The sequence below is a fragment of the Chelon labrosus genome (assembly GCF_963514085.1).
Source record: "Chelon labrosus genome assembly, chromosome: 3".
NCBI classification, from domain to species: domain Eukaryota; kingdom Metazoa; phylum Chordata; class Actinopteri; order Mugiliformes; family Mugilidae; genus Chelon; species Chelon labrosus.
The window spans coordinates 22,633,287-22,705,375 of NC_140339.1; the positions used below are offsets into that span (position 1 = coordinate 22,633,287).

At 40.7% G+C, this 72,089-nt stretch overlaps 2 protein-coding genes across 9 annotated transcripts; both read left to right on the top strand.

Moving 5' to 3' along the window:
- Positions 1-2,062: 2,062 nt before the first annotated feature.
- Positions 2,063-20,482, top strand: syt9a (synaptotagmin IXa). Its single transcript, XM_084540869.1, has 7 exons — positions 2,063-2,393; positions 9,431-9,926; positions 10,331-10,886; positions 16,233-16,353; positions 16,450-16,621; positions 16,757-16,886; positions 19,805-20,482. Exons 1-7 carry the CDS (start codon positions 2,246-2,248, stop codon positions 19,871-19,873), a joined length of 1,692 nt encoding a protein of 563 aa, XP_084396995.1. The 5' UTR covers positions 2,063-2,245; the 3' UTR covers positions 19,874-20,482.
- Positions 20,483-28,447: 7,965 nt separating this feature from the next.
- Positions 28,448-47,961, top strand: ppfibp2a (PPFIA binding protein 2a). Of its 8 annotated transcripts, none has more exons than XM_084540780.1 (23): positions 28,448-28,713; positions 29,607-29,854; positions 33,265-33,351; positions 34,410-34,523; positions 36,237-36,368; positions 38,594-38,686; positions 39,984-40,095; positions 40,307-40,339; positions 40,952-41,013; positions 41,700-41,778; positions 41,923-42,050; positions 42,147-42,214; positions 42,294-42,354; positions 42,581-42,719; positions 43,641-43,782; positions 43,945-44,073; positions 44,268-44,418; positions 45,128-45,239; positions 45,484-45,572; positions 45,726-45,848; positions 46,188-46,313; positions 46,414-46,602; positions 46,700-47,961. In XM_084540780.1, exons 1-23 carry the CDS (start codon positions 28,650-28,652, stop codon positions 46,919-46,921), a joined length of 2,703 nt encoding a protein of 900 aa, XP_084396906.1. In that variant the 5' UTR covers positions 28,448-28,649; the 3' UTR covers positions 46,922-47,961. The 8 variants fall into 8 exon arrangements, with proteins under 8 accessions (XP_084396906.1, XP_084396908.1, XP_084396907.1 ...); XM_084540782.1 differs by having other exon boundaries at positions 46,191-46,313; XM_084540781.1 differs by having other exon boundaries at positions 41,926-42,050.
- The last annotated feature ends 24,128 nt before the right edge of the window (positions 47,962-72,089 follow it).

Here is a 72,089-nt window from a genome sequence, read left to right on the forward strand (position 1 = left end):
TTTTATAGTCAATTAGCACTGTCTGAGCGTTGCCCACTATTGTTGGTCTGTGAACAGCTGGCAACAATAAATGAGTCAAAAAGACAAGCAAAATTAAATTATTCAGAAAGAAAGGAGAGAGAAACAGGGAGATAAGTGTTAAGAAATGGGAAGTGGTTCACAATGAAAGAAGACAGCAATGAGACAAGAGGAAAATAAAAATGAGGAGGAGGCAAGAGCATTAATGGACAGTGTGGAGGAGAGAGGCTAATAGAATGAGAGCTGAACAGTAGACATGGATGAAGAGTGCCTTCTGTCTTTTACAGTTGTCATGGATACCAAGAAAGCTGACTTACTGCTGTATGAACATTTTTTTTGAATGGAAAACTCACACATATACACATTACAGCCACACGTTGCTGTCATTGTGACCATCATCATCCACTTGTGTCTCCCTTCACAAAGCTCCCTCCTCACTTAACTATTCTGCTAACAGCGCTCACATGCTTCCATGAGCGAGTATGAAGTTTTTCAGATGCCTGCGAGGTTCTCATTATTAGAAGGCAGAAGAGACAAGTCAAGACAAGTCAGTTTTATTTACCAAGACAAATTTGCCTAGAGGGGCTTTCCAACCCATACAACATATAACTCCCTCTGCCCTTAGACTCTCAATTCAGCTATGAAAAAAAATAAATAAAACAAACAAACAAAAAAATCATAACCTAAATATCTCAAAAAATCTTTAAAAGCATAAAAACATGGATGAGCACAATGCAGCATTTGTAAGACAGCAGTGCAGCAAGATGAATGCACAGCTCATTAGAAGTTGTGTTTATCTTTGGTGGGAGATGACTGCTGGGCTCTTTGTTCTTGCTACAACAAGCACGAAAATCACCAACACAGCAAGCCCATTTATCTGTCATCGTTTTTCTCCCCTTCATCCTTTCCTCTCGCTATCTCTTTTTCAGTTTGTCCCTTCAGAAATGACAAGCACCAGCATGTGGGAGATGTCGAGGCTCTGGTTTACTAGAAGATTTTTATGAATTTACATGACGAACTGTTATTCCTCACTTTGCATCTTCTTTTCCCCCATTTAAGATTTCAATTCATTACCAGGATATCAAAAGACCATTTCATTTCATAGAAGAAATTGTTTCTCAGTAAACACATATACGTTAAAAGTAGATGTCTTTGTTTGACATTTGCCACAGACTGCCTAGTGTAACTTTTACTAGGCCTATGGTGCAACAGTCTATACAATCTGTGAGCTTGTCAATCACTGAAATGAGCTCAAAATGCAAAACTGACTGTTTCCCCCTTCAGAAAGACTATGTTCTGATCTGTAACGCAAATGCATATGCAAATGCAGGAGTGACAGCACAACAATAAACTCATACAAACATCGACACAATGGTCCCTGACACGTGTATGGGGCTGTTGACTATAATTGTACTCCTAGCAATCCAGAAACGACTAGTGAGAAAAAGAGAATAAAGGCAGGAAATGAGTAAACACATCGCTTCCTGGTGTGTCTCTGAGCGTGCTCTTCATTTCTAATGAAGAAAAACAAATCACGGATGTCATTACTGAGGTTCTCTTTGCGGGACCGAGACATGAAGTCACCCCTGAAAAATAACTGGTCTCGGGTGTGACAGGTGCGATTCTACAAGTGCTGACTTCCGACAACTTCCAAACGGAACATTAGTGTTTCACGAAGCGAAAATGGCCATGTGAAGGCATTTAAACCCACACCGGGGGAGATTGTCACAGGTAGTAGTGCTCGCGAACGGAGCTATTTTCTCTGTATGCTAAAGTGCTGCTCAACTTTTCCCGAGATCGCTTGATCACGCACAACGGGACCGCCTGCTGCAAAGACTAATCGTAGTCCGCGCACACGTTTCAGCACGTTGGACAGCGCACGGCGCCGCAGAGGCGGTGCGTGGATTCAACCGGTGGGTTTCAACCAGAGCAGCAGAGTGAGAGGATCGTTACACTGAATGCAGCATTAAAACTCTTTTTGATTTTGCTCTTCGTGTGGGACAGATTTGTATGCTTTGTGGATCGCTTGGATTTGTGGGGTTGGGCTTTTTTCTCTCTCTCTCGCTCTTTTAACGTCGATTGTATCGTGTGGGAAGGCGTGACGCCGGATGAGTGGTTGACTCCAAAAGCCGTGCTGAGTAGTGTGGAATAGGTGACTGTCAGGCAGGCGGAGTGGTGTGGTGGTGGTGCCTTAGAGACCCTCCATTTATAAGGATGCTGGTGGGAAATGCCTGGAGACAGAGATGACGAGATTTGTCAAAAGGCACTTGAACTCCTGTCTGATCTTTGTTCGAAGGGGGAAGTGCAAAACGAGAACTGTCTGGATTTTATCTACTATTTCCGAGACCTCGCCAGGCCACGCTACACGGATTCAGGTGAGGCACCAATTGCACGCTTGATTCATCGAACTGAAGTGTCCACGATTTGACTTTTTCCCTCTTGCGCTTAAGACACAATAGGTGGCCCAAACATTGTGAAGAGTGCTTCACGACTAGAATAATTAGTTTGGAAATTGAATCTTCCTTACTATAATCAACTCGCAAAAGATCCTTTTAATTTGTCTGTTTTCCCCAATCTACACTCAAGTGACATCCTGCAGTCTCAAAATGTATATTATTAGTACAGTCCATCCTTGGCATGTGCACAGATGCCGGCCATGACATCGTTTGGCCATAGAAGAACACTGATCAGATAGCACGGGATATATTCTTCCTTGGATGAGCTGTGCTTGTATCTGTGCTGGAGCGGTTACTATCGTGGCACACTTTCGTGAAACCTACTTCTTCGAAAGTTTACTAAAGAATGAATTCCTTGTCTTACCTAAATCGCGTGGCCAACGCGAAGTATTTGCCTCTTTTTTGGAAACCAACGCGCACATGGCAAGAATTAACGTGACCACAGAGTCGCGTCGTTACCAACGCCTAGACTAACCAGCCTCACCAAAATGACTTGCGTAAATGAATGCGCGTGTGCGCAGGGAGCAAAAAAAAAAAAAAAAAAAGAGCGAGGAAGACTGCCTAATTAGGAGGAGCGAGGAAGCGCAGCCCCTGCAATCCTCCACATAGCCTACCTGCTCCATTCATTGTGCTTCCATTAGTTCGCGTCATTATTAATGATAATTCAACACATGAAAGCCAATATGAATTCCCACTCTTCCCCCCTCGATGTCACTCCCAGCATCCCTTTCGTTTTCCTCTGTATATTGCCCAAGGTACGAGCTCTATCATCCCTCCCTCATTCATCATTCAGCCCGATGTATTTCACAATTCACAATTTCAAAAGTGGATTTGGGAGGATTAGCTATCAGGACTGGTTAGTGTTTCTCTGTCAGTTGTATCCCCCAGTATAAGGCAACAGAATGACAAAGGAAGCAAATTAGAGCTTGTGGAAGGCTCCCTCTGACCCAGAGTTCAGGGTGCACTGGGGGCTTCATTGATTCTCCTCTGAATACTGCTAATGACCACTGTGTCTTTTCACATACTGTAAAGCATATTGTTGACTCTGCACCGTATCCCTTACTGTTTACTGTGTATAATATAGATTACGACTATACAGTCAGTAGAGGAAAGCTGATCAGAGAGATCAATAATTAATATCTGAGAGTCAGATGAGAAGATCAATACCACTCTCTCATACCAGTTAGCTTAGCTCAGCACAAAGACGGCACACCGGGGGTAACAACTACACTTTACGGGATGTACCTGATACATCCAGTCTATAACTTTTCACAAAGCCGCGACTTTTCATTTTTGAACTTAAGTTTAAGCAAATCTTAATTTATTAGTTTTAAAGGTACTGGTAGACCGATTGAGTTACATTTACCAGTGGTTCCCGGGTACCCAAACGTCCTGCTACTTGCAACTGTTGTTATATTATTACACACACAGAGGTATCTTAAGTAAATAGCGCGCCTCAGATGGAGAACTTGCATACATTCCGTTTTCAACACTTGTTTCCCTCCTACACTTTTGCACCTCTAAAGGTCCTGCGCTCTAAAATCGGTCCAAACTCATTGTTGCGATGCAATGTCTGAATCCCTCCAGATGTCTATAGATTCTCCTCCACCAGGCAGCACCCGGGCGGCCTGCCAAACCGACTGTGGGCCCAGTGTCCTCAGATGGCAAGTCCCTCGATGTTTCCACAATATTCTCCCAAATCACACATACTTGGGTATTCACAGAATCTCACAGTGCAGAAAGGACAGTTGGTCTGAGTTCCTGCGCTAGGCCTTATGACAGCTCCCACACACAGAACCAGTCCTGTATCAGACAGTCCTGTTCGATTTGGATGTTGGGTTATCAACAAATATTGCCTTCTTATCACTGAACTATACTTCTGTCAGCTGGGAGGGGATGAGTGTTTTGCTTTAAAACTTATAAAAGTTATCCTGGCATGAATTTTGTTTCAGCCCTCTACCTATTTTTAGACACTACGTCTCACTACATACAATCTTACTGCACCACAGATGCTTTGTGTTATACTGCCAGTGACAATAAAAGTCTAAGTATAAAACATATGCTATGCTTTCAAGCCACGTGATGTTTCACCTAATCGTCCAAAATCATCATAAATTGAGTCACTGAAAAGAGGCAAGTTTGTCAGCTCACACAAAAATATCTCATGTTACCATCTATGCACATTGTCTATTCTGAGGGGGGCTTCTACTTGACATGGTGCTCATTATGACCATGACTTTCCTATTAACCATACCAGCATATATTTTATTTGAAATCCTTCTTTTTTCACTGTGCTAAACAATGACAGGATGGCTACCCGGGCAAACAGTCAAAAAACAAAAAAATGATAATTTCACTCCTCGCTATGATTAAAGCACTTTCACAGATTGTACACTAATTACTCCAAACAAATCTTCATCAAGTTTGTGTGTGCGCGCATGGATAGACAAAAGAAATAATTTGCTTTATAGGAAATAAATGGCCTGTTGCAGTCAGCACGTAAACTGGGAATAACTCTGTATTGCTGCCCTCGCACAGAAAGAGGTATGGCCAAAAATAGACACGGTCAGGTGGATACAGCAGACTGATGCTATTAAAAAAAACACACTGTGCTGTCGCTTGGTGCTTTTCAAAAAGAAGATTCGCCACAAAGATTGAAAATATGTGAATACAATACATAAAAGTAAACGCTTAGGCAGCAGGATTAAAGTTCATCACATCTGTATTAGACAAACGATGGCACGCAGAGCTTTGCAGTGCACAAAATATAGACAACAGGGAGCAGCTTAGCTGGTCGATTTAGGAGTCACGCGGCTGCAATCAAAGCTCAGGGGAGCAAAGAGATGTGTGGCATGGATGCTGGAGAGTGGTAGAGCAGGAAAGCTCTGGTGGGCAGAGCAGCAGACAACCAAGCTGACAGACTCAGGACTGAACTGAGGTGAAGGAGGACTCCATATGATGGACAGTCTGTGAACTGAACAAGGGAGAAGTGGGAGATCTCCAGTGGGGCTACTGAGAACAAGGCCTCCATTGAGCTCCAAAGGCATGGGAGTTTGACAGTGTTGGTGAGCTGAGGCGGGCAGCCGAGGAACTGGACAGGAGGAGGGGGCCGCTGAAGAGCTGAAGATCCACTGGGTCAAAGAACCGCATCATACGTTAAAAACTGAAATAATTGTCTCAATAACATAAGTAACAGGTAATATTTCCTGTGCATCAGATAAGCGTAAGACATGATGTAATATTGCATCAGCTGTTACTTTTAGCTATATACAGTAACGATCCGCTGCAGGAGTTGTTGCCAGTCCTTGCTTGTGTCAGAAAGGCAGTTATGTGCAGTGGACGCCTTTCAGAAGTGCTTCAGAGAAGATTTTGGCCGTAAAAACCCAATATTAGTTAGCTATCTTGTATTTGCATTTCTGTTCGTAATGCCAGTCATTGGTGTTATATACCATTACAAAAAAGGATTATAAAAGGGAAAGACGAAAGGCATGTACTTTCTTTGAACACCACTGTTCAATCCATAAACTATTTACTAGATGACTGGATGGCAGAAGGCTGGGCGTATAGATGGAGCAGTTCATGGAAGTGACCAGATGGAAAAACAGATGTACAGAGCTGCACAACCTGGATACAGATGACATAGGCAGAGCCACAAGGCTGGCTAAGAGTCCGGAGACTGACAGGGCAGGACAGGAAGAAGTCTCAAGACAAGAGCAATTACTGTATTTGCTGGTTGAATGAGACAAGAAACAGGCAGACTGCTGGTGTGCCAAACGTGGGGATTGCTGGAGGTCGGTGCCTGCAGCCGTTGGCTGTGGCCAGGATGGTAGCTGGAAGAGACCAGAGGAGTCTTCAGTGGGTGGGGACTGGACAGTGAGGAAGAAGGAACTGGGTGTTGAGGAAACAGACCGCTGTAGACTAATATAGAGAGCTGATGATTGGGGTGCATGTCTGGTGGCTGGATCGGAGTGAGTGTCTACAACGACATCTGCCTCGAGGCTCAAAGCATTCTGCTAACAGCCAGCTGATGATGAGCCAATTGTACAGTGGCTGTCAGCTGAGAACCAGGGGACACGGCAGTGGGGCGGCTGACAGATTATCTGTCTGAGTGCTGGCTGCCCAGTTTGTTCGAATATTAGGGTATACGGACAAAATGAGCTTGCTACTGATAAATTTAGGTTGACCTGACTGAATTTGGGTTGAATTAATCACGGTCGTTCTGCTCACATACATTTAAAATGACTAATGTCCATCATAGGTGAACTGAAGACTGAGTTCTTCAAGAGCTGTACGTTTGGAGCTGCAGAACTCATTTTCAGAACCTCCTTATTTCACACGAGAGACTAAAGGTATTGTTTAAGATTAGATGGTTCAGCGCATTTAACTCTATATGAAAATGGTGGGTAATGTAACATGCATGCTGTACATAAATGAAAAAAAATAAAAAATAGGTCGATGCCAATGACTCCCAATACATGTCATACATGGTTGTTTGCGAAAATTATAGGTAGGCAGGTGGGCTAATACAAAGAGTTCACTTTCAGAGGAGGAGGTGTGGATGGTGTCAACTGCCAAACCTTGTGCCAGGAGACTGGGGATTATGTCCCCTGTCAGGCCACTACTTTTTCACGTAACTGATTTATTAATCCCTATGTTGGAATGCTTTCAATTTGGTTAGCTACCGATATTATTTGGCTAGCTTCAGAAATATAGCATAGTTTGTGTTTAAAGATGGACTTTTGAAACATCAAACACATGTTTGTTAACCCTCCCCCATCTGTGACAAGTTTGTCTGCGAATTTCCACTAGGGTGACGAGCCCAACCACCTGATGGGAGATTTTACATAAACTTATTCCTACGACCACAGAAGGGCCAATAATTATACAGCTATATAAACAGTAGCTGTTTCGAGTGTCCTAAGGATTCAAGCACTACTGTCATTGTTCTGGAGAGGACAGGCTGACAGTATTTCAGAAACATCCTCATGCAGTTCTTACGCCAAACCACACTACATAGGACTTAAGTTGTGTACTTAAGTTTTGACACTAATTAGGAAGCAGTAAATCCTGTTCAGAGGTTGTACTTGTTAACCGTAAATCCCCAATACCAGATCGGTGCGCACAAAGAAGGGTCCTTTAAAGGTACAAATCACCGGTAATGATCACTGACATTGAAAGCACAGATTTTGATTTAACTGATATCTTCAGGCTCCAGCCGCCCGGCGACTCTCCAGAGGACAAGCGGACTGAACATTAACAAATGATATCTTTCATATTTTACTTTCTAAGCTAAATGGGAATGTACCTTATCTCGAATGTCTTGTTTTAGATGCTGGAGACACAACTCTACTTGGAAAATATAAATAACATTATTTTATCAGCACTATACATTTAGACCATAATTCATATCATGAAACATGATTCAGAACTTGTGACATTTCACAAGTTCACTAAAGAAAATGACACATTGCTTCAGACTCAGAGATCCCAGCTTAAATAAAACACCTTGTCACAAAAGTTCTATGTCTGTGATTAGTATTAAAAGTTCTTTTCATTCGGTGCAATCCCTTCCAAATCCTATGGAAGTGTGTATGGATTTTACTCATCTGTTAATTCGTAGAAGGTGCAACACTGAGTTTCACCTCGCTTGGTCTAATTAACCTCAAACACATCTCTGTCATCAAATGTGCAAGCCCAGACTGAGGCAAAGGGTAGGTTATTTTCTTCAATACATTTCTACATAGTGGCTTTTAATTAGTTGTTTTCATGTTTTTACACAATAGGCAGTAGGGTCCATTGCATCCTAAACAGTGAGGAAGCAAAGTGACAAAACAACTGCTGATATCCATGTACTCATTGCACCGAGTCACTGCCTTGACCTGCTGCAGCCGTTTCAGTGACTTACCATTCAAAAGAGAATGCGTTGGTGAAAAGTCACTCGTTTTTTGAGAGCAGAGATGATTCAGAAAGCCCTCGATGACTCTGCTGTTCACACTTCATCTCCCTTTCCATGGTGACTCGCATACCCTGTGCTGGTGTAAACAAATGCATTGCAAAGTCATGCTTTGAAACTAGTATAAACTATTACTTGGTCTTTGTAAGGAACTATCTACTTCTGCCATTGCCCACAAGTACTGTACACTAACATAGGTGATGTGCACGACTGGTTAACTACTAAAAGGACCTCATGACTCTGGTTGGATAGTACAAAATGCCTAACTATTACTAACCTTAAATTTACAAATATGTTATCTTTACATACATGTCTTCAGTTTACTGGCATATGCTTTGCAAGTGGTTAACAAAGGAGCCAGCCTATGGAGCTCTTGAACTCTTTCCAGTTTGAAAAGAAGGCAGGAAAGGCATTGTCTGTGAATTTTTGGGTCTAGAATTTTTTCTAGAAAAACTAAATTGGTTTCTATGTCAGTCTAGTTGCAGCAAGCTGCCCTTTTCACTTATGACTATAAGACTCAAGTCAAACAGGTTAGAGCGGCAACTAATTTAACACTTAAATCCCCCCTTTCTAAAACTGGCGTGAACATTTTAAACTATTGCTAAGAAAACAACACTATTGCTACTGCGCCCCTTCTCTTCTGTTATCAGCAAAGAAATTAGCATTTTAACACTCCCTTTGGCAGAGAAGATATGAGGCTCAACCGTTTTTATTAACTAAACACAAGTAATGTTAATTAATCTTGTTTACTGTTCTTTATAAGAAACAAAATCCAACAGAGCCTCCAGATTACTCCTCAGGTAAGCGAAAAATCAGTCGGTATATATCTGTACCTTACTGTGTCACTGTCTTAACAGTATAGTTTGATAATTTTGAAAAGGCTTAATATAGAAAATTTGCACTTGATGGTGATGCTGAAGGAGTAACGGCATAACTTTATAACAAAGCAAAAAACAAACTGAATTCAGATGTTGATTTCCCTTCTCTCTCGTCCCCTCCACAGATATATCGGTGAGCCTGTTGTCACTGGTAGTAACTGCCTGTGGCTTGGCCCTATTTGGGGTCTCCCTCTTTGTCTCTTGGAAGCTCTGCTGGATACCATGGAGAGAACGCGGGCTCTCCCCCACCACCAAGGAACCCCATGGGCACCTCAACCCCACCATGAGCCCTCTGCCCTCACAGCCTGCACCCAGGCAGCCAGTTTACACAGCCGTGGACCCCCCGATGCACAACCGCCGTGAGTCTTCGCACTGTCCCATAGCCAGAGAGCCAACTCCTGTGGCGTCCGTTGTGTCCGTGGAGGCTCCTGTGACGCCTGTATCACCCCCACCCGTGGTCATGGCCACACCTGAGGCAGCTATGAAGATCAGCCACACATCTCCAGACATACCGCTGGATGCCCAGAGTAAAAGCCGGGAAAACGGGGTTCACACTAACCCTCGTATGCAGAGACAAACCACTGAACCCCCACCTTCTGGTAGATCAATGTCTGAAATTGGGTCAGTATGAGGTCTTTGTTGGTTTCTTTGCCTCCATCAGAAATACTAGGTCACCATCCAACTCCTCTGCTCTCTCTCATAGTCAACATCACTGCAGCATTAGAAATATTCTATTATCCATTGCCAACATGTTGTGTTGGTTTCTTAATTTGAGTATGTTTTAGAATTGGGAAATTGTGTGACCAATAAATCATTCCAAACTCCACTTTCTCTTTTCTGCCCAGCTCCTAATAAGGCACACTACTTTCTGCTATAGCAAGCAATGTTCGCGCTAGACATACATAAATTCTGATATACAAAATCCTTCATTATGCAATTAATTTCCTTCCAGCATGTCTTCATGCATATTTCTATCATATTAATGTTGTATGGTAATGTTTGCTGTTGATTTCCTCTGCCCACAGACAAGGGTCAATTCGCAGACATATGAACCTCTCTAACCCAGACTTCAATGTGGCCCAGTTCCAAAGGCAGGACTCCCTCACCGGAATGGGCCTGGGGCTTGGTCGCCTCAAACCTGAGCTCTACAAGCAGCGCTCCCTTGAGGGAGATGAAGGCTCTCGCAGAGGCGGGGGCTGTGGGCGCCTTCACTTCATCCTCAGATTTGACTGCGACCAGGAACAGTTGATAGTTAAGCTCCACAAAGCAGAGGACCTCCCAGCCAAGGACTTCTCTGGTACCTCTGACCCTTATGTTAAGATCTACCTGCTGCCTGATCGTAAGACCAAGCACCAGACCAAGGTGCATCGTAAAACGCTAAACCCTGTGTTTGATGAGGTCTTCCTGTTTCCTGTGGCATACTCTGAGCTTCCCACACGTAAGCTGCACTTCAGTGTCTATGACTTCGACCGCTTTTCCCGCCATGACATTATAGGTCAAGTGGTGGTGGACAACTTCCTGGATCTGGCAGACTTTCCCAGGGAGACAAAACTCTGCAGGGAGATCCAGTATGTCTCCTCGGTGAGTCAGCACTTCTCTTCAGAATCATATAATGTTTACTTAGATATGCCGGGTTATATTTAACTTTCAGTTCTTAGCACAAAAGGCAAGAACCTTCATGCAATATTTTACTGATTAGCCACCGCACAATACGCGTGTACGATAAAATAACTAGTATGCCTTTGCTTTATTGCCTTTTGATTCTTTGCAGAACATATCTGTTTGAAGTTCTTCTTTCCTTTTTGACAATCAGCGTTGCCTTACATATTACGTATGGATGACACGGTGAAGGACGGAGACGTTTTATTAGTAAACACATTTACTGGATATCCCCCTACTTATCTAAATTCAGTGTGCTCTGCCAGAACCACCCTCTGAACATAAGTAAATTAAATCCTGTGAGACTTCTTAAGGTCGACAAGATGAAAGACTCAATGTGCAATGTTATTTTATTGACTGTGTCTCTGTGTTTGGGCATCTGTTTATAGGAACCAATTTGTGTGAGGAAACCTATGGAGGTTAGGGCACCATTGCAAAGTGAGGACATTTTTGGGGCTGTGGGTGTCTTGACAAGTCTGGCTGACAAGTGGGAGAATAAGTGTGTGTGTTTGTGTGAGGATGAGAGAGAGCGCGAGAGAGAGAGAGAGAGGTGTAAAAACTGACTTGAGCATAGAGGCCATACTTTGGTACGTGGTCTCCTGTGCCACTTGTGCTTTATTAGTCATCTTGCTCTCTCTGTCCACAGAGCTCATTAGAGTGTTTTCAGCTGTGCCCCGTTACTGATCCCATGTACAGCTGAAATATCGTATATCTGACAAATATTTTGTGCTATACGCTATATCCATAGATATTTATGGCTGTATCCTTCCAGTAATTGTTTTATTGACATGCATCTCAGTGTGTGAGCTTAACAAGCTGTAACGTGAAATTGATCCCATCCTTCATGGCATGCATAAGTGGCATTAATAAGCCACTGACTGCAGCAAACAACTTATTTCATCCAAGGGAACTCAATACGCAAAGATCAATGTGACACAACGTGGGTAAAAATTTTCATGGCTGGAATTGTCAGTTAAATTTGTAATGATGACATTTACAGTTTAAAGGAGCCGCTGGAAATGATAGGTCAAACTATTTAATGGGAACAACTACCACGGACAGTCAGTCGGTCACAAAAATCCAAGTCATACTCTGCAGTTGTTATTTTTTTACTATTATTTATACTATTTTACTAAACTGTAATAGCACAGATATGTCATTCTTGAATTCTTCAGTACAGTGAGCAGCATGAGAGACTGAGCAACACTACATGTGTTGTGTACACATGTGTCCATCTTTTCTGTATCTAATGAACAAAGCATCCTCAGCCTCTGTCAGTGTCCAGGATTGTCTCCTGTAGCCTTGTTCCTCACAGCATTAGCAAATATCTGCACTGAGGCCTTGTAATTTACTATGGCTTGTTCCTTGGTTACTGCTTCACCTGTCAACCCAGGTTAAATATAACCAAACTGCAAACGTAATTTTGCGCAAAAAAAGACAAATAATACGTCAAAGCATGGGCAGTTTTTTTTATCTGCTTTGGTCTCTCACCTAAGAGAATTTCATTGTTTAATGTTATGCAGAATAACTGCCCAAATGCGTTTCTATTTTACATATAAATCTTTTTGTACCTGCCATATGCAAGTCTTTCTTTACAAGAAATGTAGTCATCTACTATAATTCATGTTTCAATAGTTACTATTTATTATTCCTTTAGAACAGAAAAAAAGTAAGCCCAATAGTTTTTCCTAAATGAGCTTTGTCCCAGTGTGTATTATTTTTTATATAAAATACAATTAATGACTGGCTAAGAAAAGAGCAAATTACAGTGCAAAACATCAGTCTCAGTCATAACGTGAATGTGGCAATCAGTCAGGCTGTGAAAACTGAATACTTCTAAATGATCCCCCTGGAGGCATGTACTGCCTGACAATTTGAATTATCCCTTTGTGTTGCAATGTGATTTGAGGATTGTGAAATTTAAGTTTGGGTTGTGACGACAGGTAAAACTTGGTTACATGATTATCTACTAAACATTGGAACAATCTGGTATTAAAGTTATCACTTACAAATCTGAAAAAAAGTTTTAGGGATAACTAGTTTAGATAGCTAGGGAATTGAGTATTAGCAGACCCACGGGAGCTGACCCAAGCTGGGTGATGCCATAATTAGAAACTGCAAAAGTCTTAGGCACAGGGGGATTTGTGGCGTGGTGTGTGTCTGTTTGATTTGTAGGCTACTGATAGCAGCCAATGGTTTAATGCACAAAGTCTCACATACAGCGTGTTGAAGACCATTAACAGCTTCCTACACATGTCCTCTAAAAATACTGACAGAGCAAATACTGAATATTTCTGCTTTTCTATTCCAATCTCTCTCCCTTTCTCTAACTGTCCGTCTTGTTAACTCTCCATCTTTCTCTCCATCTCTCCCACACTCACATGGTTTAACCCAGCTGGTGGATTTAGGCCACCTGTGAATTCTAAAACCAAAAGTTGTGTGGGTCACTCCAAAGGTCTTTAAAGGTTTAAAAACATTTTACATGAGACCAATCCTGAACCTTCACACAGTATAAAGTATATCCATCTCAACGCAGCCTGGCATCCACAAAGTCAGCAGCTGTGTCCCACTTTCAAGATGTATAAATGGATTTTGATTGTAAAGAGACACAAATAAGAAGTAGTATACTTAAACATGTGAACACATAAATCAAAGTATAGAGAAACAAATCAACGGACAAAACTAAGCTTGAGTCAAAGGAATTTATCCAAACATAACATTTAAAAAATTATGAAATATCATTTATTCACCTTAAGGTTGTTGATTTAGACTTAAAAGAAAAAGAAACTAGGAGGAAATTATGGAATTAAGACATTTGTTCTGTCAGCTCACCAGAAAGAGACTTCAGGAGAATGGTGACAAAAGTATTGATTTTTTCCTATTAAGCTCTCAGTTTCTAGCTGCATTGTGGTTCAGTGATGACATTTATTGACATGTATGCCCTTTGCTATTGATAGTTAATCAGCGTTAACCAGTTAGAAGAGAATGATATGTGACAGGTGGTTGAGAGGAACCAGTGATTCACAGGGTTCCTCCATTATCACACGGTTCAGTTTTTTTAGCGGTTTCACACTATTCAGCTCATGCACACACACACACACAATACACACAGTCTTGCACTTGCACAAATGCTTGTTCTTGCGCACATGCTCCACACATACAGTATACCCTCAGAAACAAGCTTATTATCTTTGTACAACACCAGTACGGCGGTAGGATATTTTGTAACTGCAGTAGAGTCTGTTTGTCATAATCACTATACAGTTTCTGAGTTAATTTGATTGAAATGGCAGGATAATCATTAAGTCGTTGCCAGTGGGACAAATAATATTATTGATTTCACTGCCAGATTTGGCTTGTTTAGCTCTATAACAGAAGCAGATTGCAGATTAATGGAAGAATGCGCCTTTTATTCTTCCACATTTTCAAGATGACACTGGCAATGGAAATCAAAAGCTCTGTGATATTTTTTTGGTTTCTTGGGTTTTATTTATCATTTTGCCAGGCGTGCAATAGCAGAGTATGCTTCCATAGCAGAGTATGCTTCCATTGTGATGGTGGATACAGCATGGTTATCACAAAATTTCTGGTATTTTATGCACAACAGAGATTCTGGAGCCAGTGAAATATAGCACTAATCCCTCTCTTCCCACCTGTATCTCGACTGTGCACAAAGACCATGGAGCATGAAGCAGATGTAAAGCCCATAGGATCCTTCTCAGATGCAGAATAAATTTTCTGGATGGGTTGCCATTGTTAACCCATCATGCAAATAAAAAATAAAAAAGTCTCATACTGTATTATTGTTGCATACTTGTTCTTTACTATAAGAAAGGATCCACTGTAAGGTATGAGACAATTTAGGGAGAGAAATCTTAAAGCAGACTAATGCTCATTTCCAACTCTATGTTTTCATTCTGGGACTCCACTAGCATTATTCAAAGCTCCAAAAATCCTTATTTATCTTATGCTGGTCCTTTATTTAGACCCTCAGTTCAACTTCTCTCTGAAAAAATCTGTTTCCTGCATCTGTGCAAAGTGGGTTCTGTCACTGCCCTGCTCCCTTAGGTGACTAGCAGCAGATCCTGAGCCTGCTCACTCCAATGGAAAGAAATGAATCTGGGAACATGTTAAGAACCAATTTGTTTGCCGTATAATCACCAAACTAAATATCAACTCCTTTTCACAAACCACGTGACAGATCAGGAAAATGAAAATTAACTTTTTCAAGACTTTTGTGACCCAAATACAGGACACAGGAGGAGGCAGGAGGAATAACATGCCTTCAATCAAAACTACCTTGGGGTAGTAACATAAAACCCTGCAGTGGAAAAGTTCCAACAAAAGACAAAAGCAACTAGAACCTCCAAAAAAGGGGGGAAAAAAACGTGAAACCAGGAAAGACTAGAAGGATGCAGAAAAAAAAAGTATAGTATGAAAACAGTAAATTCAAAGAAGCACATCCAGCAATAAACAAACTTCTGACAAAGGGCAAGGAGAGAGACAGGACTAAATATATACAGACATACAGATGGCATAACAAGACACGTGAAAACAATGAGTGATCGGCAAACAATCGCAGAAAAGGAAAATCACAAGGCTTTGCTTCTGGGCACTCTTGCCATGGAGAGGGGATTCAAACCACCAGTTACCAGTTATCCACTTTTATAACCACTAGGTCACAAAATAGCCGCAAACATTTAATTTCTACTTTCCCTACTGTCATATTGTGTAGGCATACTGTGCATAGGAAATAATCCATCAGTATTTTAGCATGTTTAGTCCATTAGTATGTTGGTAAAAACAAAAAAGATTTGTGCTTTGTTACAGATGCCTCAGGTTTAGGGAAAGTCACTGAGCTTCCACTTTTAAAAGATGACACTGAAAGTTGGAGATGACTCCTGCTTTGAAATACCAGCAAAATCTCCCCAACATAACAGTCAATCAGCAAGAGACTCTACTGTAGGAGTTGTTGTCTTCACCACACACGTTTGTGTGCTTTCCAGGTTCTCACTTCTTCGGTGGAGTTATTTTAAGCGCAAGTGATAAGTACCGCTGCTGCCTTTCTGCAGCTAAACAGAAGTCTCTGTGTCGGCTAAAATATGGACAGGTTTAATCAGAGCAATGTGACAGGGGACAGTATTGCTTATTTGAAACCCTTTTCAGTTCTATGAATAAATACCTATTGTTTACCTTTGGCTTGTGTGCAGGAATGAAAATCAGCCTACCTACTTATTTTTGAGCAAATGCATTTGTGTTGTCTTTTAGGATAACGTGGACCTTGGGGACCTGATGTTTTCACTCTGTTACTTGCCCACTGCTGGCAGATTGACTATTACGATGATAAAGGCTCGCAATCTCAAGGCCATGGATATCACTGGCGCATCTGGTAATTAAAATCTGATTCTGTCTAAAAGAAAGAGTGCCCGCTGGTATCCTGAATGTAAACGAGTGCTTACTCTTCTTGTTTCTGTCTTTTTCATAGATCCGTATGTGAAGGTTTCACTGATGTGTGACGGTCGCAGACTGAAGAAGAGGAAGACATCAACAAAGAGAAACACTCTGAATCCAATTTATAATGAGGCCATTGTCTTTGATGTACCACCAGAAAACATAGAGCAGATCAGTCTTTTGATTGCTGTGATGGACTATGACCGGTTAGAAACTTTATTTGCACCTATTTGTGAAGATCCATTTTTAATATATAGGCCTATTTTTTTTCTGTCCATATTTAATATGTAATATATGGCCACGGTCAAGTCTTTTTCTGTCTCTCCCTCCTGTGCCTACAGAGTAGGCCATAATGAGGTCATTGGAGTGTGTCGAGTTGGCAATGATGCAGACAGTCTCGGCCGTGACCACTGGAGTGAAATGCTCACGTATCCCCGAAAACCTGTTGCCCACTGGCATCCTCTCGTTGAGGTGAGATGACTCTTCTGTGATGGGTGTGACATGTGTTTCCATGCATGGTGGACTGACCATGCTTTGAACATCTGCGACTACCACTGTCAAAACAACTGCAAGAAAACATTCAGGCAGAAACAGTTTAAATAGATAAGATAAAGCTTTATTTAGCTTTGAGGTCAGCATAGGCTGTCCCTGTAGGTTCTATGATTAAGGGTAATCAGTAAAGGAAATTAAATTCAATATATCATAGCATGCCATCAATGGTTTTAGCATAATGCACTGAACCATTTGAGTGTGAGGGGAAAAGTAAAAGACACGCAAATGAGCTGGTTTCAGACAACCAAAAACAAGTATGAGCAACACAAAATATCTGTGCGTTTGGCTGAGGCTGGAAGAATAACTGTAAGTGAGTAAGAGACTGAGATTATCACTGTCCGCTGAGCTCATTAGAAGTCACTGATAACAGTAATGTGGTGTTCCAACGAGGCTGTGAAAAGATTTTGGTTAGCAGTAAAAAGAAGTAGAAAGAAAGTAGAAAAGTAAAGCAATATCTACAGGATGTGCTGTTTGATAGAAGCCATTTTACTGCCAGAATGGACAAGAAGACCGGAAAGCTCAAACACATTATATATCTGATTCAATAATCCTCAGTGAGAAGAAAATGGTTCTATCTAAAAAATTGCCATGGTAATATACGCCTACTTTAAATCTTTGAGAAGAACAATGCCAGTTCTGAGCTTGTGGTTATCTTGGCACTTTGCAAGTGTGACCGGTACCTATACACAGAGGTACAGCTTGTCAACAAGCAAGGTAGGCAAGTGTCTGGGGCCCTGGGCCAGTAGGGGTCCCCCGAGGGCTGACAGACTTTAAACTTCAGTAGTTTTCAACGACATTAGGAGGCCTCCCTAAAGGGCCCCCACCTCCCATAACTCTGCACACTCAGTCCCATCACATGTTGTGTGTTTTACTCTCAGTTCAAAATGATAAGACGTTATCCCTCTAGTACTGAAAAAGAAAAGAAAAAGAAAAAGTGAAGCAGATAGTGATCACACGGGGGAGAAACATTTAAATAAAATAACTTCCAGCAGCATCAGATTATTTAGTTTGTTCTTTTTCTGACGGCTAACATTAGTTACCTAGCTAACAGAGGAGTATGTTCACCTCTGTTGTCTATGATTGAGTCTAGTGTGGAAATGTTTGCCTAGGGCCTCAATATGTAGCATCTGGATAGTGTCCAAAGAGACTCTAGAATCGCCTCGCACCAATAGTAAAACAACTCTTGTCTTCCAGAGTGGGCCACATCTACTATCCTTAAAACATTCTACCCGACATTTTTAGTTGAGCAGTGTGATTGCTTCGCACCGTGTCCTGGCCAGTTTGAAGAGGTGAACCACGGATCAGTTAGACGTTTCTCTCTGTACAAGGCAACTTTAGTCATTGTCATCGGCCACTCTTGAAACAGACTTAGGAGCCCCCAGATTCATGGAAGCGCAAAGTCAACCACAGTGCCACTACTTTGCTAACGTTGATTAGCAAACCGTTTCTGCAGTTGCTGCTGAAAAACTAACATGCAGAGACGATTTCCCAGAACCTGCACACCAGCATCAAAGACATGGATAAAACTGCAGCAACAAAATGTCTTGATTCTTTGAAACATGGCAAAGTAGAAACAGAACAAGCTCTGCTCTGCTTTTAAACTCTCTAAAGGTCTCTGCAAAACATTCGTCTGGCCCTCACCTTACCGTAGCAATATTTTATATTAGTCTGACCTTTCGTCTTGGGCTGTTTTATCTTTCGTAGAGTTCAGCATGTTAACCCGATTTATCGCAACTCTTGTTCTTCTTATTAATTTCCGAGTAGAACAAACAGCTAAAGTACTATATGGAAATAATTACTAAATTTGCCTAAAGAGTGCCCACACTAAAGAGTGCATTAGAATTACTTAAAAAGTGCATTGGGACACATGCTTCAAGAAGAAAGCCACTGGTCCTGTTAATTAAAATGTGGCAAATAAAAGAAAATTCATTCATTCATTCATCTTCTATAACCGCTTGTCCTGTGAGGGGTCGCGGGGGGGATGGAGCCTATCCCAGCTGTCATCGGGCGAGAGGCGGGGTACACCCTGGACAGGTCATTCAAATTTCAAATTTTTTTAAAATAATAATTGGAAGTTTTAGAATAGAGCTGAGTTAACGACGCATAGAGCCTGACACCTATTGAGCCAACATTCAGACAACAGCGATAGAAAGTTACCCCCAGAAGCTGAAAGGATGGTATTTGTGACCTGTGCATTTACTCTAGAAGAATGTCTTTGTTTTGCATTTTTGTGAGCACATCAAAGGTCTGTGCCTGCAATGTACATTAAGACAGTGTGTCAGAGAAAATTTAAAAACAAGTTTGCTGTGTTTCTTTCCAGGCTAACAGCATATGTAGTACTTTGAAGTCTTCGTTGGAGTAACTGCATCTATTCCTCACAAGTCATTTCAGTCAAAGTTTTTGACGCTACTCAAAAGTCAACAAAATACTGTGCATGAAAACAGGTTTCAAATGCAGATCTATTGATGCCTCTGTGTGCCAAGTAAGCCACTTTTTCTGTAAAAGCTTTTGTTCTGTGCTTGCTGTTGGCAAACCAAACAGTCACAGCAGTGCTGTTTATTCCAATAAAATTGAGTGAATGCATAAATAAACTGTCCTCCCAAAAATAAAAATAAAATGAAATGGCAGACAGTCAGTGTTTGTTTTACTGCCCAACTCATGACTCTGTAGGTGGTTAGCACATTTGTTTTGGAAGTGCGGGGATTTTGAAAGTAAAGATTGGCTCTGCTTTTATTTGATATGATTGCACATCTGTTGGTATGACATGTGGCAGAGAAGATTATTTTTTTTATGCATATTCAACTATTTTCTGCTCTTTGCTTTATTCTGTTTTGCAGTACCAAGGGAACACAGGTAGTAGCCAGGGAGGATCCTGTAATTCTCTGAAGACGCCTCCTTCTCCGTAGCCTTGGACAACATGTCATATGAGAGCATCGATCACCCAACTGCCGCTGTACCTTTGGACAGTAGAGTGCTGCTCACATGTGGATACAGAAAAAAAACAGGCATCTATAGACAGCTATGGAAAAGAGAGACACAAACTGTCTTGAGCTCTGCTCATTTGGATCAGCTGCATGTTGAATGACCGCAAAGAGGGTTTTCTTTTCTATAATGTTTCATGAGAAAAAAACAACAGGCGTATGCAGACATTTTACGTCTGTGCTATTCCTGGGTTTCTAAAGTAGTTACTGTTTTTTACATGGTCTTGTTACTTGTTTTAATGATGTGAGTTTGTATTTGCACAGCGTACTTACAACCAGTTGAACTGCCATACTGTTTGCTCATTTGGTGGTGCATTGGTGCATGAGATCATGGTTTGGTGGGATATCTTCTGCTCATTTGTTTGTTTCTATTTTTGGAATACAATGTGTTGTTCTGTCAGTCGATGTGCAGTGACAGTTAATTTCTAGACAAAGTATCTGTAAGTAAAATATGTCGAATGTTATAAATAAATATTATTCCATAAAAAAAAACAAAAAAAACAACCATTGTTGATCCAGTTCCATTTCGGTGTCCATTACAGTCTAAATGTGTGATCATTGTTTTTTTTACGTTTTGGTTATTTTATTGAAATTGTTTTTATTTCTTTAGCTTAATTTCAGGATACATATGCAGACTGACATCTAGACTAAAAAATGGCTAAACTAGAAAATCTGTGAAACAATAAAATATTGCATTTAAAATAAAAACAGCAGTTTGAAAACAATTATATAGTGAGAAACATAATTTATTTTACAGCATTTTCCTGTCTAAGATAATGTATTAGAAGTGCAGCAGTCCATAAAAATGCTGCGACAGGCAGCAAATGCGTGCAAACGCGTGCGCACGAAAGCCTGAACACGGTTTTGAAATGAACTTTCGTCAAATTAGTAACTATAAATCCATTTAACAAAAACACACAGAGAGAACATTTTCACCAAACATATTTGCAGCTGTTTCCCTTGCAGTGAGCAGTCTTTTCTATTTCAGAATATGAATGAGATTGAAATTGCTCATAATTTGTCATCTTGCTGGCCAGTGATAAATGATGTCCAGGAAGTTTTCTGTCCCACTGTGTGAGTAAGAGCTGAAACCTAATTACCAGTCTCCAATCAGTTCCTCCTTTCTCATTTAATTTGCTTACTCGGCTTACAGCCAGTGCTTCTCTTTACTGTCCCTATTGTTCTCTAACGCTCCTGCTTCTGGTAGAGATGGGTGGCCCTGCATGGTGGCGAATGGAAATTACAATAAAATTTTCTAACAGAAGAAAAATGCCTTTCATGTATTATTACATGCACAGACCTGAACCTTGAGGCTACATCAGCACTGTGAATGGTGTTTTAGTGGAGAGGTCAAAGCTGTGGTAGGCATAATCCTCAAAGCAATTATAATTTCAAAACAACCAGAAGGAAGGTGCATTAAAATACTGAGAGCCATGTGCCATTTTCATTGCACATTTGATCAACATTACAACCCTATAAACAAATACATTTTACACTAGACAAGATTCTGCATTATTACCTTTGCATTGCATATGGAATGGTAGAAGATGTATGGAGAGGCGGCATTATATTTTGTAAAAAGACATACTTAATGCTGAAACTGAACAGTCTTATTGAGAGCAGTTAGTTGTGAATGATAGTACAAATGTCCTTCAAAATATGTGTGAGATATCAGAGCCTGTTTGAGGTTAGAAATACACGATAGAGCTAAATTACTGACTGGTAGATAACAGCTTAGGTCTGACGGCGAATCAGTGCAGAGGTGAAAGCATGTGTTGTCTCTTCTCTTCACACCTGTCGAAAGGTGAGCTGCGAAGCATATTCGCAGCTCACCATGACTGCAGACCAAACGCTGACAAATGAAGACATGGATGGAAATCGTCCAGGTTTCTAGGAAATTCATCAAAGACATAGTTTCAAAGTTAAACTGAAATAAGGACCAAAAAATATTAATCTTCCTTTCTTTTAACTTCAGACCACCCCGTGCTACCTGTCATTCAAAATCTATGCCAGTATTTCACAGATTTTAAAGTCACGAGCAGTTCACAGACATTACACTTTCACGTATGCTCTATCATGTTCAATCTACTGTATCAGTACATGAATAGAAAGTACTGTGCATGTACATCCACTAAAATATTTTCGTTTTGAGTTGTAACTGAGTTGTAATGGTTTGCTGCTGACCAACAGCATCAAGCTTCGCATGAATGAATGTTGTGCACTATATATTGCAATATCAGGTGCTAATCTTTGGAGGTCAACATGTTTCTAATAATCCCTAAATATTCATCAGGTCACTAAATACACTGATATAATGTGTAAATACATTTTATTTATATTATTAAATTCATTCATTCATTCATCTTCTGTAACCGCTTGTTCCTGTTAAGGGTCGCGGGGTCTGCTGGAGCCTATCCCAGCTGTCATCGGGCTAGAGGCGGGGTACACCCTGGACAGGTCGCCAGTCTGTCGCAGGGCTAACACAGAGAGACAGACAACCATTCACACTCACATTCACACCTACGGCCAAATTAGAATAACCAATGAACCTAATGAGCATGTCTTTGGACGGTGGGAGGAAGCTGGAGTACCCGGAGAGAACCCACGCAGACACAGGGAGAACATGCAAATTCCACACAGAAAAGCCCCAGTCGGCCCATGGATTCGGGACCTTCTCGCTGTGAGGCATCAGGGCTAACCACCTCGCCACTGTGCCGCCCTTATATTATTAAATTTACTTTTTATTTCTAAAAAGTGTTTCTGCTGTCTCACCACTGCAGTCATATGAAACTCACCAAGAGTTATCTGCATCTCATAAGTTATCTAACCCATGATACTGATGGATGGACTGATGTTCTGGGGCTCCCAATGAATAATGCAGGTCTCCGTAAGTGCAAGGGCCAAAGGTCTTCAAGTGCCTCCACGAGAGCTAGCCTTCAGCTGCTAACATCCAGTTAATAGCTGTGACCTCGTCTGCTTTCTCTGCCCCTGATTATAGCCCACTCATGTGTGTATCATGATGGAGTATCACTTAATAGAGAGAAAAAAGGGTAGGGTGGGTGTGGGTTGTCACTGCAGAGGCCGAGGCGTGTGGGCTGCTTGTTAAGGTCTTGTTAGTGGGCGCTGCATATGACACATTCCTGGTAGGCTGTACTACTGTGATCCAGCCAGGTTGATGGAAACAAGGAAAGGGATGGTGTTACTTTCACAGAGCAACTTACCTAGTGAAATAATCATCTATCTGACATTTGGGTCACATAGCCAAAGAGTCTTACAGCTAAAAAACATATCCAGTTTTATGTTTTATATGCGCAGAATGTGCTTTACTCATTACGACTACAATGGCTTGCACATTCCATTTAGTGTGCCAGTGAACATGCCTGTGTAAGTAGCTAGCGTGCCAGCGTGTTGTTTATTACTGAAAACATAAGTTATCTATTTCTGTTTTTCTCTTTTGCAGAGTTGTGACGTTTGCAAACAAACCGAATCCACTGACCGGCTCTTCAGAATGAATGACGGGTTGCAGTTGCAGTTCTGATCCAAATCTTACTCTGTCATTGCTCCCAGTGATTTTTCTCCTGGACAAAATGAGTTACCCCAAGGCTGGCTTCTTAAAAATAAATAAATATCAAAAAGAGCCAGTCTTTTGAACGGCTCTTTGAAAGGAATGGATCCACAACATCCGGCTCTCTTCAAAGAGCCGTAAATCCCATCTCTAGTCTTTTGCCAACTGCTCCAGGACCCACAAACTTATAAAACATGTTTATTTCTGCTCAGCAGCTGCCTGTGTCTCTAATGCAGTTACTGCTAACGTAGAGATTGGTCCCACACTGTTAATGAAACTGTAACTGCTTCTGGTAATTCAGTTCTTATAAGAGTACAGCATGAAGGAGGATGCATGAACACAACAATATGTTCTGTAGAAAAACAAATACATTACAGAGTTTAATTAACCTCAGCTGATTAACGTATGCAGAATTCCACGTAGGAAGCTGGTGTTTCAACTATCAACTGTCTTTTCCGAAACCTGTGAAACACATAAGATGATTTGTGCGTGCATAATCAAACGGAACGAGATTGAGTGAGCAGGGGTTCAAGGTCAATTTTCATAAATGATCTGATTAACTATTAACTGCAAATTACATTTGTAATAGAGGCAACAGCGTACATATCACATTTTGGAGCCTTATACTAAGTTTCTTACAGTTTGATGAGATTTTGAGGGCCATGTTATCCAGACATTGTTTAATATTTCAATGCCATGATGAGGTTTCCTAATCTAATTATGCTGGCGTCTAATTACTTCTGTGAAATGGAGACACGTGCAATATTTAGACTAGCTAGTTTGGTTTGCAACATAACAACACTGCAGGAATCCATTTCTCATATGTAACAAACTATTTATGTATACAGGATGTTGAAGATTTACTTCAAAGTCTGGCATGACCTTCATCTAAAAATAAATAAACTGTACAAACGTATTCGGCATTGTGTGTGAATGTTACTTCCAGATGTTCCCTCTGTCTTAACATTTCTCTATAATCCATGCAGGTTTTTTAAAGTAGGCTAAATACTTTCATATTAGGCACCTACAAAATTAAATTTCTGTATTGACAACATTGTGTACCAGCCATTTAACTGTGTATTGTTGCACTGTGTGTCTGTTTTAGTTTTTGCTCCATACATGTCGTCTGAAAGGCCATTCATGACTGCTAGATTTTCTTAGGAAACTATATGAAGGCTAGACATCGTATCCTACCTTTATGGAAATCTTCAAAAGCCCTATCTATCTCTCTGTGGCTCAAGGATGTTATGATCAACCTTAAAATAGAAAAGATAAGATTTTCATTAAAAGGTAACTCTCCTGGGTTACCAGAAATGGGGGTCTTTTATAAATTATTTCAATTCCTTCAACCTTGACTAACTGTGTTATATCGGTATATATGATTATTTGATTTGATTTGATTTATTTGTATGTTTTTTACTTTTATTTTTATTATTATTTATTTCAGTTCACCAATAACTGTATAAATGTACAGAGACATGTTAAGCAGTTTTGCAGTCCTACTTGTCATTAACCAAACATGGGCATGAATTTGTATTTGTATTGTTTGTATTGCAGTTCCCCTCAATAAAAACAATATTTAAAAAAAATAAAAGAAAACTATATGAAGATCTTCGAAAATTCATTAATCTCTAGAAACTGCTGCTGATTTATCTGACTGAATTAAAGGAGATGATTTAGTGATTGCAATAACTTCAGTCCTCAAAGAGTCTTTGATGTCTTCATTTTATTTTCATGTGTGTATGAAATGTTAAGACTGTGAACAGATTTTTTATTATTTTTATTTTTTTTATCTTTTTAGGTCCGGGTTATGGCCCTATGAAAACAATTAGAAGAACATCATTGTTTTATCACAATCTCTGACCTTAATTCTTAATCCTCTTTAATCACAACTGCATAACTGCTAAGTAATTAACTTAGAGAAGAAAAAAGGGAGCACAGGGGATGAAAAATCAAAAGACAGTCAAGAAAAATCAGGGAGACAGAGATAGAAGGTCTTAATCTCATCCTCGGGAAAAGCCTTCCTCTTTGTCTTTTTTTTTTTATTGCACTGCCTTGCAGTGGTGTTGGTGTCGTACCAGTGTGACAGATATGAACGAGGCACCAGTGTAACCTCTCACACTGTGAGTTTCCCCTCGCTAGGGCAATAATTGCTCCCATCACCCAGGTCAAGGAGTCCTCAATGAAATCCACAAACTGACCCTCGGTTTAGAGCTCATTTTCAAGAGAGTTGATTCTCTGCTGGCCTCAGCATAGTGTTAAGATCAAGGTTAGTGTCTCTCACGTGTTCAGTGAATCCAAAAACATGTTTAACAACGTGCACATGTTATATCTTTCAGATTCTAGTTTATAATTGGCTTAACAGATCCAGCTGATATTGTTTAAAGTTCTGTCTTAGAAATCACGTAGCTATTGTCACAACACTAAGAAAGATCATTATTAACAGTTTAACCTCCAGTGACAATTCGAGCATAATGCATAAACTCAAGTGCTTTGAGTACATGGCGCTCATTGTTCTCATTTCCAGGAATAAACATATCTTAATATGTTTTCTCACACAACTGAGTTTCCAAATCACATAGGAAGTAATAGATACACAAATGCAAAAGAACATGTCTGAAAGAAATCATACTAAAGCCCATCAGAAGCTGTAGCAGTCCCATACTTTTGTATATCTGTACTTCTTACTTGCATAGCATGGGAGTAGCTAAAGGAGCACAACAAAAACAGACATAGAATATGGGAATGAAAAAGAGCACTTTGTCATATCATCACAGGATTAGACTTTCCCCAAAGCTCACCAAGTGATATTTTTGATACCCCATCAAAAGAAAACAAATCCTTTTATTTTTTGTCAAAATTCTACAAACCTTTTTCAAAAACATTCACCTTTTCTTTTTTAAGTCTTTGCATTTAGAATCGATTTATAAGACATATTTGCTTGATAATCCTGATGTTTCCTGTCAGCTCTCTGTGACTGTAACTAATGACCTATATTTCAGCTTTTGCTCTCGTTGCATCTTTTTGTGGATTTCGATGGTGGTACTTGGATTTGACCAGGGGCGAGAGTTGGGGCATGACCAGGGATTGTTCAGCTCTGCAAGCCTTAAGGTCAAAGCCTTCTCTGACCTCTTAACATTTAACAGATGCATTCGCACAAGGAATTCAAAGACCAAGTATGTTGTCATGGTGGCAGCCGAAAGATGACTAGGTGGACTAATATTCTAGACGGTGAATAGATAAAGAATGAAAGAAGAATAAAATGAGTACAGTGGGATCCGAAAAGGCTGAGACCACTCGTGAAAATACCTCTGTTGTACATTTGTGTCAAACTGAAGATAATTGTTTTTAATTATGAATGACATCAGCTTAACAATTTCAGCAAAATGTTAAATCTCTGAAATATATATGTCTTTCTAACTCTTCTTCTACTTTAATGACAGAAGCACACCTGCTAGGTGGACTGCAGACATTTTTACAAACCCTGAATACCAGTGATATTCCTTCATGATCTGACAATGTTCCCAAGAGCTTGTTGTGATGTCAGACTCAGTCTTCCCCTCGGACGGTGGACTGTTTGAGATATACTTCAAATAAACTACCGGACACTCTGCATTTTAATACATGTGCATTCTCAGTATATATCTAAAATAGAGATAAAATTTTATTCAATATCAAGAAACAGGAGAAAAATTAGCGTTAGTCTTGCATTTTTCCCATCTGAAATGCGAATAAGCTCTTATAGCCCCAACTGTTAAATTATATAACCTTGAGATACAGGCTACAGTACATTTCCTGTTAATTAAATTGTAATAATAATTTCAGCAGCTTCCTACAGAGATCTCTGTGTGAAGAGACGTTAATTTTATTGACTAGTGATGCACCCTACTGGCCATCCTGTATATAACACAGTTCATGAAAAATATGAAATAGATAAGCAGAAGGTGCAGAAACAAAATGAAGAGATTGCTCAGAATAAAAAAAAGAAGCCAAACTAGATCAGATATTATCTTAGCCGCAATTATGTAGTTACCCACCACAAGAGAATGGCTGAATAGACATAAGATTCATGCCCGTGCATTAAACTAAAATAAGACAAATCTCTTCCATTGAGATTTATATCAGCTTTATCAGTTTAGATCATTTTTTTCTTGTTTTGCATTTTTATTGATCTTTCTGATGGTCATATTGGATTATTACTGTAAGCTAAAATAATGACTATAGAGATTAGTAAGGCATTGCAAGTGCACTTTCCTTAGTTTGGAACAATTTGTCTTTATGCAAATTAATTTTAACAACAAATTATATTGTTTCAGCTTTCATCTGCACAGAGTAATGTTCTTTTCACATGATAATTGTGCCGAGGAAAGCTTTTCCTTCATGACAAAGATGTTTGACTGAACCTGGCTGATCATGCTGGTGATGTAGACAGCGAAGCAGCAATGCAATATGGTTGTATACACTAAAGGCCAGTCTATATAAGTGACTGCTGTGTGCCTGAATTGTTTTATGTGGTGCAAGCCAAAACACAGACTCTAATATCAAATCAGCGTATGAATAACAGCCATACCACAAGCTCTAATGGATGCAACTGCTCAGTCAGCCGCTGCTTTTCCCAGTTTCATTGTGCCCCTGTCATCGCTGTCAATCCAAATCTGGATACTAGATCCAGTGTGTCGACGTGACCCACTAAGGCTCCACCAAAACTGTTGGTTTTGAGGTATTGTATTTTTCATAATCTGATCAAGACCGTGTTTGCAATCCCATCTGGTATAGAGTGGAAATACACACAAACAATGAAAACAAAGAAAGAAAATATTCTAAATATGAGCTCTGGCCTCATGTGGATAACAGAGCTGACAACGGGTGAGGCTCTGGTCACTAAATGAGAGGAGAGTTTAAACCCAAAAGCCACATTTCAGGAGGTTATTTACTTCCAAGTCACTCAGACAGTCAGGACAGCTGTTGAAGCTCCGCAGTAAAAGGATCTAAGTGCGACGCAGAAGGGGAGTAGCCTGCAACTTTCTCTCCTGCTGCCAGACTTCTCTTCTGCGCCGTCATCTCACCGGCTAACACTCTTACTGGGACCAGTGAATGAGGATCTGCTAGTGCCGCTCGATAAGACAGTGTGCTGTCATGGCGTCAAATGCCAGCCACGTTTTGGAGGCTGCCTTGGAGCAAATGGATGACATTATTGCTGGTAAGAGTTAGTTTCTGTTTCATTATCAGAGTTTCAATAGACTGCCCAGTTTGTAATTGCAGGCTTCTAAAAAACCGGCACTACCCACGTGATTTCGCTGTGGGACATCAAATACATACAGTGCAGGGTGCAGGGCGCAGGGAGTTTCATTTAAGCTACGCCGGATAAGCTATGAACAAAGGTTTAAAGCATTGCTTGACAATGAAATGTAAGTAAGCAGTAGTAAGAAATAAAAGTGTGCTTTTTTTTTTTGTTTGTTTTGCTTTTGTTATTATAGATCCAAACTTACTTCCCAGCATCTTCCCTACTTTCTAGCAGAGGTGATACATTTTAGTCTCTGCTCTTTGTCACAGCCACAGTGGTGTTGCTGCAAAGGGTCAGAAGTCAAAGTTCTATTAATAGAGGTGACAATCCAATCATTAGCATGCCTCAGTGAGAAACTTTACCACAGATAACAAGTAATAATCACACACTGTCAGTGAAAACAGACACTATCAACGTGAAAAAGTAGGTTATGCATATGTCCTGACTGCATTACAGTACCTTTGAGATAGCTTCAAAAGGCATATATGAAAAGTACTACGTGCATCTTAGACATGGTGATTACAGTAAATGCTACAAGGAGCAGAACCTCTAATTTGTGGATTTCAGAAGCCACAGTCAAAGTCTGATGCTATTTAAAATCCAGTAAGCCGCGTGGGAGCAAAATAGTGCCCTCAAGAGGTAATTCCTTGAACTATTTTTCACTATGCGGTTGCTTGCCAGTCACTTCCAAATCAGCTGTAGAGAAATCTCAGTGCAGATGCCCCAGAAGTTAGTAGGATGCAACAGTAATTTATCTTTTCTTCATCTGTTGCAGTGCTTTTGATGATGTCGTGTTTTTCTTCTGCTAGGCAAAATGGGTGAGGGGCTGTTCAGTGCTCTTATGCAGTTAGGTGGCCAAGATCTCCAGTCTTCGGAGTGCACTCAACGGTTGCCCCTTCCCCCACGCATGGACCCCGCTGTCAGGACCCTTCAGCTGACTGAGGCCCTCAGGGCAGAGCTGGAGGGCCAGGGGAGTGAGGAAGAACAGAACACTCTCAGGAAACGAGTCTCCACTGATACGGCAAATGTTATACTAAAATGGCTGGAGAAAGATGAGGTGAGTGCTGTTTGATTCGCGTCTGAAAGTGCTCACGCGGGGATGGATGGCACACAATAACAGCTTTATGTAACACCCAGTTTATAAGCCCATACACAGTCTGAAATATCCATGTATACTGGTGGAAATCCAACATATGAATGGTTTGGTTAGAAACTTGTGCTAATCCATCCAGTATACTATTCATATGCCACAGTCTGCTATTACAGAGTCCATGGGTTTTATTAGTGCATGATATGGTGGCCTTTGATCCTGGCCATCAACATCTGGATGCTTTTTCCTGTCTGCTCAGAAGTAGTCAGCTGGAAGCAGGATCTATTGCAAATGGCACCGGTAATGAGATCCAGAGCTCCTGTGTAAAGAAGAAGCAGTTGCACACTCACTTCTTGCTGGTGTAATCTCTCTTTTTGTCTTCATTCCCTTTTTTTTTTTTTTTTTGCAATAGTTCTATATCTGACTGGTCAAGGTGAGCCACCCCCACTATTTGCCCTCTTCTACAAAACGTATTATTATATTGATCTTGTCAACTTTAGACTCACTTCAGTCTCCTCCACTGCCTCCTCCTTCTCCTCCCCTTCACGTCGCCTTTACTGACTTCTCGCTATGCACCACATCTGACAAGCATCTGCTGCAGAAAGTTTCCTCTCCCCATTCCCCTTTAGGAAGCCCCGCAAAATTAGCTGAACTGAGAGGTACTTCAGTCAGTGGAGACAGAACGGTCTAGAGACGGACAGAGAGCGGTACAGGGTACGGGACAAAGAAAGGCAGGGCAGAAAGAGATGAGAGATCTTGGATGAGGTGCAGGAAAAAAATGCAGAGATGTAGTAAACGCTGGAGCAGTTTGAGCATATATTAGGGAGAAACAGGAGAAAGCAAAAAAAAGGCAGTAAAAAAAAAAGAAAAAAAGGAGGAAAAGAAAGAAAGGGAGTACAGCCAACTGGCATAGTTTAACTTTTTCAGCGCAGCTCTAAAAGTCTGAGGCAGTTCAGACTCCAAAACCACACGGAGCTAGATCCTTTCTGCACACTGCAGTATGGAGAGTCTGTAAAAGGAGGATATAGAGAGAGCAGTGCAGTTAGAGCTATCGTTTTGTTTTGCTGTGGATTCTGCACGTTCAGTCTCCACAGCGCTTTCAAGCACGGGCTAAATTCTATTATCTTTTAACATTAAATGCCAGACCTGCAGTACAATGGGCCTGCAGAATGGAGTATGACATTGACTTCTACAAACATTTCGCCTGGCTCAAAAAGGTAAGACCTTCATACCGCATCGCGATTGCACAGCGTTGTTTGTTTACTCTGTTGAAGCGCTGTTGCTTTTCCTGCATAATTACAGTTTCCATGGTAGATAATGTGGGCTGACAACTTTGTTTTTGAGTTGAAGAGGTTTGCTGCAGAACATGCAACACACGCAGTCTTCCACACAAATACCCTTTGTGGAGAAAAGGTTGATCTAGAAATAGAGGCAGATAACTTTAAAGCATTGCAACTATCATATGTATATTTGCGCTATTATTTGATTGCAGACATGATCCAAATTGGTCATAAGACCATAAGACATATTTTGGGGAAAATACTAAATGGAAGTACATGTTGCTTGAGATAATTTCCTGTTAATTCAACATATACAGAGTCTTTGGACGGCATGAACCATCTTTCTGCCATTAAGGAGTTATTTGTTTTTAGGTTTATTGGCTGTTAGATTGATAGACAAAGTCTTTATAATGCATATACAAATGAATCATATGATTAACATTAATAATCTTAGACGGGAAAAGTGTTGATTTGGAATTTTTCTCTAGATATCACTTGTATCTCTGTGGCAATATACTGTACTTTTGGTTAAATACAACAAAAATGCTTTTAAAAAAAAAAACAACTTTTTAGTTCAATTACATTGAACTAAAAACACAACATATGTTATTACCAATCCAAACTGTCTCAAGAGACTTTACAGAACCTAGATCCTGATACCCTCAGAATAAGCACTGAGGTAACAAGGGAAAACACCCTTTTAACAGGAAGGTACCTTGAGCAGAACCCAGATCATTTATGACCCATCTGGTTCAGGACGGCCTGGTAGAAAGACAAAAGAAGTGGGAGGTGTGACAGAGGAGAGGAGGAGAAGAAGTATGCATGCATCTGGATAAACACACATGCACCATACTTGATGCAAACAGGAGATGGATACATGAGACTGATAATGGATAAAATGAACGGATATAGCCCTCATGCAAAGCATTAGTTTGAGAAAGTATATAGTGTGTTCAAGTTACTGTTATAAGTATGTATGAATATATAAGGTATCAAAAGCAGGTTGGAGAACTGTGCATGACTTTTAGGGAGGAATGGATCACTGTAAGCAGTTAACACAAGATAGGAATGTTTAAATAGAAATGATTAATCCATGTTATACAGTTGAATAATTTCTTCTCCTTATCTCTGTATCTAAAGAACACAACTCACAAACTACTTCCTCAAAAATTGGTTCCCAATGAAATTGGTTCAAAGTGTCTCTGAATGTGTCAACAACTGGCACAGGGATATTCATTTAGACTGAATATATGGAGTTTTGTATAACCTATTATTGCTAGGGTCACTCGGTGTAACTCTTGAACTTGAGCTGGGTCTGACCAACACACATATGTGGCAAATCCATTGGCCAAGATTGTGTAAATAAAAGAAAGCTAAGATATACTGCATGCCTGTAGTTGGGAGGAGGAGCGTGATGTCAGTTTGTTATTTTTATTTTTTTTTAATTTAGTGCCTGGCAAAAGCGAAAGTACATTTTTCACAATTTACAGAAAACCAGTGTTTGCTAAAAACTAAACTAAGCAATCTATCAAGGGGAAGAGGTAATGAATAAATGATACTGGTGTTAAGACAAAGAATGACACTCAGAGTATCCAGTGTGCATTCAAACGTCATACTCTTGAACCACGTGAATTCTGTGCTTTTTTTTTTAATGTCTGGTTCCAGGAGTGATTTAAAGTCTTAATAGTGCTTAGAAATTATTGCATACCACTCGAGATGGTTGGTTCACAGTGGTGGACGCTGGGCTACATAATGTTTCCGTGATTGTGGTTGAAAGCCTGGATCTCTGAGAAATTTGAGCTCCTTGGTTGCACTTTACTTCCACTAGTGGCTCTGTAATATCCCTGTGACTGCAAGAGCAGCCCCGAACTAAGGCTGCAGTCGACACTTTTTCTCCCACTAACCAGCTGGTATAGAATATTGTGCACAACTTTTAATGCTGGATTAGGACCTGTAAACCTCTTACACATCACTGACACAATGTGAAGTGTGTGTGTGTATGTGCCTATCACTGAAACCCAAAGTTCGATCCACTGGGCAATTGTTCTGTATTAACATTCTTCCTGCTGAGTTTAATAGCTGACCTCTGTCCTGAAGGTAAACCCCCGCTCGAACGCAAACACAGAGTCCTACCAGGAGCGGTTATCACGTCTGGAGGGAGACAAAGAGTCACTAATTCTCCAGGTGAGATTAGTCGATCCGCTGGATGATTTTGTTTTGTTGCATGGATCTTGTAGAACACAAAGAAATAAATCCTCCCCATGCTTCTGTGTACAAGACTTGTTTGGCCTGTAAAGATGTCGCAGCACATTTACCCGCACGCATGCCTGGACGCCTGTTTAGAAAGGTGAAGCAGTTTCATTGTATATGATCCTGCTCAAACAAAAGAGGACACATGACACCACACCGTTAGCGAGAACTGATTCTAAACAGTGCCCATATCACTTAACAGTGTTAGAGGAGAGAGACGAGAAAAAGCAAGGTGAAAGGACACAGGTAGGTCAACGTGTTCTGTTGTAAATGTTGCATAATGGTGCGTTGGTGGGTGCAGCAACAGTCATAAAGTGGCTTCGGTGTTATTACAACACTTGAATGTCTTGTTTTAAGTGATGTGTTCGAGCATAGACGTGAAGGTGTGTATAGACTCAGGGCAGCTGAACAAGTGTTTCTTAGACAGGTTGAGGCTAGCACCATCATGTAGTGTAGCGTTTAGGGGTGTGTGTGTGTGTGCGGTAGAGAGAGAGAGAGAAAGCAGGTGCCTTGTTTGTTTCTTCAGGTCTCATATAAAACATTCCTTTACAAAATCCTTTCCAGCTGGCAAGGTCGGACCTACCTTTTAGCATGTGATTAGCTGTTATGCGGCCTTAATAGTTTCTCTGCAGATTTCCATTTAACCTGTGTTATGCTGACATCGCCTGAGTCACTGAAGTGTTGCAAGCCTCTACCAGGGCACAAAGGATTATTCAGTTCTTCTCAAAGAAAGTGTTTGCACTGTTTGACCTGGCAGACAAGCAGAAATGTCAGCAGAAATGAGCAGCACCGATTAATTTAAAAAAAATAGCTGATATTAATGAATAATAGCATGGTGAGAAACTGCAGTAAAAGAGAATGCCTGAATCCTAAAGAATTTTGCTAGGCTGCATTTACGATATTTGGAACTAAATGATGATTAAACAAGTTAAACTCCACAATGATTGTTTAGAAAAAGTATTAATCTGTAATATCTTTGTAAATACGAACAGGTGAGTGTGCTGACAGACCAGGTGGAAGCTCAGGGGGTGAAAATCAGCGATTTAGAGAATTCACTGGTGGAGCATCAGCAGAAACTCAACTCCACAGAAGAGATGCTACAGCAGGTACTCAACTTGATCATGTTGAACTGTTTAATCATACGCTGAACCTTCTCTTCACCAAATGCCTGTTGTATTACTCAACCACAATCTTGAGTCTGACTTTGATTATCAGGCAGCCAGGACTGTCATATCAATACTGCTCTCCCATTTGGGTTGTGACAGGGCCCCATCTATCTTTTAAATATAACTCTTCTGCAGATCCAAGGTTTTCTCATAAACTGCACAGTGTAACTCAGGATGAGCTCGACTTCCTGGAGAGAAATTCCTTGCTAAGATTCCACTGAATCTGGCTGCAGATTACCCTGACAACCAAAATATTTAGGACGCTCAGACTCATTCCAGGACAGCGTATGTCTGGTTTATGTAGGGCCGGTCTGGTCTGTCTGGGCAGGTGATTACAGCACCAGCAGTCACACCCCCCAACCTGTTACCACCAGAACTGCTCCCGAACAGGAATGAGAGAGAGAGAGAGCGAGAGAGAGAGAGAGAGAGAGAGAGACAGACAGAGAGAGAGAGAGAGAGGGGAGCAAATGGGGAAGGGTTGAGGAAGGGTGGATCAGCTGAAAAAGGTGGAGAGATGGGAGGGAGAAAGAATAGGGGTGGTGCTCCTTTAAGGTTTCGAAGTGTATGTCAACTTGTTTGCTTCTGACTTCACAACAGTACAAAGGACAGTAAATGGAGCTATGAAACTTTAACCTTCCGAAGCTACAACACACTTGAAACCACTGCAATCAATGCGGAAAATACACTTAATGTCTCGTTTGCTGGAGGGAGACTCTGGAAGATGAACAAGGTATTACATCTCAATCTTATAACGCTACTCCTGTGAAAACCCCATTCATCTATTTCAGCCTGTTTTCACAGATTTCATGAGTGCCAGGAATGTGTCTTACCAATTTGAAGAGTTAGGACCTAAATTTGTAATGTCTACTTCTATGCGCTATGCTGTATGTATGCAGCGTATCAAAGGGCAGCCAGGACTGGCTTCTTGGAGACGTGGTCATTATGAGGCTTTGGACCTGAGCCGTAAATCTCTTCCTGGTGACAAAGCTCTAATATTTTCCATGTGCACTCTAGAAGAAGCCCAGCTATTTTCTGAGCCAGGGTTTTAAATGGACGTATCCATACGTACGGTCTTGCCTGCTTTGGGCGCTCATCTCGGGACTAAGTGATTTAGCACCTGCTTGACATCAACCAAATTAGCAATACATCTGCCTGCACAGTCTGGCTTAACTCTCAAGCCTGACAGCTATTCAGGACAGATAGTCACAGAAAACAGTTTAGCCATAGTCTCCCTCTGCACCAGGTTTGAATGGCGGCTGTTCACATACACAGGACAGGAAAATGCACCTGTCAAAGTTATTTTGATGTTCTGCCTTTGAATGTTTTGCATGCTTTTGGTACCTCTCTCTTTCCCTCTTTCCCTCTTTCTCTCTCTCTCTCTCTCTCTCTCTCTCGCTCTGCTGTGTACTTTGAGTGAGCTGTGAAATAGGCATTATAAATAGTGGTCATGGGTTGTGTATATTTAGCACTCAAACAGCTTTTGAAACCAGTAGGGTTTGTCTGAGGGAACAGTCATTACAGAGCTGGTAGCTTGCTGTGGCCACACTTAGTGGTGCTTTTGTTCAGTAAGTATTTTACCTTGTGTGTCATTCAAGGGGTAATGCATTAACGTGTGTCTTTCTTCATGCTCCTGCTGTATGTTGCTGATGACAGGAACTCCTGCATAGAACGTCACTGGAGAACCAGAAGCTGAGTCTTATGGGGGAGGTGTCCTACCTAAAACTGAAGCTTGCAGACATGGAGGGAAAGCAGGGCCATGGGGCTGAGAGGCAGCACAAAGCAGAGGTAGGACCTCTCTCTGAGCCAAGGATGACCATCCCTTACAGTCACAATAACACAATACACAGTGTATTGTGAAGGTATTGTTGTGTTGTTTGTTGTAATTTATTTCATCCTTACGTGCCTCAAAGAATTTGTCTTGCTGAGCAGCTTGAATTACTATCACTCGTTTGAAGAATTTCTCTTAGTTAGCACATTGTTTCACTGAGAAATAAGGAGGAAATGGTTTGGCTAAAATCTTCAGCAGCGTCTATTTCACTTCAGCCCTTGGAAATTCCAGCATTACCCTGGCAGGAATGACGAGGGTACACACAAAAATCTGCTTTGTGTTCTGATGGATCTAACCTTGAAGTCAGCTGTTGATTTTATGGCAGACCATAAACACATTCTGGACGGACGGAAGGGAACATTTACCCAAACCCTGGTTCTATTGCTCTTGGGCAACGTGTACGGGAAAAAAGGAAGTCTCCAAAGGGTTTACTTTTTTGTCAGTCTGAACTGAATCATGTATTTGCTTAAGACAGATGTGTTAGGTTACCAGCAGACTTCCTGGGCACTCAGTGGCCATGTGGATTTTAGAAAGGGAAAGCAGGGAAAGCAGAACTATTACTAGACAGGATACTATAATGTATGTAGTTACTGTCAAAACACTGCTGGTCAAAGAGTCTTTGTGTCCTTGGGTTAAAAGAGTTCAGGCCTGGTGTAGCTGGCATGATGGATGACGGCCCAAATATGAGTGTGTGTAGGCTTCAGCCCAGAGAATTTACTTCTCTGTGGTGGGTAAATGTTGCGTGGGTAGTTCTGAAAAAAGGATCTTCTCTCTAAATGACGGCATATTATTCAGATTCATTTGCATTTTATGAAAAGAAAAATAATTATATTTCTAATCACTAATTCTCAATCCACTAATTATCAAATCTCCTTTTATAATGTGTACAAACCCGACTTTCTCTGTAGCAGCAGCTTAGACATAAGAAGTGGAGGCACAAATAATCTGCTTTTACACTTGACTGGCCTCCCACGTGCTGCCTCTACTACACAAACATGTCCACACATATGCATGTTTGCACTCACACAACGTGTTGAAGTCTCCTTGCTGTGGAGCCAGTAAGCTCATAGTTAAATTTAGCCAGGGAGGCGCTCCGTATCATCTATCATATCCGCTGTACCGGACCCCAAATGAGACTTCCTCTGTCCACAGTCCGAGCATAACACGGCTGCTGTTTATTCTTTTTCTGGATGAACATGGACAGGGAACTCAAAAAGATGCCCAGGGGCAAACCTATTAACCCCTGTTGCAGTTACACTTTATCATTGCTAATTATCCATAAGTTCAGGAATACGGCACAGCATTATGTTGATAAAATCATGGCCGATGCAAGAAGCTAGTTCAGGTTGATTAACAAATACAAAACAAAGTGAGTTTACCTAGCTTGACTGGGCCAAGGTGTCTGGTATATTGGAACCAGCAAATTATCTATGTTTCTAAAACAGGTTTGTTTATGTACGCAAACTGAAGACCACATGCACACTTACTTGGAAAATGGATTTGATTTTAAAAGTCACCCCTACAGTGTAAAGACAGATATACAGTATATATACGCACTTTCAACATACTGTTCCTCCTTCTCATTTTCAACATTTCTCTCAATTTCTTATCTCCTGTTGTGTCTGCCAGACTGTAGTGAATTTCATTAGTGAGCTGCAGGAGCAGATGTGTCAGTTTCAAAAGGAGATCAATAGCAAGATCCAGGAGAAAAAGGCCTTGGAGAGCCCAGCTGACAGCAGGTCTCCTATGGCGTGCCCCGCCGAGTCCACTGAGGGCCAGGGCTCAAACCTGCGGGTGTCCTGTGACAGAACCTCAGACGCGATGTGCAAACAAGAGGAGACTCCAAACGGGCCTGATGGGAACACACGCAGCTTGGAAGAGTGTAGCTCAGACGGAGAGCAGCAGTACCACTCTGGAGGAGAGAGTGTAGGCGCAGCCTGTCTGCATGTTGTGTACAGCATGGGTTGTTTCAGTTTGGTCTGTGTAATCCTTCAGTTCAGTTTATGTAAATAAAACAAGCAGTCACCGCATATGCGCTCCGTGCCACTGTACAACAGCAGCAAAAACTAATCTACTTTCGATCAGTGCGTGACACAACTAAAGACTGCGTTTCACGTGTGTGCAGACTTTTATTAACATCAGCTGAGTATTTAAATGAGTTTTCGCACATTTCCTGTTGCAGGGCTTACTTAAGGAACTCAGGATCCTCAAGGACAAAGTGGAGCACCTGGAGGATCAGAAGTTACAATATGAAAAGAAACTCAAAGCAACAAAGGTAAAAGAAAGTGAAGATTCGCAGTGCTTTTATGTTGACTTTGCAATGCGCCATCAATGCCCAAATTCCACTGCTAACTGTCCACTCAACTTTCCTATACGCTGTCCAATCTGATGTTCCTGCCAGTAAAGTGAGTCATTCTCTTTTGCACATGCTCTCTTTTTCGCAGACACCTACTGTATGTTTTCTTAGGAAGCCTGAGGACATTTTTACACTCTATTTTGAAGTACGATAGAAATAGATTTAATAATAGCTTGGTCTTTTCTGGACTTCGGTTTAATCCCATGGCATTAGCTTCTCAGACTTTCTCCTATTTGGCATGCATGATAAAATCATCATCTCTCTTAGTTTGTCTTGCTGTCTGTCCTTTCTGGTACAATAGCTGTAGTTTCATTGTGCAGCAATTTCATCTGCTACATCCCTTTTAAATCCATTTGTTCCCAGCATAGTCTAACCTCAGTGAATGCTGCCTGGTCAAATATATTGTCACAACATGATTTGCCTTAGGTTGACGTGGGAAGACATTTGTTTTAATGTTGCAATGACCCAAAAACAAAACCAAATCTTTATACCGTTTTCTCAAAGAGGTTGACTAAGTTTATTGTGCAGTCCAAATTTCTCAGAGTTGCAAAATGAGCAAATGTTCAGAGCTTGATTATTGGTAGCAGATTGTTAGACAAATACAATTAAGCCCGGAATATTTTTGGCCGGAATAATTAGCTGCAGATGTCGGTGTATCAGATACCGAGCTATGTAAAATACATGTGTGTGACATTGTGACTTATTCCACGTTTTTTTAAAGAAACACGCTGGAGGGATTGTTTTGATAAAGTAGAACAGGAGCATGATGCAGTATTTAAGGCAAAAATGTGCAGCAGGTCCCTAATTTCATTTTCTTTTACACAACACGCAGAACACACACTGGCAAACAGAGCAGCTTGAACTTAACTTTATTGCCATCTGTGTGCTCCTCCTGTAACTTGCTTCAAAACAAACTATAAACTGCAGACAGCAGCGGTCTAACATTTTGGAAACACATTGGAAATTCAGGAGAAGAAACATTTCTGTGCTTTGTTGTGGGTGTTTCATATGCTAAAGCCAATGATGGAGAATACATTAGCATCTTACTAAATGTGTGTTTCAAGACATGTGCTTGAAAGTGTTTTTTTTTTTTCGTGAATGTGTTAAGAGCTTTTAGGTGGAAATGTTTAAACAGACATGTGTTGGCACATCCGGTACACTTGCGCAGAGCTACGTGTCCTTTCTGTTAATGTTCCTCACCGTGTGTTACCCACAGGCTGAGATCACCAGCCTTCAGCAGCTTCTGCTCAGTAAGAACGCCGAGATCGAGAGCTTGCACACTCAACTGCTGTCCAGACCCTCGCTAACCACAGAGAGCTCAGAGAGAGGTAAGGAAGGCAAACGGCTTTTAGCCCTTGACCGAGATGCCAGCAACAGCCCCCCCACACACTCAGAGTTCCCCACCCTGATAGATGACACAGTTAAAGACTCCTTTTTGCAGTCATTAACCTTATACAACAGCTGTGGGAAACGTCTGTCGGGGCCCATAATAAACTGTCTCATCATGGGTTTCTGTCTCTATCTCTCTCTCTCTCTCAGAGGAGATGTACAGGAAGAGGCTAAACACCAAATGTAAGCCCGAGCAGCACTTAATGAAAATCATTTCAAACCCATGGGCCATGTCTCTTTTTGATCTTTCATTTATTTCCTTTCTCCAGTCTCTTTATTTTATTATCTTTTGTTTCCTTCTGCTCTGAGGGGCAGCTTTGACAATCATAGCCTGGTTTCTAAAATTACTCGATGCACTCTCTCTCACTCCCTCTCCTCCCCTTTGTCTTCCTTGTTGTCTTTGTGGATTCCTGGAGGAATGATGTCTTGTTTGTTCATAATTTTGTCTGACATAGATAAACACTTCTCTGGGGTGCTTGCTCAGACTCATCGACATCAGTCACCAGCAAAGCTGCCTGTAATAGTTACGGAGTCTGTGGACTGTGGGTCCAAATATGTAAAAGCAGACATGATTAAAGCTCTGATTGGTGCATTTAAAAAAAGGCTTGGATTGATTTTAAACTACACAGTTTAGATGGCACTCTACAGAGAAATAAGTGTTAGCATGTATTTTTGTCTTTCCTTTTTCTCTACATAACTGTATTCCACTAAACACGTCAGTCCAAGCTGCAAATTTATATGACACGGGCAACTGCTCGTACAGATTAATAATCAGTGTTGGGTTTCTCCTCGTAGATCAAGAGCTGCAGAAGCTTAGGAGTGGTATGAAGTCACTGGTAGCGGCCAATGATGAAAAGGTAAGTTACTACCAGTGATCTGGAAACATATGCCTTCTCTGGTCAAAACAGCTGTGTGCCATTATGCAGTATATATTAGTGCGTGTTGTCATCGTTCTACTACACTGTATAGTATCTTACTGGTCTGTACACGGACGTGCTGTCATCACTGTTGTTTAAAAAAGTTAGAAGGTAACTGTTTTTAGATGTTCATTCATTTCTCAGAGCCACCGCCCTCCAACCATTTATAGTACAGAGGGGCTTTTATATTCTCCCTCCCGGGGTATCATGGACTATAAAGACTTACAGACACGGACCTACATGTGGCACACTAGCGAAGACACACATGTATACACACACACACCCCAGGGCGAGCCATTTCAGGCAAAGCCACACTTAAGCAGGCCTCGTTCTGCCAGACCTAATTTTGGAGTGAGCTGCATTAAGAGGACCATGGCAAAAACAGGCATGGGCACCACTTCAAAAAACACACACTCCATGCAGCTGCTTACCACAACTAAGATTTCCAGCCAGGCCTGTGTCAATCCCCTCCCTATCCATTACTTTGATGTAAAGGCCATATGGTGGAGGTTTGTGAAGCTTGCTGGTCAGTAACAGAGTGAGGAGGGTAGTTCACATAACCTTAGATAAATATTTTAATTGGCTTTTGTTAACCTTCAACTCTCCCTACATTATTTTTTCTGCAGGACCGACGTATTGAAGAGCTCACTCTGCTCCTCAATCAGTGCAGACAGTTCAGAGAGGTCACTAACATCACAAGGCAAGGTAATTGGCGTATTCAATCTTTTATCATCCCCTGGCAGTCTTTTATAGTATCCTTAACAGCAACATTTCAGCATAATAACACACATTACAATGTGTTCCGGAGTCGAGAGAGAAAAAAACAAAAAAAACATCTCTTTGTTACAGCAGCTCCATCTGCTGTTCGCTCATTGTCAAATGGTAGAACTCTGTCCAGCAGCAGTGAAGAAGAAGAGCAGGGACTTATGAAGAATGGTGACTCTGTCAGTGCAAAATCTGATGATACGAAGTCTGAAGTGGGTACAACAAATATCTGCCACTTTCCTTTTTAGTTCGGCGTATGCTTGAACAGGACTCGTCTCTCTAAACTATATACTTTTTACTCATCACAGGTCTCAACAAACAGTTCTTCCTCCCGACAGACATCTCTTCTATCAGTCCAGAAAGACAGTGATTCCAGGTAGTGAAGTGTCTTCGTGTTAATGGAGGACTCTAATAATCTTAAATGGATTAATTTGATTGTGCTTTTATCTCCTCAGAACAGAATCTCAAGCCTTATCAAGTAGCATGAATGACGTAACTAATGGCCATTCACAAAAGGTATTTTATACATGGCATCATACATTTAACAATTGTTAAACAGTAATCCTTTAATGTATCAGATATATTCGTAATAACTTTGTCAATCTGTACTCTTCCCTACATGATGAATGCAGAATCAGAATTCTCTAGTTTCATTCTTGTGTGCACATATGTTGTATTTAAAGTTTGCAGAATTTTCAAACTTGCTCTCTTTTCTGTTTGTATCTGCGTTCGGTTTATGCAGAGTGGTCTCAGTGACTCCAGGAGTCAGACGCTGCCTGCGAATTCCTCTCTGTCAGAGCAAAACGAGATCGGAGACAGTAGCAGTGAAATCCAGAGTCAAAGGTCTCCAGATGGGAGCGAAGATGGAGACTCCAGCCAAAGTAAATCCAAACATACTAAGTCGAGCTTTACACAGTGTTATTTCTGGGTATTTATGACATGATTGATCGTGTGCTGAAATGAGCCCTGACATGCTCTAGCGTCAGTTATCCTTTTCTGCGGAATAAGACATAGCCTCCCGATTCCCATGAGGAAGGGCAGCGTTCATATTTGGAGCAGACCGCTTTCCGTCGACCAGGCGACCAGCGCACTTTTGATCACAGCTAATTGCAGAGGCTTCTGACAGAGCAGATGGATCATGGGATAGAGTTTCTTACCCAGCACGCCTTCTCTCTAGCTCCCATTGACCACATTTGTCCCAGCTCCACCCTTCCTCATCGTGACTGACCAATTTTAACTTGAGCCCCACCCAGATGTCTCTCTGCTGCTGGAGAGCGATGACTGACTGCAGACTAGAACACACCTTGTGAAAAGTCGCTTAAATCCTTTCCTAATTCCTCCCGTTCATGGAGCATTAGCTGATGAATTATTTGCGAAAATCAATGGTCTGTGACTTGCGCCCCTTGACTGAATAGAGCACTATGAAAATGCAGACCGCCACACATGAGCTACTTTGCTCTTAATGTTCAGTTTGGTATGCAAGATGAAGGGGGGGAGGGGGGCTTTTTATGGCTTTCTACTCGGTCACCATCATCATTGAGATTTTTTCTTTAATGGTGCCTCAACTACAGGAAACAACCTAATCTCAGATGGCATTAGTCAAATGTGTTTTATTTGGCAGGGTCACAGTTGGTCTTTGTCTGCTCAGATTATTAAGAGTTTACTGCTATTTTCAGCTAATCAAACGCATCTAAAAAATGTTGCATAATCTAACAGGCCTTCTGGAGCAGAACACAAACAAGCTGAATAATATTTGGACTTTGTTATATCACACTGACTGTGGTTTTTGTAACCTCTTAAAGGAAAGTTGGATAAAGCCGATGACAGCGCGTCAAGTGATAATTCCCCTGTTCATTCAGAGGCAAGTACACAGCCTGGCCAGCGGGCGGTGGGCTCAGCAGAATACATGAAGAATAACAGGAGCTTCAAGAGACTCTGGGGAAAGTGAGTGTTTGGAAATAAATGAACATTTGCAGGACTTTAGCGCCGATGGTCACTTAATGTGTGACATGAAGTAATTAAAGAAAAGTCATATTATAACCCTTTACTGTGAGAGAGAAAGTAGCTTCCAGCATCTTCATCTGAAGAGTTTAACTTCATCCACAGACTTCGAAGAACCCAGTCTGGAGGATTCCAGGCAGCAGACCCAGATGCTGGCCAGTTTAGAAGAGGGGGGCTGCGTGCGACAGCGGGGCCCAGACTGACCCGAACACCTGAATCTTGTAGCACTGCACGGTAAGACTCAGTGTTCTGTAACCTTGTAGGACAGCTCTTTACAAATGATTGCAGTGCTGACTGGAAATAATCTAATTCAAATAATCTGATACAGTTTTCTTTCTTTTTTTTCTACTCTTGCTATTTAAATGCTTTATGCATTTATAGTAAATATTCTAACTTTTTAATCGTGTCATTTCCTCCTTCCCTGACAGAGACTTGAATATTCCATTCAGCCAGTGGACCAAGGAGCAGGTGTGTGGCTGGCTAGAGGACTATGGGCTGGGTCAGTACGTCAGTCTCAGCAGACAGTGGGTGGAAAACGGACAGACGCTTCTGTCTGCCACACCTCAGGATTTTGAGAAGGTCAGAGAATATAACACTTACAGGCTGTAAATATTGATTGATCGTTGCATGATTGAATCTAAACACCACTAAAGTATATTGAAGCTACAACGCAGACCTTTTAAATATTAATGAATATCAGTTACATTCACGCCCTTGCCAAACAAGTTCGCACAATGCTGATTAGGCTGGGCTCCAGGAACATTTTAAATTGGTTTCCTGTAGCGACTTTTCCATGCACCAGTATAGCAGCAATGTGTACATCGGCAGTAATGATTATTTGCCAGAACTGAAGAAGTGAGCAACCACAACGACAGCGGTGGAGTGGGCTACAGTAAGGAGAAATTATACCTAAGTAAAGTCAAAGAGAAAGCTTCAGACAACAAAGAATCACAAAAGAAGGACTGGAGTCCAAAATAGAAAGGGGTTGATAACAAGGACAAACAAAATAAAATACCATTTTCTCTTCACTGGAAAGTGTTGAAGAAGACTGAAGGACAGCAGGCTTTAGGCAAAAGTCAAAAGTCTTTGTGTAATGCCTCTCACTAACAGAAGGGGGAGACAAAGGTTCCACGGCAAACAATATCTTTATGTTTATTACAAACTAAAATTATGGATATATAATCACATCCAAGGTCCAATAAACTGTATCATAACATTTATAAAATGTTAATTAAACTGCAAATAGTTCTGATCTGTGCTTTCTTAACTCTGTTCTTTTTGGCCTCAGGAGATGGGCATGAAGAATCCACTGCACAGGAAGAAGCTGCAGCTCGGTCTGAGAGCATTCACCACTAAAGTTATAGAGAAATCATCAGAGCTGGATCACATCTGGGTCACACGTAAGACTATCACAACTAAAGACTATCTCTCTTTTGAAGTTTGCAGATGCTTTGCAAATACAGAGCAGAGTCTGCTATAACATTAAAACAAAGAAAACAAAGCAGCATCATGCAAAAAATATAATATATAGCATTCAAAACCAGGAAACTGAGCAGTTTACAGTAAACATGTTTTGACTACTGACAGCTCATGAAATGGAACTAGTGAGAGAAGATGATTCATGTCTGGTTTTCACCTATTTAGGCTGGTTGGATGATATTGGTTTGCCTCAATATAAAGACCACTTCCATGAAGCTCGAGTCGACGGACGAATGATACAGTATCTTACAGTGGTAAGACATAATCCCCCACATACATGTGCAGGCCTGACACTTCATTTATTTAATTTTAAGACATGATATAAAATTAAAGGGGCAAAAAAATAAAACACTGTTATAAATTTGTATACTTTTAGTCACTGACATTCTTTTTTTCTGTTCATGCAGAACGATCTCTTGACCCTGAAGGTCACCAGCCAGCTGCACCACCTCAGTATTAAATGTGCAATCCATGTGCTTCATGCCAACAAGTTCAACCCAAACTGTCTTCGACGCAGGCCAGGGGAGGAGGTAAGCCCAAATAGAAAGGAGGAAGTGGAAACTGATATTGTGATTGTTTGTAGCAATTGTTCTACTACGCTACATTTTGAAATCTTAATGTTTAAAACTCGGCAAATGTATCACATTACTGACAGTCATAGACACATGCATCTTTAACGAGTGTTTTATTAAAAGGTGTCATCACATCAGTTTACCACCAGATGGCGACAGATAGATGTTTTTTCTTTTACTGTCAAGATCATTTACTAGAATTTATTCTTTTAGTGTATTTAGAAGAAGTGTCAGACAGGTTCAAATGAGGTGAATTGTGGATTTCCATGATTCTAATTTTATTTTGAATGTCTTCAGAAGCAGCCATCTCCTTCAGAGGTGGTGCAGTGGTCTAACCATCGAGTGATGGAGTGGCTCAGAGCCGTGGATTTAGCTGAATATGCTCCTAATCTGAGGGGCAGCGGTGTTCATGGTGGGCTGATTGTAAGTATTGTTAATTTGAACGTATATGCAACTTGTCTGGATTATACAGAAAAAACTAACAGAACAAAATGTGTTCTCTCATCATTATGCTCCTCTATAGATCCTGGAGCCTCGCTTCAGCTCAGAGACTTTGGCCCTGCTCTTAAATATCCCTCCACAGAAGACTTTGCTCCGCCGCCACCTCGCCACTGCCTTCTCTGCCCTGGTGGGGCCTCAGGCCACGCAAGAGAAACGAGAATATGGCAATGCTACAGGCCATGTGCCCCTCACTACCACTGCTAAAGTAAAGGTAAGGGCACTATTTAAAACAATCAATCAAAACGTTTAGTCGCTGTTGCAGGATAACATCAAAATGATTTATTAATGTGTTGGCCTCTGTGTTTCAGCCAAAGAAGCTGGGCTTCACCCAATTCAGTCACCTCAGAAAGAGAAAACCTGATGAATCAGCAGACTACATCTGCCCAATAGACAGCGGCGTGCTAACAGTGAATGGGGTTTCTCGCTTGCCCTCTGCAGCACTCAGGGGCCTTAGCCCCAGTTTGGACAGACAGGCTGAGAGGAGGGAAGAAGTGGGGACTAAAGCTCCAACTAATGACCCCAAACAATAATTTCAAGAAACAAACTTCTCCCTCACGCTCCTTTCTTACTAAATTACTTTATTAATCAGTGGAAATATCTATTCTTGCCATATGCATCCATATGGTGACTAGCTGGATGGGCTGCAAAAATACTGTACAGTATTCAGCAGGCTTTATTAATTGTTGTTAATGTATTTTTAATCAGGTGTTGCATAAACAATATTCACCTTGAAATGATAATGATTGGTGACATTGTGTGAATTGTTGCTCTCTGCATTCCTTACATTTGGATTCCAAAGCTTATACGTTTGCTTTCATTTCAATGCATTTTGCTGACCATTTTGTACTATTATGTGGATTTAGATTGAATATTGATGCTCATTACTTGTTGTATATCTGGATTGTCTGTACAGTATAATAATTGAAACCAAATTCCTGAAGAATGGATGTTTCTGTCTCAGTTATTTTCAAACTGGAAAACAAAAATTCTCAAATGAAATTACTGATCCTGGTGGCTAATTTACTGTTCATCTCCTTTAGATAATCAGTTGATAGATGGAATTATTCTTCCCAAATGTTGCCCAAACATCTCGTCAACCATTTAGTCTTTTTTTTTTTTTTTTGTTAAAATTAAAACTAACCACAGTATCAGCCTTCACCAAAACAAATGCTTTTGCTGCCAAATTGTACTTCAATGCTCACTACTGTTTCTGAAAAGTTGGATCCTACTCAAGTTGTAGCTACATTATAGCATAAAATACTTACACCAGAAACAGATGTAGCTTTCATGTATAAGAACTGAGAATATTAGCATTGCTGCAGAATAGTTTATTACTGTTTTGTACTCTGGATGAACTTAATGTTAGGATAACCTCACTTCCTGGTACAGTTCTTGAGATGTTGAATGGGCAGCTGGTCCAACACTGCCCACTACTGGTGAAACATTTGAAATGCATGAAACTTGCCATCTCATTATTATACAAGATTGTCTGGTCCAGTCCAGTTTCTTTAAAGTGGGATAAACTGAACATCTGCTTTAAAGAAGCCGACGAGGTTGGAATGGAGACTGTTTTGATTTGGTTGATGAGTTTCTCAGAAATAAATGGATCAAACAATCAATGATCCTCTTGTTGGTCAATAATAACAGCTTCATATTAACTTTACGATACATCGCCAACTTCACTAGAAGATAATCTGTTTGTTGAAGATTTGTCTGCTTAAATGGAGGAAATCACAGAGACAGTCATTACTGTGAATGCTGATGACTCCATAAAGATGTTCTGTGATTTCAATGTATAATCTATTATAAAGCTCCAGTTTTAACTGCCGACTACAACATCAACAAAGTAAATACCAATTCTTTTTCCAACCCAATCTCCAAGCAGTTCATGAAGTAAACACAAAATTCAATCATATGATTTGTGCACATGGACACAGAGCACGAAAATAATGTCATTCATCTCACTTTATCTTTGCCTGCACCATGTATTTGAAAGGCAGCCTACTTTGTGAATTAATTGTTAGTGCACATGAACACAAATCATTCCAGTCACACCAAAGGCTTTCATCCAGGAGAATGGGATTTCAGTCCCGTTTTTGTTTAATTTTACAACTCTTTCTCACTTTTGGTTGGGTTTAGGCAACAAAAACGGTTTGGGTTTAAGAAAATATCAAGGCGTGGGTTAAAATACACACTTTTAAATATGTGGTGCAGGCAGGAAGGATGCTGCCGACTGATACCTACTACTTTGAGAGTCGTTCTTTGACACACACACAAAAGACAATTTGTATCCAAGGACATGAAAGTTCCATTTTTTGTGATTCCACAAACTCCGAAGAAACTGGGCTGGTTAAACACAGCAGTGTCTTTTAACTAGAGTGAATGGACAGCCAGGGACAGCCCTGGGTGGACATTTAAAGCTGGGAAGAGCTGGTGGTGATATGGCTTCTACTCAAAAACTTAAGCAGCTCACATGCAATGCATGACTGTCGTGATTTATACTAGATATATGGAAAGTAAAACAAAAAGTGACATGCTTGGTAGGAATCTTCCTTTTTGCATAGATTAAGTGCCGTACTGAAACAAGGTCTTAATACATTCTCTGCATGCGTGTGTGTGTTTTTATCAATCGCAGTCCCGGTGAATCTTCAAGGATTCTGCTAGCGTGTGTGGCGCCGTGGCAGACAGGGCAGCAGTCAGTTCCCCTTTTAACCCTCCCGGAGAAGCACACAGCCTCAATTAGACTAAACACAATAATTAGGGAATCTTTTAGCTTTGCATATCATTAGTTCTCTAACGGAGAACATCCTGATCAATGATTACAAATGACAGGTTCATAAATAAATTAGTCCTGCTGACAAGTGTGTAACACTATTCAATTGATCCATGTTAAATGGAAATTATAGGAAGCAGGGGTGGGGATAGTGACGGTGGGGTCTGCAGGTGTAAAAGTCTGAAATAAAAAACTAAGAAAATTGTGATTTATTTTGATGATTGGTATTTATTTTGATGATTTGGTATTAATTATTCAATGTATATGATAAAAGGTAGCATGCATGCCTAGAAATACTGACATAAAGGTAAATAAACCCTTATTTGAAACCAGCAGATGTCAGTGTTGCCTGTGTATATGTTGTGTGCCAAAAAGACTACAAGCGCTTTGCAGAAGCTTTGCAGTTGACTCTGTGACGTGCACTACTGTAGTCACAGAAGGTAAGAAGAAAAAAATTTAAAAATTAATTCTTGTCACATACTTTTTTTTTTTTTTTTCCCAAATATTGTTTAAATATGAGCTTTTTATTCAGTGATACTGCCATACATTTAATTTAGGAACATGTGGCCTGCTGGAATTAAGCTTTTAGTTGGACGAACTAGAACAGATACCTGGACTCAGTCTCCTGCTGGTGAGATGATAATTATGTTATCTATGCATTTGCGGGGTGGGTAGTGGACAATTCAGGATTACAAACACCCTCTAATATGCAGAAATATGACAGAGCAGCGTTAAAGCATTTTCTTTGAATGTGACTGCACAGTTCACACACAGGGCACATGCATGGAAATGTTGCTGGCTGTCTCTACACCACTGTGAGCATATGTGTCTCTCTGCGAGTATGTATGCATGGCTAAAGAGAGGATGGCATTGTTCGTAATAGTCCATCTTCGGCTAATTTCAGTAATGTGATCCAGCTCGCAATAGCCGACAGTTTAATAGCTATTATTTGTGTCGCCCTCTCTCATAACGCGTTAGCAGTAAATTGCTATGTGTAGGAGGCTGTGGTATGACTGACATCTTACCTTGCAATATGATATCTATTGTTTTAATTAAGTGAAAGCGTTTGTGACATTTATTGGTTTCCAAGTTACTTGTTAATGCCAGCATGGGAAAAAAAGTGGAAGTAAATTATCATGGTTTACATTACATAAATAATTTGCAAACCCTTTGCTAATGATTACAAATTTTTCTCCCACTGTGGCTGTCGATTCATTTGAATATATCACAAATAAAAACACTGCACTGATGATGCAACCCAAAACCTCCCCTGGCAATGCCTGAGCCCCCTCTACTTTCCTTCTCATATCTGTCTCATGTCTTCTTTCTGCGTGTTTGTGAGCAATGTTTATTTATTCAGTGCTGCCTTGTGTGGAAATTTTCCATTGAAATTGGAAAGGCAAACTTTTATTCTGTTACCAAACGTCCTGTTTAAAGTAGTGCCAGTAGTGAGTATATTAGTGCTTTAGGTCATCAGCCTGTTTGATCTATGGACTCACTCAGATGTCTTTAGTGGAGCACATTCATGTTTTTATATGATGTCACTGGTCGTTTCTGTCATTAACTTGCCACCAGCTTGCCAGCTTGGGGAACATATTCGATGTTAGGGTGGTGCATGTGTTGCATAGTCTCCATCCAGCCACTAAAGCTGTATCTGTCTCCAGCGCACCAGTTTGTTCTGACAGGCCTGCCACAATGATGACTGCATCACCCAGATGCGGCAGAGCAGCTTGCGAGCCAACCCTGACATGCCGTCAAAAGGAGCAGCCAGCCGTCTGCATGAGCCTTCTTCTGCCCCATCAAACCTCAGAGCCCATCTCATCCTGTACAGCCAGCCAGCGTCAACCAGGCTGTTTCTCTCTGTTTGCTTTCCATGCTTAGTGCATCCCATCTAACAGCCCTATGTGGCTTCGATTGAGTTCTTATAATATTTACACTCAAAATTTGGTGGCTATAAATCTGCTCGAATTATCTGCAGATGATCTGAAGTCACCACAAAGAAATTGTGACAGTGTCGGTCCAAAACAAGCATGATGGGACGTGATCTTGGGAACTGAAATAGAAGAGCTTGGTTATGATCAGACCCCTAGGCGCCAAGGGGCCTTTTTATTGGGAGCCAAGACAACTCTCTCTGTGCCATGCTTAGTTTCTGAACGTCTTTGTCTTAGCCTGAAAAATGTGGCCAGTTCATTGAGGGACAGAAGAAATATCAGTCACAGTAAAATAACATTTAAAGGGATAGCTTCCCTTAGTAGTAGTAGACACAGCAGTTTCACATGTATTTCAAATGTATTTCCTACAGCAGATTGTAGACACTCACAATAGATGAGTTGCAGAGGACAAGGTCAGCAGCAAACTATAACAAGTCCCGCCTAAAAGAATTAATATAATCTTAAGTGTAAGCTGTTATATAACATTATCACCACGTATATTATCAGCTTGCTGTCAGACAGCCTTTTCAAATGTGGAACTGAAGCGTTAAATTGCTGTCCTCAAAACCACCAGACTTCAATGCCAAAGACATTCCTTTTACCTTGCAGAACATGGGAGCTGCTGATCTACCACTGCCTTGATCGGTTAGTTTTTGTGTTAGTGTGTGACTTTGGTGTATTAGCACATGCATTCTGATCTGTATAAGAATAAGAATAAGAATAAGAAAAACCTTTATTTGTCCCACAATGGGGAAATTGCAGTTTGCAACAGCATGCAGAAATGACAGAGATATAATAAATAATAAATAATAGATATATTGCACATATTAGGAGTGTTCGTTGTGGAGCCTAACAGCAGCAGGAAGGAAAGACCTTCTGTATCTTTCCTTCACACATCGAGGGTGAAGCAGTCTGTCACTGAAGCTGCTCCTCAGTCCTGTCAGGTCACCATGCAGGGGGTGGGACTCATTGTCCAGCATGGAGGACAGTTTAGCCAGAACTCTCCTGTCACCCACCTCCCTCATTGACGTTAAAGCACCAAAGCCACACAACAGTAGACCAGCAACTCCTCTGATGATATGAAGTAAAATTGCGTTTTTTGTCAATGGGGTATGGTGGCTTGGTGGCAGAAATATATCAGCTTTAGTTCCCTGTCAGAAAAGGCTGTCTTATGGCAAGGCAAAATGCTAATACAGTACAACTGTAAACACAGTGTACACAGCTACATCTTTCTTTTCTTTTTTTCTTTTAGGTGCGCCTTGTTTCAGGTGAAATGTGTTTTTCTGTTGAGCCTGTCCGTAGTCAGGTGTCCGTGCAGATATTCCTGTCTCTTCATCCATCTGTGGGTGTGACCACTATCTACTTTTGGTAACACACTGACTATGGGTACCTGAAACAACCACACTTCAAAGAAACCAACTATCCCTTTGACAAGTCCTACAACCATTACGAGACAGCGTGATCTGACAGCATTCAGTAAACTAAATTGTCTTGCAATTCAGCAACTAGATGAAGGCTTTACTGAGTATTCTCTCACTTGAAAGTGCGATGTACTCTTTTAATTGGGAGGAGTTTAGCAGTCTGGGCAACTAGTTTCATTGCATCATTCTCCCTCTGCCTATAACATATATTCCTTATGGTAGCTAACTCACCTATGATAGAACTAGTATTGTCACAAACAGTTTTATGCCCCCTCTTGTTTATATAAATTTTCACACTCTCATGTAACGTGCATCAGCTATATCTTTTCAGATGCTTTAGTCAGATGTATCTATGTATGTTTATCTTCCTGCTGCTGTCTTCTCCTTCTCTCCTCTCTCTTTTTCTGTCTCTACCCAGCTGGCCTCAAGCAGATGGGTCCCCCTATATGAGTTGGGTTCCGTTCAAGGCTTCTTCCTGTTAAAAGAGAGTTTTTTCTTGGCTCCATAGCCTTAGTGCTTACTCTGGCGGTTTCAGGCTGGGTTTTGTAAAGCATTTTGAGAAATGTTGTATTGTTATTGACGCTATATAAATAAAACTGAATTGAATTGAACTGAATAGCACTCTAGAAGCTTGTATAATATCAGCTTTTAGAGTAAAGTGACACACAGATGAGCACAAGAATAGGTGAAATTTTACAAGAGGTCTGAGTGAAACACAGGGACACAGAGCAAAATGACAAATTCCATCAAAAGTCAATGGAAAGGATGAGGAAAATTGAGGCTTTAACAACTGATAAAAAAAAAAAAAAAGAGAATCCCTGTCCACCTCGGTCTCTGAATGGATGTTCCGGCTGCCAAAACTATCACAAAAGTGCTGAAACTCAAAAGAGTTTCCATGTCAGAGGAATGGAAGCAGTTTCCTAACCTCGGGCCATCATCATGGGTGATCAAGACTGACATGCATCACCAGAGGCTTTCATGTCCAATGAGAACACCTGTCTGACTCTCAGGGTGAAACTGGACAGAGGAATGCCATTGCAAATAACATTTCATAAGTGCCATGCTGCCTCAGACGTCATGGGTGGAATTGTGAGCCAAAGCAGGAGCACAGATGCAGAAAATAATACCAGGCAATTAGGCTTTTACTGTTTGAGATTAGCAATTAAATAATTAACTTCCAAAAAACTGTTTAACATATGCAACAGTCTACTAAGTTTTACAACCCTTATCAGAAGCAATTGGTTGACATTCATGAATCTGAATGGGGCTACAAGGAAAACATCTGGGTCGTATCCAAGGTAAGCAATGGGGTAGGTGTAAGTAGAGTTTGGCCTGGAGGTGCAAAAAAAAAAAAAAAAAAAAGATTAATCTTTCAAAACAGGCTACATATAAATCACAAAACAAAACATTTGTATGCTGTCATAGTATTGTGTCACTTTAATGCTGTATGATAACAGTCTCATTATATTTGCTATTTCATGTAGGCATGCTACATCCCTGCCCTAATGGGGTGTCAGTTGTTTGGGGAGCATTTGAGAATATTCTCATAAAGTATTTGCCACAAGCATATTCTGAACAGTTGGTGCTTACTAAAAAAATCAGCAAACATCCTCTGGGGACCATGAATGTTCATATTGCATCTTACAGGAAATGCATTTTCACTGTGAGGTAAACTTTAACATAACCCTTCCCAAACCCAGGCCTTAAGATCTCAGCATCTTGCCACTGCTTAAAAACGTTGTACTGATAACCCTGCCACAATAAGGTATCTCTTGTTGAGTTGGAAGTTTGGATTATGCCGTCTTAGTACTGGAGTGGCCTTTGGACATGCTGTTCCCTTACTCCCTCCCCTACTTTACCAACACGGTGTACTGCTCTGTGTATAGGGTTTGCATGCAACTTATCTGATACTGAAGCAGTGCAGTTTGAATGAAGTGCAACACACACCCTGGTACCAGATATCAGGATGAAAGCCATTGTCAGAGCAGTTTATTAAAATGTTCCATGTGCAAGATGGTCATTGCAAAAAATAAGTTACACATTAGTAGGTGTGGTTAAAAGCTTCAGGAGCTCAAAGTGAGAAGTCAAGACTTGTTAACTAGTGACTTACAGGTGCAGATTCTGTTACTTAGATATTTCGCAGTGTTTTCAATGTTATGCAAAGGCACAAGTGTAGTATTACTCTTTTCTACCAGCTCACATTAAGAAAGCAATAAACTTATTTCCCCAAATTTCAAATCACAAACTTGGGGGATGCAGATCAGCCCTTGTCAGTAAAATGAACCGATTCTTGACTGCCTGGATTGCGAACATGGTACAAGGTTCTTTGAATTCACTGTTTTTTTAATTCACTGTGCACTGTGGTTTTATAAACCTCTTGTATAAATGCAATGAATGTATTATTGATGAGATGCATTACATCCTTTCCGTAACACATCCTGTTTACAAACTTCAAAAACATACAGCAAAGGGGCTGTTAGATGAAATGAGAGAGCCTCATTTGGGCAATATTGTATAAAGAAATATGCGAGAAAAAACAAACCCCAACAGCCGTGCTTGATGAAATTACAGACAAAAAATGGTCTCTGATGAATTGGCACTTAATTACTGCTTGATTAGCATAATTATGCATGTTAATAGCATCTCAAATGAATTGCAGTTGTCAGGAGGGAGGAAGCATCTGTAGTGGTGGCAGCCTGATACATATTTTCTCCTATCCAACAGCGTTGTCTAACTCTTCCCCTTAAGTGTTCACCATTAATCACTACACACTCCTTTTCCTTTGGAGTGAAATTTGGCATTTTGGGATAATTGGGCTATTATGGTGTGCTTGTCACATCTGTAATAGTAGGCTAACGAGCCCCCTCGTGTGCTAGCATTCAGAGATGATGGCAGAGCGCAGTCACTGAGTGGCATGGCAGGTAAAGATATGGCCCTGTCACAATGAGACGTATGATCACGCTGTTTTAGCTATTACTGTATATCATCATCCTAACATCCCAAATTTAGGCTAGATTTACACGCAGCCGCTGTAGATGGATGCATGGCTCTTTATGACATGTTTCACTTTCCAAAGAAAAACACTATGAATTGCTCCAATGCTATACACTTTGACTTTCTCAAAGTCAAGTATGATTTCACTGGTCGGTGTCCAAATTTAATTTAAAAACAGTGAATGAAAAAGCAGCTAAGGCTTCAATTGGCAGCAGCTGATGGAAACAAATTATGTATTTTTCCTTCACTAATGCCAACAGAGTTAGCCATGTGCCATACTGCAGCCGTGTCCGTCTCTAGATATTTACCAGCCTGTTCCTGTAAAGAAAGCACATTTCACACTTCTGAAGTGTTTGTTCCAACTGAAGTATATTCAGGGCTGGGAGGTTACTGTGTTATAATGTGGCTAACTACAGTACACTGTGTCTAACAACAGCAGCTTGCCACAGACTGACAGACTTTTCTCGTCAAAACAACCTTTATGCTGTGAATCTGAATCCTTTGCCCTGCAAGAATCAATGGCGTGATGGATTACATTGATATCCCTGTGTGTGGCTTGCATCACAGATTCTAAAGATGACACAACCAATTTCATGGTAAACATTTCCTCCCACTGCCACTTCATCTGGCTTCTTATTATTGGCAGACATGGAGAAGTGTGGAGGGAGACAGGGGAGAGAAGGGGGAAGTCTCAAGGTTGCAGGTGGCAGCCAGGAGCATTTATGGATTGAGGCAAAGGGCACGGCCTGAAATGAGCTCTGTCCTCTTCATTGGGAATTCACCTCAGGAGTGTATCGCATTTGTAATCATCTCTAATCGCTTTTTATTTGAAACTGTGACGCGGACAACATACTGTTGTAGACAGAATGTTTTAAGAACTTTAAGATACTGGAGGTTGGTTAACTGATATCAAAGATCTAAATAACTTCTGTGGATCACGTCACATTTTAAAATATATGTTGTCTTTTTTAAGTCAATATAATTATAAATATAAGACTGCAACTGACCCCAAAAAAAACATGTTTTACTCAAAAAGTGTCTTTAATCAGTCTAGCCACTGGCCTGTGTGGCAGCGAGAGCTGTATTGGATATTAACTCACTGACGCCTGGTGGTCTGTCATTCCCACAGACAGCCTCTTAATGCCCTAATGGCTCATTTACATTATTGATGAGCCAACCCTGTGTCACCTCAAACACAGACTATTTAAAGGGAAATAATTTTATGCAAACTACATATTGATGCACTAATGATCAATTGGCCCTTGTTCTCTGTGTTAATAATATGCAACTGTTGCAGTGTGATGTACATCTTCAGTTAGAGAGTTACCCTGAGTGCTGGCTGACTCAAACAAGTGGCGTGACTGCGTCGTTTGTCCTGCTGACAGGTTACAGAACTGAAGAAGCTTCTTGGATGAGACGTCTAACGTTTTCCACTTAACACGGACGAGAAAAAGTCATTCATCCGTCCATCCGTGCATCGCATCTACACCCGCTACAGATTCTTTGAAATTAAACTCATCTGATAAGGGTTGGTCAGTTAGTAAAGAATCATAGAATAGCACGACATTTGTCAGTGCCAGGAGGACAGAGTCTGGACTTGTTTATCTTTGACTCCCTGTAACTATCTAACTTTGCTCTTAATCTTAATATGATCCCAGTCTTGTCCTTTACAATAGCCCTACATTGTTACAGTATTTATTGGAAAACAATTTCCCTATTGGTTTAGGACTTGTTTGATAAGATAAAAGTTGGGTTACGTATGATGAGGTATTGTAGCTATTATCATGTTATTGTTGTGTCACCTTCGAACTATGCAAGATTTAATTACACTTACTTATTGTTATTTAAAAAGTTGCAGGTATCTTAAGAGAGGTCAAAGAAGATACATTTAAGGGATAATTCAGCTGCCTCAAGTGCTCTCTAGGGACATCTCTTTTCTCAAAATAAAATAATCAATTTCGCAATCAGTTACATTTGTTGTTCACATAGTGATGCAAATGGGGTCTGCCAGGGCCGTTATTGTGTTCCTGACAAATTGGGGACATTGTTTGCATGCAGGGAGATTGCCTGTCTCCAATAGAATAGAACACGGCACCGAGTGACACAGAGGATTTGTCTTTGTGATTGATTGGTGTCATGCTTAAATACTCATCAATTGCTTGATTTCTAAGAGCGATTCCTGAAAGAATCAACCCTTCATGGAGCGGCTGCTTGGAGCAACAAGGTAGAGCAGCTACTTTTCCAGTGAGTCTGTGACAGAAAGATTGATTATCATTCTCCATGTGGACTGTGAGGAGACACTGGGGACATGCATGTCAGTGTATAATCATTTATATATATGACCTACAAGGTATATGGATGTTACCAGTTCCCATTCAATCCAAGACAGATGTCTAGTATAAATCATTTAAGAGTTTCTCTAACTAACAATAGACTATTTCCTTTTGTCTGGAGAGTGCTAGCATCCATACTGACGGCACTTTTGATTCATTTTCCTAAAGTTAAGCGCACATGCACATGCACATGCACATGCACGGAGAACTAAACCTGTTCAATTTGTGTTTAATTAATGTTCCCCTTAGAGGTCAGTGCCAAATACCCCTTTGCCCCTTTCTTTCACTGACAAGGCATCCACGTTAGAGCCTGCCTCTCTAAATTAAGAATCCCATAAAACGGCTCCATTTTCAGGATCTCAATCATGGAACGAGGATCCATCGCCACCCCTTAGGGCCCCTTGTACCCCACTGAGCCCCTTTTAAAATGAATTACCACCATCTCCACTAGTGCTCACAAGATCCTGGTGAGATTGATGGCCAAGAATAAAATGTCCCTCTTCACTTTTGGCCCTCTGGCATATATCAGCCAGGAGGGCCATCGTTTAACAGGCCCAATACTACCATTATGTATGCTGACTGCTACCATTATGATAACATATAATAATGTAAAAGGGTTTACGGGGCGGTTCTATTGGTCTCAGAGCCTCAGGGGCCTCGGTTTCGATCTAGCTCTATCGGGTGTTGGCAGTCCACAAGGCAACACCTTTAATTATTATTTTCCTCTACAGATTATTCACATAGACATTCTGTATGTAGGGCTTTTATCCAAAAATCTTTCAAATCTTCCTCTCATTCGTCCATTCATACACAGCATTGAGCGCATACATGGGCACTAGTCTAAACATGACACGAAGACGGCAAAAGCGCTACCTGCTGAACATACAAAGTAGAGCATAAATGTACAATTAACCCGACACCATCCCTCTTTCATTTAATTTCATTCATAAAATTAAAAGTCAGGGTGACAACAGCATGAGTAGTTCAAAAGCTTAAAATCATATCTGGGAAAGAAAGGGGCTGGGGTAGGAAAAGATTGTGGATTATGTCTGTGAAGGTTCTCATGGTATATCCAAAAACGTTGAAGAAAGGCAAGTGGACTTTTTGGATATTGTCAATTAGATGAAAAGGAAACTGGAGGCATGGGCCTCTCAAAATGTAGCATCAACAGGAGTACAGACACAGTAAAGTGACAGAGGTTGTGACGGTGTCCTAGATGTCAAAGTGTCACTCTCGCCCAGAGAAAGAAAGTATTCCTCTCTTCATAGCAGCAACCACTCCAATGCCTGTCTGACAATCAAAGGGATTTTCTTAGGCATGAGACAGCTTGTGTCACAACTGAGAACCAGCCTTAGCATGTTGGTCACTGTTGAAAGGAAGACACTGCCAAAAATGTTTGACTATCAACTTTGGCTTTTTGAGGTGCAAGGCTTTAGACCTTGTAACCCTGTGTTGTCTTAAGTGTTGGGAGAGAGACATTACATAATTCCAATAGTTCTTGATTACCACAAAGACAAACCATGGGAAATCACAATGCTCTTACTACACTGTACTGTAGCTCTGTAGCCTATGGCATAGCCTGAAGTGTACCTCCCCAGAAACATGTTGCGATTGGTCTGAAATGCACTTCCTTGGCGACACACCAGCGCACAAGTACAGGCTACAGTTTAGGCTCGGCATAGATCTGTTGCAGATGTACAAATCTGTCATTTTCTTGGCTACCATGGCGACGAGTAACGCTCCACCGAGGCGATTTCACCTGTTATTACATGATAACATGAGTCATTTCAATCATCCAAAAAATACAGACACTACTGTAGTATTCCTGGCGAGGACGGCTGATTTATATTCCAGGGGATTTTAAAAGGTTTTATTTGTCCCCTGCTGCAGAACAATGCAGCCTTGCTCACCTAACTGTGATGGCCTTGGGGGTAAAAACTGTTAAGAAAGGTAACAATAGTGTCCACAATGTTTTGATATGCACAGAGATGGTGTAGATATTCTGATCGCCAAGCAGTTTGACCGGCTGGCCGATGGCAGGGGAGAAAAGGGACTTCATATAAATGGGAAATTAGCGGGGAGCGTCGTCAGAAGTAATTAACTCCCCTCCTTACCACTGTCCATTAGCCGTGACATAATGACACAGGAGGAAAAAACATTCATGTCAACTCTGGCAGCCGCCTGCACTGTTCAGATAAACATTTTTTTGTTTTGTTTTGACGCCTGATTACAAAATGATTAGCCAGCGTGCCTGTCTCCTCCTTACCCTTCACCTCCCCTGCGGTTTGATTGTCAGATGAGGTGATATGCTGTTGGGACTGTGTAAGCTGTCTACCACCCTTTATGCAACGCACACGCACACACACACTAATAGCCTGTGCAGAATCAACCGCTCGTATAATGTGTACAGATCCTGCTCTCGAAGTTATTCTGCCAGGATTCACTCTCATTCGCTTTACAGGATCACTGGTTCATGTACATGGCTTTTGGTGAGAAAGGTAGATGTATATACAATAGCAGCATGATAGCGTGTAACTCAACCTCTGAATTCAGCACATGAAGTATACTTTCAAAGTATCATTGTGCACCCCGTATCTCCCTAGTTGTTTACCAGATTAGCCGTACTGTTCACACTGGCTGATCATTTACCAGCACCTCATGTCTGCAACCAGCTTTAAACAACTTCAGATAAAACACAGATAGCTTCTTCATAAAACAGTGTCACACAGTACAGTCATGTACAATGTATTGACATACTCTACATGTCCCTATATATTGTTATCAACCCATAATAGATTAGTTTAACCACAATGTTGCGTGCATAAATAGGAGTGGTCAAAATTTTACGATCCAACGGACGAAGTAAACAGATTCAAATGAATTACGTAACTGTGATCACTGATGAATGATGGGTGATGACCATGTGATAACTCGTTAAGATAACAGCGGATAGAGCACAGGATGCCCTTGTGTTTGTTTCAGTAGCAGTAGGAATGTTCATTGATCACCCACGAGGCTGTAGGAGCTCATATTTTGATAAGGATGTGATAAAAGCATGATAAGCTCAGTATCTTAAATCTTTGGCTGTATTGATTTACTGCCGGTGTGTCTACAAAAGGCACATCGCCACCACCTTCATCCCTAAATTATTTCTTAGAAAGAGAAGTCTAATACATATTATACAATTATTTATCCTGTTTAGAAAGCGATTATGCATGAAAGAATTAGTTTCATGGTGTCTGCATGCACTGTGTACACATAGGCACTATACAGAACAGCTATGTTTACACATACAGTATCAATTTTGACACACATTTTGAACCTACTGTACATCAGCACCAAATTCATAATTCCAGATAAACTTTTTTTGTATTAATTTCTGACCGTTTCTGACATTTTTTTTTTTCTCCTGATCTACGGTTTGATAGCAGCTTTATGTCAAATGCTCCTGAAGGTTTCATACAGATTTACTTTTAGAACACAGTACATTTACACTGTAAATCTGATGAGCGCTTAATATAAAACAAAACTAGCTGTTAAAATATAAAGTCGGAGTAACTACTGGTCATTTGTGTAATGCCATAAATGCCTATCTTTATTTCCCCACCACAATTAACGCAATAAAAGGGGGATGATTCAACTTTGGACCGTATTCATAGAAACTGTATGCTCCTGGAGTACTGCCAGGTTCATTGACAAGACAGCATTATGGTGCCATAATAGTAACTGATTGCTGTAACAATATTGTATTTGTTTGTCAAACTAGCACGTTAAAGTGAACACATAAATATTACTGTAGCGGCACTGTGAGTAGAACCCACAGCTTTGTATTCATTTAAACAAATGTAATTAAACTGCAAAAGAAATTTGCAGCTGTAATGTCACAATGCTCACTTAATGACCTGAGTGACAACGGTCAGAAGCACGGGGTACATCGGTGCCGTGAAAGTCATAAATTTAAACGACACTGTTAAATGCAATATACTAACACTGTCTGAAACTGAAGAAATTACTTTGCTTTCCTTTCCTAAACATAATTTGCCCATCATCTGTGTTAAACATTGTGCAATCAAACAGATGTTTATGCTCTGCACTCCCTCACCTGTGACACAGTCATGCGCTCCAGCACATGGTGCTGTGCCTTGGCCTTTGATCTCTGGGTGGCTCCGGAACAGCAATCACATTTTAAAGCAAGCTCTCTTCCTGCAAAAAATAATTAACCAAGTCACTGCAGAAAAAAAAGAGAAAATGCCCTCGCCAGAAAATGCTTAATTAAAAAGCATTGCAGTATGTCATGAATATTAAAGAATATGAGTTTGTAAAGGGAACAGAGACAGCAATGGCTAATGTTATTTGATTAGGTAGCATAGCAAACAACAGGCTTCTTAGATTTGCTTCTCTCTCGTAATTTATTTAATGATTTTTTTTTTAATTTATGTAACACAAAAGTCTGCATATCTTTCAGTAATGCAAGGAAGTGTAGTCATCGCATATTAAGCCAGGGAGAAAAGAGGCTATTCCTTGCAATAATGTTTACAGATACCTACAGGACTATTTTGTTACTACATTCATCTACTGTGGCAAAGATGACATTGCCCCCGATGAGTGCCATTAATCTACTGAACAAGTCTGGACTTTATGGCAGTGGTTTTAAAAAAAAAAAAAAAGAAACACACAGAGTATGTTCTCACACTCTTATACACAATTTATGAGGGTTCTCCTTCAGAGACTCGGTGAAATGTTCAATATTCATGTTGAAATGTGATGAAGTCATAGCTTGGTTCAAGACCTTCCATTATGCTACAAAAGAGACTGGATGCTGGGCTGATTATAAATCACCTTGGAAACACACTGTGATGCAAAATCCATAATGTGAACATCATGCTTAGAACCATATTTAAGCATTCAGGAGCACTGCTACAATTGCCTGTTAGCATGCATTTTGCATTTATTTACCAATTAAAAATGCATTTGGTATGGATTTGAGAGTACTATGCAAAGCTGCAGTGCTCCTGTAAACGGATTATGGTCCTGGGGGACAGTGTGGTATTGAATGACTAAATAGGCCTACTATGATTTATGATAATGCATAAGAAAAACAGGGCTCCTACCCTGAGTCCCTTAACTTTAACAGGGGATTGGAATATTAGCATACTGGCAGTACTACTACATCTCTTCATTTTACAGTAAACATAACATAATGGTAACATAGTATTTTTTCGTCTGAAATTATATGAATCATTTTGCACATTTTGTACAATATAATAGTGGTGGTAGTTTTGATGCAACTACTGAGTGGTGTTGCTGGCTCTACCTCTCTCTCTCTCTCTCTCTCTCTCTCTCTCTCTCTCTCTCACACACACACACACACACACACACACACAGCTACTAAAAAAATGCAAGTTTTCTTTAGAGGAATATGAGAATCACGCTGCACCTCAATGGACTCTGATCTCCTGGTTCTATTATCCGGAGCTGCATGGCCCATGTTAAACAGTGAGTGGATGTGAGCGCTCCGTGAGTGGGAGAGGTGTTCGTTAAGGCCCCTTTCATTTCAACTGACGGGTTGAATGCTCCTCAGAGCAAGGAGAGATTTGGGGCTTCACTATATGTGACAGAAGAGATTACAGAGGTAATCCTGCCTGCTCAACAGGGAATCATCTAGTCTTCAACTTGCTCTTATTAACTGGTTCGCACTCACAGTTGGTGTAATTAGGCAATCTCTTAATTTACACCTATTTGATTTAGTTTTGGTATTCAGCAGCGCAATTGGACTAAATATCTTTTATTCCATGGCTCAGCTATGTTTCATTCTAAGGCCAAGCCATTATCCTTTTAGCTGTGGGTTTGCTAGACTTTGGAGTAAGTAGTCATGTAGTTTTGTATTACAATAGTCCTATCTAGCAGTGCACTTAATTACAAGGGTTCCTGGCTGAGTCAAAGGATTTCTTTTACCCCATACACTCATCAGGCAGCGTTCTAGAAAAATCGCACTCAAGGAGACTTTCATATATCAGATTTGAAGCTACATTCTGGAGATAAAGATTACTGCTGTATGGGAAAGGCCTAAACATGGCATCATTCACAACATAAAGAGTGTCAGTCTAAATACTAGATTATGGTACATGTTTGATATTTATGACTGACCGAAACCTCTGTAGCCTTAGCCGTGATCCTGTCTTACAATGCAGTAGCTTAAACATTATCCCATCTACTGCAGGCCATTGCTATATCATGACAGTAGGGGTGTTTCCTACTACTGGCCCTGCTTTATGAACCTTTGAAATGTAATTAGATTTTATCACTCAGTAAAAAAGCTCTTGTCCGGGTCAACTGTGTGTATCATGTGATTACAACACTGTACTCTGATAAGAGGAATTTCAGTATGAATGAACATGTGATCTTTGGCCTTATGTGGTTCTAAGAGGTTGAGATAATGTAATAATTTATTTAAAAAAATAAATGTACCTTTTTATATTACTTTTACGTGAGTCTTGAAATTAATATAATTTCAAAACTGGCACTGCATGACAAGTTAAATATCACTGTGTTCCTGCTGTCCTATCAGTGCCTGTTCAAGACCCCATATTTAATTAAGTGAGACCACTATCACCCAGACACAACTAGGATATTGCTGTGGTGGGGATTTGACTAAAAAAAAGTTCATTAGCAAAAATGTTGATGGCATGGTTAGGCAGACGTACTAGGCTTAACTTAGAAATAATAGCTTTTAGTGACTGGGTTCTACTACCTAGAGGTTTCTCTTAATCAAACTTAAGGGCAATGCTATTGAAAATGGACAACTTTTGCATTGTGACTTTTCTGGGCTTCCCTTCCCTCCCCTTCTTGCCTACAGATTCCGTACATTCATCGATATCCAGACACCTGTTTAAAGAGCATAATCAGGTCAAGATTATACCTGACCTCCTCATGTTTCTGTTGGCTGTCCATGAAGTATTGGTCAATCCTGTTTGAGAGGGCTGGTAAACAGTCAACGGCAAGAGCTAAAGAGGCTAATCACCCTCTCATACAGTGTCAGCAAGCAAGTTTACACTAGCATGTGTAAGTCAAGCAAATCCATTAAACACAGTGGTTGTAGTGGTTTTAAACCACTTGCATGTCAAGTTGCTCGGTAGACAGTAAACAATGACCAGTGCACAGTACATGTAGTTTTAGTATGGATAGCCCTTATCTGTTATCTTGACATCCGCTTGTACACTAGAGTCTCCGTAACACTGGGCTGAGTTTGAGTCATTAGATGATAGCTAATAGGTTTTCAGATTGTGTGATTAGAAGGGTTTACCTGATGGTCAGCAAATAAAGCCATAAGGGGGTCATACTTCTGTCATATGTAATATTTCTCTTTGCATGCGTATGTACTCACGGACACAAATGCCGTACATTGAGAAATAATGAGTGAGATGGTCAAACAAGTTAAACAGGGAAACTATGGATCTTGGGTCCTGGAGTTGACGGGAGTAATATCCATTAGGCAGAGCTGATGCCACCCTGCTGACACATTGTGACTGGATTAGGGTTGGTTAGAGATTAGAGTTAGCATTGCTGCCAGCTTCAAGACAAACCCCAGGTGCTTCCTGTTGCCTCTTGGAGGCCTTTGACAGTTTACACAAGTTCCATATCGTCCTAAGGCCTCTCTCAGATATCTCAGTTAGTATAGGGTTGAAAGACAGTCTATAAAAGTTCAAGGACAGGTGCACTGGAAATATACAAAACTACCCTGTAAATGTTTCATAATATGAATATGTTTTTATATTTTTATGATATTTCTAAAAATATAAAGTGATTGCTCTTGTAAAATCATAATAAAATAATAATCAGCATTTTCCTGTGCAAGATGACATTGCATCTATGGTAGACTCATACATACATTCACACAGGAACATTGCAAGATTAATAACATTCCAATTATTCCGTAAGTGATATTGACTGTCTGCGCAGAAATGAATGTTATCCAACAAAGTGAATGTAAATTGGGGAAGAGATTGGTTACTACTCATTTTTTTTCAGTCTACTGAATGGATGGAGACTTGAATGGTTTTATGTTGCAATAACCATATTCACCAAAATCAATACCACAGGAGAAGAGGCAATAATGCAGACTAACTGAAGGGAATGAAATCAGACACAAGAGATGACAGAAGAAGTAAATAAAGTGATTTATATTGAAGAGTAGGCTTTTCATTAAACACAGATCTTCTGATCATTTGATTTCATGTTCGTTAAAATCCCCCACAATAAATTAAATATTCCGTGTCACCACTATTAACAGCCCTCAACACAATAATCATTGAGAATTTAGCTGCTTGTTCTAGGCACAAACCTGTTTTCCTGAGTTTTAACCATTCCGTTTCTTTTCTCTGTTCATCAACAATATTGCTCCCTTTTCAGATCTTAATTAAAGCGCTCTACCCCACCCCACGTCCCTCCAAGTTCTGAGACCCCATGTGCAGTAGGATTATGGGATTACACCAGTTGGGTCCATGCCTGTGAAAGCCCTCTGTAGCAACCAGTGTACAGTTAGGAGCCCTGTGGCACAAAGGAATTCTAGGTGGAATTCTTCAGGAGGACTAACAGAGCCCTGGCCTTTGTAAGCAGCACAGCGGGTCTCTGTCGGCATCCGATGGCATGTTTCCATACTGGCCCAATAGCAAGGACTACAGCAAGAGAGTACAAAAATGATTATCCATGTATTCAGTGAATTTGAATTCCATTAATTTGGAATACTGAAACTGCCCCTTAGGAGGTGTGTGTGTTGGGAGGGGGTAGCTCTGTTTGCCCCTTTAAGTGTGGCAGAATTAATAAGACTATTACCTCAACAATTACCGCTCTGTGCGGCACCCAGGATTCATTTCAGTGGAAATTCGATGCTACTAATTAAAACTGTTGCCATCGCTCTAGCACGAGAGTGATTGTCTCAGAAGATACATTCCCCACCGAATTACAAAGGCAATTTTATGAGTCGGAAAACTGAGAGCAATTATTTTAACAAGCATAAAGCATTTTCTATCGAGCAGCAGTCTTGGCTGATCTAATATTAGTGCTCGCACTATAAGCACAAAAATAAAGAGTGAAGCCAACACCGGGAGAAAATGAGGCTGCCTCCTCAGAAGGCTGTAAACCAAGGAGGTGTCGACCTCCTGCTGATACTCTCTGTGTGGTCACAGACTGTCTGGCCAGTGTAGCAACCATTTTTACAGGACGTACACACACAGACACACACACACACATATTTATGAGTACACAATATATCATGCATGACATACACGCACTAAGGTTGTTAACAGTTACACTGGATCCACAAACAGGCTTTGTACCATCATATTCAAATGAGTAGCAGAAGCAAATGTGAGACTGAGGTAAGGATTAGCAGAAACCTCAAAACTTCATCTTACCCACAAGTTTTCAACTGCAAGGATTTAATAATACATCAAATTATTGTTTTGCCTTTCTGATTGAGCAGTGTTTGAAAGTCTCTTCCTAATACACAGTATGTGTGCAGCTTCATGTTCTACATCCTGTAGCTGTGACACATGGTGGTTATCTGATGTGCTGTGAGTTTGCCTTTTCATGAAACAGTCTAGAAAAACTGTCACGGCATAATCCCCTTTATTATCTAAGAATACAGAACTTACATGCCCACAAGACACAACAATGTTTGATTTTAGTTTGCTCACATTCCTCATTGTCCACATGAAACAGCCAACCACAGCTAAACATCATACTAGATAACTTTAAAGGTATTCACATGATTTATGAAAATACAGAGAACTCAGTTTGGATGTCCATGTGGACAGAGAATATGCACATACGCAAACTGAGCTGCCAACTTAAACACTGTGGTGAGATTATTAAACCGAGTGAATACTCCTCACAACTTAGCTGTGAGTAAACAGCGCAGTCTCAAGTTGTGTTTACTTTAATTGTCATGGCAGCGTGATGCCAGAACATTAAAGCTGGCCTCTGGAAACTCTCCTTGTTGCTGTCTTAAGTGAAAGTCTGTGGTTGAGCAAATGACTACTGGAGACTACATTCAGACTGTCAGTGCTTGGCTAACGCTTCCACTTAATACGCACTGGTTCCTAAATGCTGGCGTTTTGGTCAGATGAGCACTTAATAATCTATCCTCCACAGTTGGTGTCCTGTGAACTACACGTGTTCACAGGACATTCAAAACACAATGAACAAGTATGGGCGCTGGGGTTTAAGGCTAGTAAGCCTCATAATGTAAACTCAAAGAACAAGATAGTTCAGAAGATCATGCAAAGAAATACAGCAGCTCTTGGAGATATTTGCTATTCTTTTTGGAATGCATCCACATTCAGTCTACATGAATCTGATGACAAAAAGTTGATGTGGAAAAAGCCAGGGGAAGTATTCCAAGAACTCCAGAGTGAGGTATGGGTGCGGTAAAGCTTCTTTCACTGGTGTAAATGCACACTACCACAACACATCCTGATTTTAATTTTGAATGTTAGATGGACATAAAGGTTATTCGTTTATTAAGTCTTTGAAGGACCCTTCAAGAGACCTGACCTTAATCCCACAGAGCATCTATGACATGGAGAACAAGCTGTCAGCTTAACAGTGCTCTTATACGGATGAAGTAAAAACTTTTCTTGCTGAAAGCTGAAAAAAAAAAAAACTTTCACCACAGCAAGTAGAAACAGATTTCATGCCCAAAAGTTTAGCAAACTAAAGGATGACAAAACTAAGTAACTGAGATCTTTACTGAAGCCACTATAGTTCACTGAAGTCCTTTGTCTTTATTTTGAACTGTGTAGTAATTGTTTTCTCTTAAAAAGTGACAAAAGAAACAAATTTTTGTCAAATCTTTTTGATTCCTATGTTTGCTTGTAACCCTAACCCTCTGTTATTAAGTCACCGCGTTTACATTTGGCTTGACATAGTGCAGTGGCAGTCAGACATGTTTAAGTGTGGCTTAAATGGTTTAAGAGGGGCCACTGTATGTGTGTGGATTACATGTGTGTATTTTTTTCATGTGTCTCTCTACACCTGTAATTACCCTGGCATTAACAACCAAGGCAACAAATTCCTGCTGCAATTAAATGTGTTTTGACGCGGGGGATCTCCCCAAACTTATCATTACTGATGTGCAAATTACACGTATACCTCTGACGTGTGCCCCCAATTAGTCACTTTGTACTCTTAATTAAGCAGCATTAATCTTGTTTGTACGTACAGTAGAAGCTGTGAGCTGAAACTGGCTGCACCACAGGATGGAATGAAATGAAAAAGAGGAGGAGGTGAGGATACCAGAATGTGACTGCTGGGCCTGGTATATTGTAGGTCACGCTTTAATTCACACAGACAAAAAAAAAAAAATGTGATTAGGAATACATTTCACTATGCAGACATATGTAATACTCTCTATTGTCTATGGATGACATTATTAGACAACAGATGAAAAAGACTGTTTCGATTAGCTGCCTTTAAAACATAACTATAAAAGCACACATAAAAGTCTTTTATGTGTGTACATTTTAGGTATCATTCCGTTTTCATATCAGTACTCCTGTCAGCTCAAAAAATATACACAGCCCCTTATATTTACTTGCTCAGACTCACAATCTACTGTGACCTACAGCGCTTTGCCCTGACCCCATCACTCCAGCTTAAAGAGTGTGACTTTTCACACAACGCCTAAACAGTGTGCTCTCCCTCCTTGCCAAAGCCCATGAGAGATCCCCCTACATATCCAGTCCACACACATTCATCAGGCCTCCCACCTAGTCCAGCGGCGTCCCTTCATCCTCCATTATATTTCCAATTAGGGTGGATTTTCGGGATTTAACATCATTTTCACTGATACAACCCACTGTTTACACTGCCAATGTCTCTGCGGGTGTCACTGGAAATTTTTCAAGCATAGGGGAACTTGCACCATTAGTGGATGGAGAACACACTGTGACACATGCAGCAAAAGAGCCTCAGTGCTAATATTTATGACACAAGGTGGTGTGTTAGTGAAAGCCTGTGTCTTCCTGTTGAAATGAGCACAGTATGCTGCAGATCCCAATAGATGTGTGAAGATATGTATTACTATTTATTTTTATTTGCTGCCAACAAGACTAGTTAAAGCTGCCTCGTGAGCTTTGGGTCTTTAAGGCATTTACTCAGACATAAAGTAGTGTAATGCAGTTTAAATACGACATGTATCCCATAGCAGACTGTCCTGTAGATACTGAATATCAACATCAGATTTAGACAGACTAAAAAATCACTGGGCTCAAATGATATCTATTTAAAATAGCATACATGGTAAAGAAATATGTAACAAGCTGTTTATCTGCCTCTGTCTTCAGTCTCCTGCACATCTGGCCCTTAAATTACAGCTGCTGAAAACGAGCAGAAATTTACAGTGATCTTGACAGGGTTTCAGACTGGGCACGGAGCCCAGTCCCCCTGCCTCACACAGCCTTGGAGCCCTGAACACACATGGGGGCCATTATTTGTAAAGTAGCTGCGGTGGCACCAGGGAATGATTTGAAAGGAGCATGTGTATGTGTGTGTGTGTGTATATATATATGTGTGTGTGTATATGCGTGTGCGTACTGGAACATGCAGCCCGAGTATGTTTACGCTCTGTTATCACATCCACACATCTCCGGTAAGTGGCAGGGAGAAAGTGTGCCGTGTCGAGGAGGAGATATGGGGAGATTATTGTGCTGTTTAAACCCTAAACTCTCCCACCCACTCCTCTCTCCTTGAAAATGGATTATCTTTTCAAGTATTGTAAAGCACTTGAGTGAAATGTTCACACACACATTTATCTCACTTTCCATTTGGCAGCGAAACTCTGCCACATGTGTTTATTATGGCCGCAGATAAAGAACAACTTAGCAAGTCTTTGTTGATAGCAAAGAGATCTGGAGGCTAATAAGTGATACTTGAGTTAATTCAAAAATAGAATGTTAAATGACACATTAACCTGAAACAAAAAAAGACACTCAGTAGACGAGAGCCAAAAGAAAATGGGGGTGGGTTGATATAATAATAAGGGAATGGGGATAATATCTCTGGAGTACAGCCCCACAGTAAAGCCACTGGTTGGTCATGGCTCTGGGCTGTAGACGGACCGTCTCCTCGCAGTACTGGGTGAATTAGGCTGTGGTTCCTCTGCAAACCTCAGCCAGCCTCAGCAATGTGCTAAACCCAGACGTGACTTATGGCTACCCACCAGAGATCTGGCCTCTGGACCCAGTGCTTACACCACAGAGCGGAAAGGCAAAAGAAGTTTCATTACAAGCACCACAAAAGGAAAGTGGGACAAAGCATGACATATGTACTGCTATGGTAAGCTTCATATAATTGTTGTAACTTCTGTATTCTCCAGACGGAGCATGGTCAGTGCTTGCTAAACAGCATGGTTCTGACCATTCGTGGTCTGCTGGTCAGTGCAAAGCCACAGGGCAGAGATACTCCCAAGTGGGACAGCTATGAGTAGGAGTGGTTGAAACTGGTTTAAAAACATGATCTTTGTTTAATGTAATGCTTGCCACTCCAAATTTCCCCAAATCAAGGATTCAGTTTCACTCACTCCCTTAGAGGGAAATCATCTCACCGTGTTAATGTGTCAAAATGATAGATGGTTTTTATGTCCGCACTTAACATGCATTAACAAAAGTGGAGTGGGAAGCTTTTTTTTTTTTTGTTTCCTTTCCAGTCACAATTAAATCATTACATAATGAGTTAAACCACAATGTCAGTGCTGTCTGCAGCCTACTCTGAATGTACTCCAGAGTGACTTTAATGTTCTCTCCTTGTTAAAACATGTTCTGATTGTTTAATACACAACTTTCAGTGTAAATTGATATAGGACTCTTGCTCTTTTCTCAGTGCCACTCATATCGCAGAGGGCAACGCTTGGTTAATCAGACTCTGTTTGTGCATCGTGCTTTCCTGCTTGCCATAGAATCTGTTCTTCATGCTTCAGCTATTAGACGCCATGCCCTGTTATCGTGCTTGACTGTGCCTCAAGGTATAAAGTGACTGCTCACTTCTTTGTCCTATCCGGGAAAGACATTCAAGAAAAACTCTATAATATGTTTCGCTGCACTGAAACAATTGTTTGAGTCAAAATGAAGCCATCGCTGTCTCCTTAGTAATGGCCATTTTTTAATGAATGTCAGAAAATTATGATTTTCTGTTTCTCTCCAGAGGCAACAAACACATTTGTAAGACCGTGTGCTTGACATAAATATTAT

Bases quoted from the DNA above. Each gene is read 5' to 3' on its own strand.
- ppfibp2a (XM_084540780.1), top strand. From the start codon at position 28,650: ATGGCGTCAAATGCCAGCCACGTTTTGGAGGCTGCCTTGGAGCAAATG. The intron at 42,720-43,640 runs GTAAATCCAAAC...AACCTCTTAAAG, and splicing joins AGATGGAGACTCCAGCCAAA to GAAAGTTGGATAAAGCCGAT. The intron at 45,849-46,187 runs GTAAGCCCAAAT...GAATGTCTTCAG, and splicing joins GACGCAGGCCAGGGGAGGAG to AAGCAGCCATCTCCTTCAGA.
- syt9a (XM_084540869.1), top strand. From the start codon at position 2,246: ATGCCTGGAGACAGAGATGACGAGATTTGTCAAAAGGCACTTGAACTC. The intron at 16,354-16,449 runs GTAATTAAAATC...TCTTTTTCATAG, and splicing joins GGATATCACTGGCGCATCTG to ATCCGTATGTGAAGGTTTCA. The intron at 16,887-19,804 runs GTGAGATGACTC...TCTGTTTTGCAG, and splicing joins ACTGGCATCCTCTCGTTGAG to TACCAAGGGAACACAGGTAG.